Below are 72,089 nucleotides of genomic sequence, written 5' to 3'. Positions count from 1 at the left end.
TGTCTTGTTCCTGTTTTCAGAGGGATGGCTTTCAGTTTTTCGCCATTGAGTATGATGTTGGCTGTGGGTTTGTCATATAAGGCCTTTATTATGTTAAGGTACTTTCCTTCTATACCCATTTTGTGTACAGTTTTTATCATAAATGGATGTTGGATCTTTTCAAAAGCCTTCTCTGCATCTATTGAGATGATCATATGGTTTTTATGCCTTGTTTTGTTAATGTGGTGTATCACATTGATTGATTTGTGGATGTTGAACCATCCCTGTGTCCCTGGTATAAAACCCACTTGATCATGGTGTATGATCTTTTTAATGTATTGCTGTATTCCATTTGCCAATATTTTGTTGAGGATTTCTGCATCTATGTTCATCAGGGATATTGGTCTGTAGTTTTCCTTCTTAATATTGTCTTTGACTGGCTTTGGTACCAGGGTGACGTTGGCTTCATAGGATGTGTTGGGAAGTGTTCCATCTTCCTCTATTTTTTGGAACAGTTTGAGAAGGATAGGTATTAAGTCTTCTTTGAATGTTTGGTAAAATTCTCCAGAGAAGCCAACTGGTCCTGGACTTTTATTTATTGGGAGGTTTTTGATTACTGTTTCAATCTCTTTACTTGTGATTGGTCTATTCAGGTTCTCTGTTTCTTCTTGATTCAGTTTTGGGAGGTTATATGAGTTTAAGAATTTACCCATTTCTTCTAGATTGTCCAATTTGTTGGCATATAGTTTTTCATAGTATTCTCTTATAATCTTTTGTATTTCTGTGGTATCTGTTGTAATTTCTCCTTTTTCATTTCTAATTTTATTTATTTGAGCCTTCTCTCTTTTTTTCTTGATGAGTCAGGCTAAAGGTTTGTCAATTTTGTTTATCTTCTCAAAGAACCAGCTCTTCGTTTCATTGATCCTTTCTACTGTTTTTTTTTTTAATTTCAATTCATTTATTTCTGCTCTGATTTTTATTATTTCCCTCCTTCTGCTGACTTTAGGCTTTGTTTGCCCTTTTTCTAATTCTGTTAGGCATAGTTTGAGGTTGCTTATTTGGGCTTTTTCTTGTTTGTTAAGGTGGGCCTGTATTGCTATGAGTTTCCCTCTCAGGACTGCTTTTGCTGCATTCCATATGAGTTGGTATGCTGTATTTTCATTTTCACTTGTCTCCAGATATGATTTGTTTTATCCTTTAATTTCATCAATGATCCATTTGTTGTTTAGTAGCATGTTGTTGAGTCTCCACAGCTTCATCACTTTCCCAGCTTTTTCCTTATAGTTGATTTCTAGCTTCATGGCATTATGGTTGGAAAAGATGCTTGTTATGATTTCAATCTTCTTAAATTTATATAAGCATGCCTTGTTTCCCAATATATGGTCTATTCTTGAGAATGTTCCATGCACATTTGAGAAGAATGTGTAATCTGCTGTGTTTGGATGGAGTGCTCTCTATATATCTCTTAAGTCCATCTCATCAAGTTTTTCACTTAAGTCCATTATTTCCTTATTGATTTTCTGTCTGGATGATTTAGCTGGGGATGTACAATGTGGCCTCTTTCCTCAAGTGTGATCTTCTGTCAGGTAATTCACTGGAACCAATAGTTTCTATCAGTGCATGCAATTACGTTTTCAGGGACTGAGTTCAGTCCCTCCTCAGATGCTTTTATTCATTAGGTCAAACATTTCATATTTAGAACTCTGGACAATGATATGGACTTTCCTCTTTCATCTGTAACTCTAAATCAGAGCCCAAGAAAAATTCATATGCTATGTGTTTTTGAAAAAAGCAATTCCAGGAAAGCAGGAGTGAGGAAAAAGGAGAATGGTGCAGAGAAGGAGGAAGCAAATGAAATTATGCATCACTGAGCTGGCCACTATTTGGTACAGAGTGTGTGTGGGCACTTTAAGCTCACGTTTCCACTTTCTGAAAGATCTATGAAAAACTGTACCTCAAGGGGGAAGTGATCTATTGATTAAAGATCTACTCACCCCACAGAACATTAACATACCCATATTTCCAGGTGGCACAGGCAGAGGTGCCAGTGCACCCACAGTCTCTCACAAAACTGCTTGATGTGAGCTGGCACCATGGCTAGGAGGGAACAAGTGGCAAAGGCCTCAGAGAGTGAGAAGTGTGGTGGTGGCTAAGATACATCCCGTGCAGTCCCCCTTGCACCTCTCAAGTTAGCCCTGGCCCTCTCACCTGGCCACTTGTCTCCTGCAGTATTGTTTTCTACATTATTGTGGGAACACAGTGTGAAGACACAAACCCAGTGAGCCACAGAGCCCCTTCGAGGCAGTGGAAAGCCCTAGTCTCTGAAGAGAATTAAAACAAGAGGGTTGGTTAAAAAATGAGACAAAACAAAAACTACAATCCCTACTGTTATAGCCAGTCCCAAGATGGTAGGTGATGTGAATCATTTCTCTCCTCTGTCACCCATTCTAGATTTCCTTCATTCTTGACCAGCGCTTACTAGCCCAATGGTTTGCCGGTGGGGAATGACCCAGATCTTCATCTCTGAGAGGTCAGAGATCTTAGTTTCCTCTCCCTCCACTGGGCTCTGGTTGCTTAGTCTTCCTCTTTCCCTATATTTAATGTGTCTTTTGTAAACAATATATATTTGAGCTTTATTTATTTTTTATCCAGTTTGACAATATTTGTCCTTTAATTGGAGCACCTAGTTCATTTTCATTTAATATAACTACTATGATTTTATTTCTAAGTATATTTTATTTATTTTAATTTTTTACTTTTTATTTTTTGTTTATTGCAGTAACATTGGTTTATAGCATTGTATAAATTTCAGGTGTACATCATTATACTCCTATTTCTGCATAGATTACATCATGTTCACCACCCAAATACTAGTTACAACCCATAACCACACACATGTGCCGAATTATCCCTTTCCCCCTCCTCCCTCCCTCCTTCCCTTCTGGTAACCACCAATCCAATCTCTGTCTCTATGTGTTGTATTGTTGTTGTTGTTATCTACTACTTAATGAGTGAGATCATACGGTATTTGACCTTCTCCCTCTGACTTATTTCAGTTTGCATAATACTCTCAATGTCCATCCATGTTGTCACAAATGGCTGGATTTCATCATTTCTTATGGCTGAGTAGTATTCCATTGTGTATATATACCACAGCTTCTTTATCCATTCGTCCCTTGATGGGCACTTAGGTTGCTTCCAAGTTTTGGCTATCGTGAATAACGCTGCAATGAACACAGGGGTGCATGTATCTTTACGCATTGGTATTTTCAAGTTCTTTGGATAAATACCCAGCAGTAGAATAGCTGGATCATATGGTAGTTCTATCCTTAATTTTTTGAGGAATCTCCATACCGCCTTCCATAGTGGCTGCACCAGTTTGCACCCCCGCCAGCAGTGTATGAGCGTTCCCTTCTCTCCACATCCTCTCCAACAATTGTTGTTTCTTATCTTGTTAATTATAGCCATTCTGACGGTAGTGAGGTGATATCTCATTGTAGTTTGGTTTGCACTTCCCTGATAGTTAATGATGTTGAACATCTTTTCATGTGCCTGTTGGCCATCTGTATATCTTCTTTGGAGAAATGTCTGTTCAGTTCTTTTGCCCATTTTTTAATTGGGTTGTTAGTTATTTTGTTATTGAGATGCATCAGTTCTTTATATATTTTGGAGATTAACTCCTTATCAGGTGTATGGTTTGCAAATATCTTCTCCCAATTGTTAGGTTGTCTTTTCATTTTGGTGATGGTTTCCTTCGCTGTGCAGAAGCTTTTTAGTTTGATGTAGTCCCATTTGTTTATTTTTTCTATTGTTTCTCTTGCCTGGTCAGACATGGTGCTTGAAAATATGTTGCTAAGACCAATGTCGAAGAGCGTACTGCCTATGTTTCCTTCTAGAAGTTTCATAGTTTCAGGTCTTACATTCAAGTCTTTAATCCATTTGGAGTTAATTTTTGTGTATGGTGTAAGATAAGGGTCTATTTTCATTTTTTTGCATGTGGCTGTCCAGTTTTCCCAACACCATTTGTTGAAGAGACCTTCTTTTCTCCATTCTATGTTCTTGGCTCCTTTGTCCAAGATTAGCTTTCCATAGATGTGTGGGGGTATTTCTGGGCTTTTAATTCTATTCCATTGATCTGTGTGTCTGTTTTTGTGCCAGTACCATGCTGTTTTGGTTACTATAGCTTTGTAGTATATTTTGAAATCGGGGAGTGTGATACCTCCAGGTTTGTTCTTTTTTCTCAGGATTCCTTTCGCTATTCGGGGTCTTTTATTGTTCCATATAAATTTTAGGATTCTGTGTTCTATTTCTGTGAAAAATGTTGTTGGAACTTTGATAGGGATTGCATTGAATCTATAGATTACTTTAGGAAGTATGGACATCTTAACTTTGTTAATTCTTCCAATCCAAGAGCATGGAATATCTTTCCATTTCTTTGTGTCTTCTTCAATTTCTTTCAGCAATGCTTTATAGTTTTCAGTGTACAGATCTTTCACCTCTTTGGTTAAGTTTATTCCTAGATATTTTATTCTTTTTGTTGCAATTGTAAATGGGATTGTATTCTTAATTTCTCTTTCTGTTACTTCGTTGTTAGTGTATAGAAATGCAACTGATTTTTGTATGTTGATTTTGTATCCTGCAACTTTACCGTATTCATTTATTACTTCTAAAAGATTTTGGTGGATTCTGTAGGGTTTTCTATATATAAAATCATGTCATCTGCAAATGCTGAGAGTTTCACATCTTCCTTTCCAGTTTGGATCCCTTTTATTTCTTTCTCTTGCCTGATTGCTCTGGCTAGGACTTCCAGTACTATGTTAAATAGGAGTGGTGACAGTGGGCATCCTTGTCTGGTTCCTGTTCTTAGAGAGCTTTCGGTTTTTCACCATTGAGGAAGATATTAGCTGTGGGTTTGTCATATATGGCCTTTATTATGTTGAGGTACTTTCCTTCTATACCCGTTTTATTCAGAGTTTTTATCATAAATGGATGCTGTATCTTGTCAAATGCTTTCTCTGCATCTATTGAGATGATCACGTGATTTTTATTTTTCATTTTATTAATGTGGTGTCTCACGTTGATTGATTTGTGAATGTTGAACCATCGCTGCATACCTGGAATAAATCCCACTTGATCATGGTATATAATATTTTTAATGTATTGTTGTATGCGATTTGCTAGTATTTTGTTGAGGATTTTTGCATTGATGTTCATCAGTTATAATGGCCTGTAATTTTCTTTTTTTGCATTATACTTGTCTGGTTTTGGTATCAGGGTAATGTCGGCTTTGTAGAATGAGTTAGGGAGCTTCCCCCCACTCCTCAATTTTTTGGAAGAGTTTGAGAAGGATAGGTATTAAGTCTTCTTTGAATATTTGGTAGAACTCACCAGGGAAGCTGTCTGGTCCTGGACTTTTATTTTTGGGGAGGTTTTTGATTACTGTTTCAATCTCCTTACTGGTGATTGGTCTATTCAAATTCTCTATTTCTTCTTGATCCAGTTTTGGAAGGTTGTATGATTCTAAGAATTTATCCATTTCTTCCAGATTGTCGAATTTGTTGGCATATAGCTTTTCATAATATTCTCTTATAATCTTTTGTATTTCTGAGGTGTCTGTTGTAATTTCTCCTCTTTCATTTCTGATTTTACTTATTTGAGCCTTCTCTCTTTTTTTCTTGGTGAGTCTAGCTAAAGGTTTGTCAATTTTGTTGATCTTTTCAAAGAACCAGCTCTTGGTTTTATTAATTTTTTCTATTGTCCTTTTAGTCTCTCTTTCATTTATTTCTGCTCTGATTTTTATTATTTCCCTTCTTCTACTGATTTGGGGCTTTGTTTGTTCTTCTTTTTCCAGTTTCTTTAGGTGCATTGTTAGATTGTTTATTTGAGATTTTTCTTGTTTGTTGAGATAGGCCTGTATTGCTATAAACTTTCCTCTTAGAACCGCTTTTGCTGTATCCCATAAATTCTGGAATGTCCTATTTTCATTTTCATTTGTTTCCAGTTATTTTTTGATTTCTCCTTTGATTTATTTGTTGACTCAATTGTTGTTCAGTAGCATTTTGTTTAATCTCCACGTATTTGTGGCTTTTCTGATTTTCTTCCTATAGTTGATTTCTAGTTTCATACCATTGTGGTCAGAAAAGATGCTTGGTATTATTTCAATCTTCTTAAATTTATGGAGACTTGTTTTGTGGCCTAATATGTGATCAATCCTGGAGAATGTTCCATGTGCATTTGAAAAGAACATGTATTCTTCGGTTTTTGGATGGAATGCTCTGTATATATCTACTCGGTCTATCTGTTCAAGTGTGTCATTTAAGGCCAAAGTTTCCTTATTGATCTTCTGTTTGGATGATCTATCCGTTGGTGTAAGCGGAGTGTTAAAGTCCCCTACTATTATTGTGTTACTGTCTATTTATCTTTTTATGTCTGTTGATAGTTGCTTTATATATTTAGGTGCTCCTATGTTGGATGTGTAGATATTTACAAGTGTTATATCCTCTTGTTGGATTGTTCCCTTGATCATTATGTTATGTCCTTCTTTGTCTCTTTTTACAGTTTTTGTTTTAAAGTCTATTTTGTCTGATATGAGTATTGCTACCCCGCTTTCTTTTCATTGCCATTTGCGTGGAGTATCTTTTTCCATCCTTCACTTTCAGTTTGTGGGTGTCTTTAGGTTTGAAGAGTGTCACCTGTATGCAGCATACATATGGGTCTTGTTTTTTTATCCAATCAGCCATCCTTTGCCTTTTAATTGGAACATTTAGTCCATTGATGTTTAAAGTAGCTATTGATAAGTATGTACTTACTGCCATTTTCAAACTTTTTTTTTTCTCAGTGTTTTAGTAGTCCTCTATACAGAATTGATGGTCTCTTTAGTTTGACCTCTGTCTGAAAACTCTACTCTTTAACTCCCTTCCTCCCTCATTTTATGTTTTTGATATCACATCTAACCTCTTTTTTGTGTGTTTGTATCCATTACCCTCATATCATGGAATTAGATAATTTTTCCTATTTGTGGTCTTCTCTTTTCCCCTTAAATCAGTCCCTTTAACATTTCTTGTAGCACTGGTTTCTTGGTGACAAACTCCTTTGATTTTTGCTTGTCTGGGAAACTTTTTATCTCTCCTTCCATTTTGAATGATAACCTTGCCAGGTCGAGTATTCTTGGCTGTAAGTTTTTTCCTTTTAGCACTTTAAATATATCATGCCATTCTCTTCCAGCCTGTAAGGTTTCTGCTGAGAAGTCAGCTGATAGCCTTATGGGATTTCCTTTGTATGTAACTTGTCTTTCTTTTGAGGCTTTTAGGATTCTCTCTTTATCTTTAATTCTGGACATTTTAATTATGACGTGTCTTGGTGTGGGCCTCTTTGGGTTTATCTTGTTTGGGGCTCTCTGTGCTTCCTGTACCTGGATGTCTGTTTCCTTCCTTAGGTTAGGGAAGTTTTAATCTATTATTTCATCAAATAGATTCTCTGCCCCTTTGTCTCACTCTTCTCCTTCTGGGACACCTATAACACGGATGTTAGTGTGCTTGATGTTGTCCCAGAGGTCCCTTAGACCATCCTCAGTCTTTTTAATTCTTTTTTCTTTTACCTGTTCAGCTTGGGTAACTTCTTCTAGTCTTTCATCCAGCTCGCAGATCCGTTCTTCTGTATCCTCTACTCTGCTTTTGAGTCCCTCTAGTGAGTTTTTTATTTCCAGTGTTGTATTATTCATTTCTGATTGGTTCTTTTCTATATCTTCCAGTTCTTTTTTGACATTCTCACTGAGTTCATCTATTCTTCTCCTCCAATCAGTGAGCAGCCTTAACATTCTTTGTTTGAACTATCTGTCAGGTAGGTTGCTCATTTCTGTTTCACTTAGTTCCTTTTCTAGGGTTTTGTCGTGTTCCCTTACTTGGTATGTATTCCTTTGCCTTCTCATTTTGCCTCTTTCCCTGTGCTTGTGTCTGTGTATTAGGTAGGTCAGCTATGTCTCCTGCTCTTGGATAGGTGACCTTATATAAGTGATGCCTTAGGAGGCCTGCAGTGTGCTTCCCTCAGTTCTCAATGTTCCAGGAGTGACCCCTATGTGGGCTATGTGTGTCCTTCTGTTGTGGCATGTTTGCTCTCCCTGTAGTCACCCAGGGAGGCTGAGTTATGCTCCTGGCCAGCTGTTGTAATGCTCAGCTGCTTGTAGTTGTTATGGGCCCTTCAGTCTCTTTATCGGGTGTGGGAAGCCCCAGCACAGTTGGCTGCAAGTTTTAATACCACGTTTGTGTTGCAGTATTTCTTTTAAGTGAGTAGGCCCCCAGCATAGCAGGTTGTTAGACTCAGGGGCTTACAATTGCTATAAGCCTCCAGCCTTTAGGTCTCTTGTCACCTCTCTGAGGATTGCAGCTGGGTGGGGCTGGCCTCAGGCATGGAAGCACCCAATTGTTTCAAGCTTTGGAAGGTAGGGAAAACCCCCTATGTGGGTCTTTGAGAAGCACAAGTCTTCTGCAGCTGACAAGCCCCGTCACCCACAGGTCCACACAGACAGTCAACACAGTCCTGCCCTGTGTGTGTGCCCCTACCTCCTGAAGTGGACCCAGTCTCTCCACGGGGGGATCCCCATACACTCCACCATTGCCCCACACTCTCCACCCACTCCTTGTGCACCCCCTGCCCCACTGAAGTGGGCTCAGTCACCAGGCTGCAAAGAATCCAGTCACCAATCTATGCAGGCCCACAAGTTGCCTGAGGGCTTGTTGTTGGGTGGGGCCAGTGTCTAGGGTGGGCTGCCTGCCCTGGCTGAACTGGATTAAATTGGTGCTCTAGTGGGTGCAGCAGACCCTGGGCTAGCAGGCCTCAGGGAGAACTCCAATGGTGTCTGTCAGCATACCCACACCAGGCCACAACAATGGCCACCACCAATGTCCCAGTCCCTGGAGAGGTCTCACCTCTCACTGCAATGCACTCAGAGCCTATCAGGTGAGTCTCTTTTCACCAAAGCACTGTGCACCTTTCTTTCTGCTGATTTTAGGTTGCTTTCTGAAATAGGTGAGTTTGCGCATGGGCCTTTTAAGAGCCGGTTTTAATTTCTTTGTGAATCAGCTTTTCTGGGGGTACTCCCCAATGTTTTAGTAGCAGGCAAAGTCAGATATTATGCCACTCGTCTTGATTGTGCTGGGTCCATAAAATGCCTACAGTGGGGGTGCTCCCCTGCGCAGGTCCCCACTCCTCCAGGGAAGGCTATGTACCTTTGGGCTGCTCCGGGGTGGCTGTGAAGCACTGCGGCTTGTGAAGGTGGCATTTTTTCTCTCCAGAAGGGAGTTTCTGCCTCTTCCACCTCAATTAGGATTGTCCTTTGTTGCAGGAGTTCCTCTTGTCCATTTTCAGTTCTGTCTCAGGGGTAATTTTTCCATGAGTAGTTGTAAATTGGCTGTGTCCACGGGAAGAGGTGAGTTCAGAGTGTGCTTATGCCGCCATCTTGACTTCTCTCAACTCTACATATATTTTAAACCCTAAATATACTTGTATGCTTACTTTTCTGGACAGTTGACATTTATTTGTATTTACCATATACTTATCTTTCTGGTTTCCTTTGTTCCTTTTTGTGCTTCACACACACCTTTGTTCATGAGTGCACTTTTTGTATACCACTTGTTGTTCAGGTCTGTTGGTGAAGAGTTCTATGAATTTTTAAAAAATAAAATCAGCTTTATCTCACATTTATTTTTAAAGAATAATTTCACTAGGTATAAACTTCTAGATTTGCAGTGTTTATCTTTTTCCAGGCTTTATGATATCTTTTCATTTTCTTTTGGCTTCTATTACTTCTCAGAAAGATTTTTATTCCTTTTAAGGTAATATGTATTTTTTTCTCTGGTTACTTTCAATGCTTTTTCTATCTTTTATATTCATCAGTTTTAGCAAAATGTGTAGTTTTCTTTAAATATTTTCTTTCTGTTATTCACAACTTTAATCTGCAATTTGATGTCTTTCATCAATTTTAAAAATTCATGGTTATTATTTCTCTAGTATTGCTTCTCTTCCAATCTCTCTTTCACTTCTTCTTCTGGGATTCAAAATATAGATATATTTGATTTTTTTTTTTACTGTGTCCCATATATTTCTCATACCCTTTCTACATTTTCCATCTTTTTTTTCTCACTGTGCTTCAATCTGAATATGTTCTGCAGTTTCCTGGGGAAGTGTATTAGTTAGGCTTCTCCGGAGAAACACAACTAATAGGAGATACACATATATATACAAATATTTATAGAAGGATATTTATTATAAGGTATTTTCTCACATGATTATGGAGGCTGAGTGAGAAGTCCCATGGTCTGCTGTCTGCAAGCCAGAGAACCAGAAAGGCCAGTGGTGTCATTTGAAGGCCTGAGAACCAATGGCGTAGATTCCATTCTTGGTCTGAAGGCCTGAGAATCAGGAGTGCCAAGGGCAGAAGATCGATGTCCCAGCTTAGCAGTCAGGCAGAGAGCAAATTCAGTCTTCCTCTTCCTTTTGTTCTATTTGGTCCTTCAACAAATTGGATGATGTCCACCCTCATTGGGGAGGGCAATCTACTTTACTCAGTCTATCAATTCAAATGCCAGTCTCTTCTGGAAACACCCTCACAGGCACATCCAGAAATAATATTTAACCAGATATATGGACATCCCATGATCCAGTCAAGTCAATACATAAATTAACAGTCACAGGCAGGCTACTTCAATTTTACCTTGGCTCTTCTAGTATAGCCCTTACTCTGAGGGTGTGTCCCTCCCATGGTCTTGACTGAGATCGTGGGATGTTCAGTGAGGCTGTTCACATTGCCAGGACTTGAACTCCAACTTCTGTTTTCCCAGCACTGTGTGACTACAGAAACCTCTTATCAGCTCTTTTCCTCTCAGCCATTGTTGTTGGGGTTTTTTGCCTGGTTTCTTGGAGTCTATCCCTGACCATGCACAGTTTAGGAGTTGGGAAACATCTTGAGGAGGATATATATGCAGATTTAGCGGTTTACTTCTCTACAGTTCCCTTCTGTCTGTGATTTTGGCCCTTAAATCCTCAGCCCAGTTATGCTGTTCTTTTGTGCTTGGGCTCTGTTCCCCTGTGGGCCATGGAAACCCTCAGGAGAAAAGCTGGACTAAATGCGCAACACACCTCATGAGTTTTCTTTTGTTCAGGGATTTGTAGCCCTTTAAATTCTGCCTGCTTTGGTTGCTCTCTTCAATGCATTGTACGGCTCCCTGTAATTTGTTCAGCTTTTGTCATTTCATGGTGTGAGGGGTGGACCTATATAAGCTGCTCCATCCCTACTAGAACAAAAAGTCCTCTGCACCTAGTTTTTTACACTCAACAATTTACCTTGGTGATTTTTTCATATAAATGCATATCTAGGTGCCTCACTTATTTAATTAATGTATTATATTCCATTATATGCATGTAGTGTAATTTATTTAAACATTTCTTGTTTGCAGGGAAATTAAGTTATTTCCCAGTATTCTGCTACAATGAAAATCCTTGAGTATATTTAATATGTACATGTGCAGGAGTGATGTCAGCATCATGGTGGTGTAAGATGTGTCTCTCTTTTTTTTTTTTTTGAGGGAGATTGGCTAACATTGAGCTAACATCTGTTGCCAATCTTCCTCCTTTTTTCCTTTTTTCCCCCCAAAGCCCCAGTAGACTGTTGTATGTCATAGTTGTGCATCCTTCTAGTTGCTCTGTGTGGGACATCGCCTCAGCATGGTTTGATGTGCAGTGCATAGGTCTGCACCCAGGATCTGAACCGGCGAAACCCGGGCTGCCAAAGTGTAGCATGTGAACTTAACCACTATGCCACCGGGCTGGCCCCAAGATGTCTCTCATTTTTGTCCCCTTTCTAACAACTAGAAATCATCATCCATTCATGAACAAAAGTACTTCTGTGGGAGTTGTGGGATCCAGCACCATTAACCAAGGGACCCAAGAGGAGTCTAGGACACCTGTGCATCATGTAATAGGCAGACAGACCTTAGTATGGGCTGCAGAACCAGCAGGAGCCAGAGAACTTGCTCCAACCCTTCTCAGCTGCATTTGAGGAAAACCTGGGCTGTGTTGACTTGGGCAGACAACTACAGATGAGAGAGATTTTGTAGACATTCAACTTTCCCAAGGGGACATTCCAGCACTCTGTTGGAGCAAAAAAATATATATGAGTTTGGACACATTCAAGAAGGTAAGAGGAACTTTGCCAGTGCTCCCTGCCCCTGAGGTGGCACAGCATGGGGATGTACTAGCAAAGACAACCTCTCCAGTGGGGGAAAGGGAAAGCATGAGCATGAGCACATCCAGCTGTGCAGGATGCTGCTACAGAAACCCATTTCTCTCCAGCAGCACCCAAGTACTGAGGCAGGACCTCCATGACTGGGAGGAGGAAGGAGACTGGAAAAGAGGCAGCTAAGAATATCAAAGGGCATTAAAGAGATATGGTTCCTGCTGACTGTGCTCAGGAATTCAGCAGGAAGTCTACTCACAAATCTCTAGGAGAACTTCACCCAAGGATTCTCCCATCAGGCGCATGTGCACCTGATGCCCTGAGGGCTAAACCCACACCTCCCTCTACACCGTGGCTGATTCCCCATGCATTCTCCTGAGTGTGGTGATGAGAGCAAGCTCCAGTAAACAGAGTGCTTTCAGAAAATCAGACCAAGGCCTGTGGGCAAGGGAGAAACCACAAATTTGATCTATAGTACCACCTCTGGAAAATAAAAGAAAGGTTTCCAGCCACCAACCTGGTGAGTTGTAAAATCCAGAGAAGACATAGAGGCTTAAGAATTCTGTCACAAGACAGAGCAAGAAGAATACAGCGGGTGTATCTATACAAGGTTGGAGAAAGCCCCAGACATAATGGACCAATGAACAGTATATCCCCTCAAAGGCAACTAGTAAAGATTTGAGGAGGTGTCTGCTCCTTCAAATGAAAAAGAAACACTGAAAAACATGAGGGAACATGAAGAATCAAGGAAAATGTCATCACCAAAATATAACAATAATCCTTCAATAAGCTCAAAGACATGGAATTTTGCAATCTAGCTGATAAAGAATTAAAATAACTATTTTTTTTTAAATTTTTTGTTTATTGCAGTAACATTGGTTTATAACATTGTAAAAATTTCAGGTGTACATCATTGTACTTCTATTTCTGCATGGACCACATCATGTTCACCACCAAAATACTAATTACAACCCATCACCACACACATGCACCGAATTATCCCTTTCACCCTCCTCCCTCCCCCCTCCCCTCTGGCAACCACCAATCCAATCTCTGTCCCTATGTATCCGTCCATTGTTGTCACTATCTACTACTTAATGAAGGAAATCATACGGTATTTGACCTTCTCCCTCTGACTTATTTCACTTTGCATTATACCCTCAATGTCCATCCATGTTGTCACAAATGGCTGGATTTCGTCGTTTCTTATGGCTGAGTAGTATTCCATTGTGTATATATACCACAGCTTCTTTATCCATTCGTCCCTTGATGGGCACTTAGGTTGCTTCCAAGTCTTGGCTATCGTGAATAAGGCTGCAATGAACACAGGGGTGCATGTACCTTTGCAAATTGGTGTTTTCAAGTTCTTTGGATAAATACCCAACAGTGGAATAGCTGGATCATATGGTAGTTCTATCCTTAATTTTTTGAGGAATCTCCATACTGTTTTCCATAGTGGCTGCACCAGTTTGCACTCCCACCAGCAGTGTATGAGAGTTCCCTTCTCTCCACATCCTCTCCAACACATGTTGTTTCCTGTCTTGTTAATTATAGCCATTCTGACGGGTGTGAGGTGATATCTCATTGTAGTTTTGATTTGCATTTCCCTGATAATTAGTGATTTTGAACATCTTTTCATGTGTCTGTTGGCCATCTGTATATCTTCTTTGGAGAAATGCCTGTTCAGGTCTTTTGCCCATTTTTTAATTGGGTTGGTAGTTTTTTTGTTGTTGAGATGCATGAGTTCTTTATATATTTTGGAGATTAAGCCCTTATCAGATGTATGGTTTGCAAATATCTTCTCCCAATTGTTAGGTTGTCTTTTCGTTTTGTTGATGGTTTCCTTTGCTGTGCAGAAGCTTTTTAGTTTGATGTAGTCCCATTTGTTTATTTTTTCTATTGTTTCTCTTGCCCGGTCAGATGTGGTGTTTGAAAAGATGTTGCTAAGACCGATGTCGAAGAGCGTACTGCCTATGTTTTCTTCTAGAACTTTCACAGTTTCAGGTCTTACATTCAAGTCTTTAATCCATTTGGAGTTAATTTTTGTGTATGGTGTAAGGTAAGGGTCTACTTTCATTTTTTTGCATATGGCTATCCAGTTTTCCCAACACCATTTGTTGAAGAGACTTTCTTTTCCCCATTGTATGTTCTTGGCTCCTTTGTCAAAGATTAGCTGTCCATAGATGTGTGGGTTTATTTCTGGGCTTTCGATTCTATTCCACTGATCTGTGTGTCTGTTTTTGTGCCAGTACCATGCTGTTTTGGTTACTATAGCTTTGTAGTATATTTTGAAGTCAGGGAGTGTGATACCTCCAGCTTTGTTCTTTTTTCTCAGGATTCCTTTAGCTATTCGGGGTCTTTTGTTGTTCCATATAAATTTTAGAATTCTTTGTTCTATTTCTGTGAAAAATGTTGTTGGAACTTTGATAGGGATTGCATTGAATCTATAGATGGCTTTAGGAAGTATGGACATCTTAACTATGTTAATTCTTCCAATCCAAGAGCATGGAATATCTTTCCATTTCTTTGTGTCTTCTTCAATTTCTTTCGGCAATGTTTTATAGTTTTCGGTGTACAGATCTTTCACCTCTTTGGTTAAGTTTATTCCTAGGTATTTTATTCTTTTTGTTGCAATTGTAAATGGGATGGTATTCTTAATTTCTCTTTCTGCTACTTCGTTGTTAGTGTACAGAAATGCAACTGATTTTTGTATGTTGATTTTGTATCCTGCAACTTTACCATATTCGTTTATTACTTCTAAAAGTTTTCTGGTGGATTCTTTAGGGTTTTCTATATATAAAATCATGTCATCTGCAAATAGTGACAGTTTCACTTCTTCCTTTCCAATTTGGATCCCTTTTATTTCTTTCTCTTGCCTGATTGCTCTGGCTAGGACTTCCAATACTATGTTAAATAGGAGTGGTGACAGTGGGCATCCTTGTCTGGTTCCTGTTCTTAGAGGGATAGCTTTCAGTTTTTCACCATTGAAGATAATATTAGCTGTGGGTTTCTCATATATGGTCTTTATTATGTTGAGGTACTTTCCTTCTATACCCATTTTATTCAGAGTTTTAATCATAAATGGATGCTGGATCTTGTCAAATGCTTTCTCTGCATCTATTGAGATGATCATGTGATTTTTGTTCTTCATTTTATTAATGTGGTGTATTACGTTGATTGATTTGCGAATGTTAAACCATCCCTGCATACCTGGAATAAATCCCACTTGATCATGGTGTATAATCTTTTTAACGTATTGTTGTATGCGATTTGCTAGTATTTTGTTGAGGATTTTCGCGTCGATGTTCATCAGTGATATTGGCCTGTAATTTTCTTTTTGTGTTGTCCTTGTCTGGTTTTGGTATCAGGGTAATGTCAGCTTCGTAGAATGAGTTAGGAGCTTCCCCCTCCTCAATTTTTGGAAGAGTTTGAGAAGGATAGGTATTAAGTCTTCTTTGAATGTTTGGTAGAATTCACCAGGGAAGCCGTCTGGTCCTGGACTTTTATTTTTGGGGAGGTTTTTGATTACTGTTTCGATCTCCTTACTGGTGATTGGTCTATTCAAATTCTCTACTTCTTCTTGATCCAGTTTTGGAAGGTTGTATGATTCTAAGAATTTATCCATTTCTTCCAGATTGTCGAATTGGTTGGCATATAGTTTTTCATAGTATTCTCTTATAATCTTTTGTATTTCTGAGGTGTCTGTTGTAACCTCTCCTCTTTCATTTCTGATTTTACTTATTTGTGCCTTCTCTCTTTTTTTCTTGGTGAGTCTAGCTAAAGGTTTGTCTATTTTGTTGATCTTTTCAAAGAACCAGCTCTTGGTTTTATTAATTTTTTCTATTGGTTTTTTGGTCTCCATTTCATTTATTTCTGCTCTGAGTTTTATTATTTCCCTTCTTCTACTGATTTTGGGCTTTGTTTGTTCTTCTTTTTCCAGTTCCTTTAGGTGTATTGTTAGATTGTTTATTTGAGATTTTTCTTGTTTGTTGAGATAGGCCTGTATTGCTATAAACTTCCCTCTTAGAACCGCTTTTGCTGTATCCCATAAATTCTGGCATGTCGTATTTTCATTTTCATTTGTCTCCAGGTATTTTTTGATTTCTTCTTTGATTTCTTTGTTAACCCAGTCGTTGTTCAGTAGCATTTTGTTTAATCTCCATGTATTTGTGGCTTTTCTGATTTTCTTCCTATAGTTGATTTCTAGTTTCATACCGTTGTGGTCAGAAAAGATGCTTGGTATTATTTCAATCTTCTTAAATTTATGGAGACTTGTTTTGTGGCCTAATATGTGATCAATCCTGGAGAATGTTCCATGTGCGTTTGAAAAGAACGTGTATTCTTCGGTTTTTGGATGGAATGCTCTGTATATATCTACTAGGTCCATCTGTTCTAGTGTGTCGTTTAAGGCCAATGTTTCCTTATTGATCTTCTGTTTGGATGATCTATCCGTTGGTGTAAGTGGAGTGTTCAAGTCCCCTACTATTATTGTGTTACTGTCTATTTCTGTTTTTATGTCTGTTAATAATTGCTTTATATATTTAGGTGCACCTACATTGGAGTGCGTAGATATTTACAAGTGTTATATCCTCTTGTTGGATTGTTCCCTTGATCATTATGTAATGTCCTTCTTTGTCTCTTTTTACAGTTTTTGTTTTAAAGTCTATTTTGTCTGATATGAGTACTGCTACCCCAGCTTTCTTTTCATTGCCATTTGCGTGGAGTATCTTTTTCCATCCCTTCACTTTCAGTTTGTGAGTGTCTTTAGGTCTGAAGTGTGTCTCTTGTATGCAGCATATATATGGGTCTTGTTTTTTTATCCAGTCAGCCACCCTATGCCTTTTAATTGGAGCATTTAGTCCATTGACGTTTAAAGTAGCTATTAATAAGTATGTACTTACTGCCATTTTTTAACTTTATTTTTTTTTTTCCCCTCAGTGTTTTAGTAGTCCTTCTCTGTTCCTTACTTCTTCTATACAGAATTGATGGTCACTTTAGTTTGACCTCTGTCTGAAAGCTGTACTCTTTAACTACCCTCCTCCCTCCTTTTATGTTTTTTATATCATATCTAACCTCTTTTTTGTGCATTTGTATCCATTACGTTCTAATCGTGGAAATAGATAATTTTTCCTATTTGTGGTCTTCTCTTTTCCCCTTAAATCAGTCCCTTTAACATTTCTTGTAACACTGGTTTCTTGGTGACAAACTCCTTTAATTTTTGCTTATCTGGGAAAATTTTGATCTCTCCTTCCATTTTGAACGATAACCTTGCTGGGTAGAGTATTCTTGGCTGTAAGTTTTTTCCTTTTAGCACTTTAAATATATCATGCCATTCTCTTCTAGCCTGTAAGGTTTCTGCTGAGAAGTCAGCTGATAGCCTTATGGGGTTTCCTTTGTATGTAACTTGACATTCTCTTGCGGCTTTTAGGATTCTCTCTTTATCTTTAATTCTGGACATTTTGATTATGATGTGTCTTGGTGTGGGCCTCTTTGGGTTTATCTTGTTTGGGGCTCTCTGTGCATCCTGTACCTGGATGTCTGTTTCCTTCCTTAGGTTAGGGAAGTTTTCATCTATTATTTCTTGAAATAGATTCTCTGCCCCCTTGTCTCACTCTTCTCCTTCCGGGACACCTATAACACGGATGTTAGTGCGCTTGATGTTGTCCCAGAGGTCCCTTAGACTGTCCTCACTCTTTTAATTCTTTTCTCTTTTACCTGTTCAGCTTGGGTATTTTCTTCTAGTCTTTCTTCCAGCTCACAGATTCGTTCTTCTGTATCCTCTACTCTGCTTTTGACTCCCTCTAATGAATTTTTCATTTCCAGTATTGTATTCTTCATTTCTGATTGGTTCTTTTTATATCTTCCATTTCTTTGTTGACATTCTCACTGAGTTCATCTATTCTTCTCCCCAGATCAGTGAGCATCCTTAACACTCTTAGTTTGAACTCTCTGTCGGGTAGGTTGCTCATTTCTGTTTCACTTAGTTCCTTTTCTGGGGTTTTGTCCTGTTCCCTTACTTGGAATGTATTCTTTTGCCTCCTCATTTTGCCTCTTTCCCTGGGCTTGTGTCTACGTATTAGGTAGGTCAGCTACGTCTCCTGCTCTTGGATAGGTGACCTTATGTAAGTGATGCCTTAGGAGGCTTCCAGTGTGCTTCCCTCAGTTCTCAATGTTCCAGGGGTGACCCCTATGTGGGCTACGTGTGTCCTTCTATTGTGGCCTATTAGCTCTCCCTATAGGTGCCCAGGGAGGCTGAGTTATGCTCCTGGCCAGCTGTTGTAATGCTCAGCTGCTTGTAGTTGTTGTGGGCCCTTCAGTCTCTTTATCAGGTGTGGGGAGCCCCAGCACAGTTGGCTGTAAGTTCTAATACCACATTTGTGTTGCAGTATTTCTTTTAAGTGAGTAGGCCCCCAGTGTGGCAAGTTTTTAGGCTCAGGGCCTTACAATTGCTGTAAGCCTCTAGCCTATTAGGTCTCTTGTCAGCTCTCTGAGGATTGCAGCTGGGTGGGGCTGCCCTCAGCACAGGAGCACCCAATTGTTTCAGGCTTTGGAAGGTGGGGCAAACCTCCTATGTGGGTCTTTGAGAAGCACAAGTCTTCTGCAGCTGACAAGCCCTGTTGCCCACAGGTCCACACACAGAGTCAACACAGTCCTGCCCCGTGTGAGCGCCCCGACCTCCCCAAGCGGACCCAGTCTCTCCACGGCGGGAGCCCCACACACTCCGCCACCACCCCACACTCTCCACCCGCTCCTTGTGCACACCCTGCCCCGCTCAAGTCAGCTCAGTTGCCAGGCTGCAGAGAATCCAGTCACCAATCTATGCAGGCCCACAAGTTGCCTGAGGGCTTGTTGTTGGGTGGGGCCAGTCTCTAGGGTGGGCTGCCTGCCCTGGCTGAGCTGGATTAAATCGGTGCTCTAGCGGGTGGAGCAGACCCTGGGCTAGCAGGTCTCAGGGAGAACTCCAATGGCGTCTGTGTCAGCACGCTCACACCAGGCCACAACAATGGCCGCTGCCAATGTCCCAGTCCCTGGAGAGGTCTCACCCCTCACCGTGATGCACTCAGGGCCTATTAGGTGAGTCTCTTGTCACCGAAGCACTGTGTACCTTTCTTTCTGGTGATTTTAGGATGCTTTCTGGAACAGGTGAGTTTGTGCACGGGCCCTTTAAGAGCCAGTTTTAGTTTCTTTGTGAACCGGGTTTTCTGGGGGTGCTACCCAATGCTTTAGTAGCAGGCAAAGTCAGATATTATGCCACTGGTGTCGATTGTGCTGGGTCCACAAAATGCCCACAGCGGGGGCGCTCCCCGGCTCAGGACCCCGCGCCTCCAGGGAGGGTGCGTACCTGTGAGCTGCTCCTGGCGGCCGGCCGTGACGCTGGCGGCTTGTGAAGGCAGCATTTTTCCTCTCCAGAAGGGAGTCTCTGCCTCTTCTACCCCAGTTAGGATTGTCTGTTGTTGCAGGAGTTCCTCTTATCCAGTTTTCAGTTCTGTCTCAGAGGTAATTTTTCCACGAGTAGTTGTAAATTGGCTGTGTCCATGGGAGGAGGTGAGTTCAGAGTCTGCCTACGCCGCCATATTGACTCCGCCTCCAGCTAAAATAACTATTTTAAAGAAACTCAATAAGCTACAAGAAAACACAGACAGAGTATTCAATGAGATCAGGAAAACAATACATGAACAAAGTGAGAAGTTTAACAAAGAGATAGAAATCATAAAAAGAGCAAAACAAATTCTGGAGCTGAAGAATTCAGTGAATGAAATGGAAAATGCAATAGAAAACATCTCCAGCAGAGTAAACAGAATGGAAAATAGAATCAATGATCTAGAAGATAGGGACTTTGCAGTAACCCAGAAGAGAAAAAAGAATAAAAAGGAGTGAAGAAAGCCTACATGATCTATGGGACTCCATCAAATGTGCAAATAATAGAACAATTGGAATTCCAGGAGGAGAAGAGAGGGAGAAGCGGGAAGAAAGTTTATTTAAAGAAATAATAGCTGAGAACTTCCCAAACCTGGGGAGAGACTTGGATATCCAACTGTGCATCCTATTATCTCAGTGCAAAAAGACCTTCTCCAAGACACATTATAATGAAACTGTTAAAAATCAAAGACAAAGTGAGAATCCTAAAAGCAGCAAGAGAAATAAAGGTTGTAACCTACAAAGGAACTCCCATTAGGCTATCAATGGATTTCACAGCAGAAATCAAACAGGCCACGAGAGAGTAAAATGACACTTTCAAACTGTTGAAAGAAAAAGTTGCCAGCCAAGAATACTCTATCTGGCAAAGTTATCCTTCAGATATAAAGGAAAAATAAAGATATTCCTAGACAAGCAAAAGCTGAGGGAGTTTATCACCACTAGACCTGCCTTGCAAGAAATGCTAAAAGTAGTTTTATAAGCTGAAATGAAAAAATGCTAATCAGCAACATGAAAACATATGACATGTATACAACACATTGGTAAAGGTAAATATGCAATCAGACTTAGAAAATTTTATCCTAATTCTGTACTAGGATGGTGTGTTAACCACTTAACTATAGTATAAAGGTCAAAGGAAAAGAATATTAAAAATATAACTACTATACTTTGTTAATGAATACACAGTATAAAAAGAGGTAAATAATGACATCAAAAATTTAAAAGGGGGAAGTAAAAGAATAAAGTTTTCACAGGTGATCAAAGTTAAGTTGTTATCAGCTTAAAATGTACTGTTTTATGTATGATATGTCTTATGTAAGCTTCATGGTAACCACAAAGCAAAATTCTAGAGTAGATTCACATAAGATAAAGAAAGGGGAAATAGAGCATATCACCATGGAAAAATCACCAATTTACAAAGGTAGGCAGAGACAGAGGAAAAAAGAAACAATGAAACTACGTAACACCAGAAGGCAATTACTAAGGTAGCATAGTCAATTCTATTCTTAATTTTTTGAGGAATCTCCATACTGTTTTCCATTGTGGCTTCACCAGTTTGCACTCCCACCAGCAGTGTATGAGAGTTCCCTTCTCTCCACATCCTCTCCAACACTCCTTGTTTCTTGTCTTGTTAATTATAGTCATTATGATGGGTGTAAGGTGATATCTCATTGTAGTTTTGATTTGCATTTCCCTGTTGATTAGTGATGTTGAACATCTTTTCATGTGCCTGTTGGCCTTCTGTATATCTTGTTTGGAAAAATGTCTGTTCTGATCTTTTGTCTATTTTTTAGTTGATCTGTTTGTTTTTTTGTTGTTGAGATATGTGAATCTTTATATATTTTGGAGATTAACCCCTCATCAGATGTATGGTTTGCAAATATCTTCTCCCAATTTTTTTTTTTTTGTGAGGAGGACTAGCCCTGAGCTAACATCCAATGCCAATCCTCCCCTTTTTTCTTGAGGAAGACTGGCCCTGGGCTAATATCCATGCCCATCTTCCTCTACTTTACATGGGACGCTGCCACAGCATGGCTTAACAAGCGGTGTGTCAGTGTGTGCCTGGGATCCAAACATGCAAACCACGGGCTGCTGCAGCAGAGCGCACACACTTAACTGTTGCGCCACCGGGTGGCCCCTCTTCTCCCAATTTTTAGGTTGTCTTTTCGTTTTGTTGATGGTTTCCTTTGCTGTGCAGAGGCTTTTTAGTTTGATGTAGTCCCATTTGTTTACTTTTTCTATTGTTTCCTTTGCCTGGTCAGACATGGTATTTGAAAATATGCTGCTAAGACCAATGTTGGAGAGTGTACTGCCTATGTTTTCTTCTATAAGTTTTATAGTTTCAGGTCTTACATTCAATACCTTTAATCCACTGCTGGGTGTTTATCTAAAGAACATGAAAACATGAATGCATAAAGATATATGCACCCCTATGTTCATTGCAGTATTATTCACAATAGCCAAGACTTGGAAACAACCTAAGTGTCCATCAAGAGATGAATGAATAAAGCAGATGTGGTATGTATTCATGATGGAATACTACTCAGCCATAAAAAAGGATGAAATTTGGCCATTTGTGACAACATGGATGGACCTTGAGGGTATTATGCTAAGCAGAACAAGTCAGAGGGAGAAAGTCAAATACCATATTATCTCACTCATAAATAGAAGATAAAAATAACAACAAATAAACAAACATATAGATACAGAGATTAGATTGGTGGTTACCAGAGGGGAAGGGTGGATGGAGGAGGGCATAAGAGGTGAGTGGGCAAATGTGTATGGTGATGGATGGTAATTAGTCTTTTGGTGGTGAACATGATGTAATCTACAGAGGAATCAAATATAATGATGTATACCTGAAATTTATATAATGTTATAAACCAATGTTACCTCAATAAAAAATAAAAAAAAAACTCAAAGAAAAAAAGAAGATAGGATAGTCAACAACAAGTCTAAATGTAAAAGGATTGAATTCACCAATCAGAAGGCACAGAGTGGCTGGGTGATAAAAAAACATGACCCAACTACATGCTGCCTATAAGAGACTCACTTCAGCTTTAAGGACACACATGGGCTCAAAAGGAAGGGATGGGAAAAGATATCTCATGTGAATGGAAACCAAAAGAAAGTGGAGGTAGCTATACCTGAAAAAATAGACTTTAAGCCAAAAATGGTAATAAGAGACAAAGAAAGTCATTATATAATGATACTTGGGTCAATTCATCAAGAAGATATAACTATCATAAATACATATGTATCCAATATCGGAGCACCTAAGCATATGAAGCAAATACTAACAGATCTGAAGGGAGAAATAGACAATAATACAATAATAGTAGGGGACTTCAGTAGCCAACTTTCAACAATAGATAGATCATCCAGACAAAAAATCAATGAGGAAACATTAGACTTCAATCATACATTAGAACAAATGGATGTAACAGATATTTGTAGAACATTCCATCCAACAGAAGCAGAATAAAAGACATGGAGGGGAGAGTGTTCAAGATGATGGCATTGGAAGACCGTGAACCCACCTCCTCCCACAGACACAACTAATCTACAACTATATAAGGAATAACTACATCTGAAAGGGACCTGAAAACTGGATTAACAGCCTCCACAACAAAGAATAAAAGGACAGCATTGAAACAGGCAGGAGAAGCAGAGAAATGGTCTCATAAAGGGAAAAAACACCCCCCAACCATGGCAATCCACAATCGGGAGAGATCTCTAAAGTATGAAACTTTTCACTGAAGAGCAAGGTATTTGAGCTCCATATCAGGCAACCCAATCCTTAGATCTTACACAGAAGAGACAAGCTCCAAAAATACCTAGCTTTAAAAACCAAGGGGGATTATGTCCAGGAGAACTGTAGAACTGTAGGGAACAAAACACTAGCTCTTAAAGGGCTCACACACAGACTCATTTTACCTGGAACCCAGCGCAAAGACACCAGTTTAAAAGTGCAAAGACCATAGGTAAAGGAGACCCACTAGCTAAAATAATCTTAAAGCATCTGCCAAAGAGGGAAGAACCTGTCAGGACTCTCCCCAGGGACTGAGACACTGGCTGAAGTCATTTTTATAATCACACTCAACCTTGCAAATGCCAGTGCTGGAAGGCGCCATTTTGAAATTCTCCCACTAACCCGCTAGCACCAGTGGATGCACCCTGCTGAGAGCCCTGCCCACCTCTGTACCTCAGCTGAACCTCACAGCCAGGCAGGGCACCCTGCCCACTAAAGCCCCACAGCAGTTGCAGGGACACCTCCCAGCCAGTCCTGGAGGCCAGCTCTGCCCAACAATGGACCACAGGAGTCTCAGCCATGCCATACAGTAGTACTGGGTGCCAACCCCACCCATCCTTACACCACAACCACAGTCCCACCACAACAGCAGGGTGCACAGAGCCCACATAGGGGACACCACTTGAGCACCTGGCTCTGGTGGCCAGAGGAACCAACAGAACATCTCCTACATAGGGCCACTCCTTCAAGATTGGGAGAGGTAGCTGATTTACCTAATATATAGAAACAAAATACAGGGAGTTAGGCAAAATGAGGAGATAGAGGAATATGTTTCAAATTAAAATACAAGACAAATCCTCAGAAAAAGAGCTAAATGAAGATAAGCAATCTACCTGATAAAGAGTTCAAAGTAATGGTCATAAAGATGCTCACTTAACTCAGGAAGTAAATGGATGAACACAGTGAGAACGTCAACAAAGAGATAGAAAATATAAGAAAATACCAAACAGAAGTCAAAACTTAACTGAGAAATACACTAGAGGGGTTCAACAGCAGAATGGATGAAGTAGAAGAATAAATTAGCAAGCTGGAAGACATAACAATGGAATTCACCTAGATAAAGCAGCAAAATAAAAAAAAATTTCAAAAAGTGAAAATACATTAAGGGATCTCTGGGACAACATCAAGTGGCATAATATTTGCATTATAGGGAGTCCCAGAAGAAGAAGAAGAGAGAGAAAGAGCCATAAAAATTATTTGAAGAAATAATGGCTGAAAATCTCCCAAATCTAGAGAAGAAAACAGGCATCCAGCTTCAGGAATCCCAGAGAGCTCCAAATAAGATGAACTCAAAGGGACCCACATCAAGACACATTATAATTAAAATGGCAAAAGTTAAGGATAAAGAGAGAATCCTAAAAGCAGCAAGTGAAAAACAACTTATTACATACAAGAGAAACTCCATAAGGCTATCAGCAGATTTTTTAGCAGAAACTATACAGGCCAGAAGGAAGTGGCATGATATGGTCAAAGTGCTGAAAGGAAAAGACTTCCAACCAAGAATACTCTACCCAGCAAGGGTATCATTCAGAATTGAAGGAGAGATTTTTTACCAGACCAATAAAAGCTAGAGGACTTCATCACCACTAAACTGGCCTTATAAGAAATGTTAAAGGAAATTCTTTAAGCTGAAAAGAAATGCCACTAATTAATAATAAGAAAACATGAAAGTAAAAATCTTACTGGAAAAGTAAATATATAATAAAGGTAGTAACCAATCACATATAAATTAAGCATGAAGATTAAAAGGCAAAAGTAGTAAAATTAACTAAAATTGCAATAAATAGTTAAGGGTTGCATAAAAGGAAAATATGTTAAATGTGACATCAAAATATAAATGGGGGGGTAGTAAAAAGGTAAAATTCAGAATGTGTTCAAATTTAAGTTGCTATCAACTTAAAACAGGCTGCTATTTACATATGAGGTTATATGTGAACCAAATGGTAACTACAAGGGAAAAACTTATAGTAAATACACAAAAGAAAATGAGAAAGGTATCTAAATACAACATAAAGAAAGTCATAAAACCACAAGGGAAGAGAGAAGGAGAAGAAAGGAAGAGAGAGGAACTATGAAAAAGAGCCAGAAAACAATTAACAAACTGGCAATAAGTACAGACCCATCAGTAATTAGTTTAAGTGTAAGTGGACTAAATTCACAACCAAAAGACAAAGAATGGCTGAATGGATAAAAAAAACAAGACCTATCTATATGCTGCCTACCAGAGACATCTCTGCCTACAAGAGAAGTAAGGACACACACAGACTGAAAGTGAAGGATGGAAAAAGGTATTCCATGCAAAGATAAATGAAAAGAAGGCTGGTATAGCTATACTCACATCAGATAAAATAGACTTTAAAAAAAGATTGTAACAAGAGACAAATAAGGGCATTACATAATGCTAAAGGGATCAATCCAGCAGGAATATATATTTATAAATATATACGCACCCAAGCACAAAAATACATAAGGCAAATATTAATGGACCTAAAGAAAGAAATTGAAATCAATACAGTAATAGTAGGGGACTTTAACACCCCCACTTACATTGTGGATAGATTATCCAGTCAGAAAATCAAACATCAGCATAAATGATACACTAGACCAAGTGGACTTAATAGACATGTACAGAACATTCCATCCAAAAGCAGCAGAATATGCATTCTTCTCAGAGCACATGGAACTTTTTCCAGGATATATCACATGCTAGGCCACAAAACAAGTCTCTGTAAAGAAGATTGAAACTATTTCAAGCATCTTTTCCAACCACAATGAACCACAACTGGAAATCAATTACAGGAAGAAAATGGGAAAACCCACAAAACTGTGGAGACTAAACCACATGCTACTGAACCACCAATGGGTCATTGAAGAAATCAAAGAAGAAATAAAAAAAAACCTAGAGACAAATGAAAACAAAAATAGACATATCAAAATCTATGGGATGCAGCAAAAGCAGTTATAAGAGGGAAGTTCATAGCAATACAAGCCTAGCTCAAAAAACAAGAAAAATCTTAAATAAACAACCTAACTTTACACCTAAAGGACTAGAAAAAGAAAAATAAACAAAGCCCAAGACTAGTAGAAGGAAATAACAAAAATCAGAGCAAGAGAAAATAGAGACTAAGAAAACAATGGAAAAGATCAATGAAACTAAGAGCTGGTTCTCTGAAAAGATAACCATAACAAACTTTTAGCTAGACTAAGAGAGAGAGCTCAAATAAATAAAATCAGAAATGAAAGAGAAGTTACAACTGATACCACAGAAATATGAAGGATCATAAAAGACTACAAAAAACAGCTATATGCCAACGAGTTGGACAACCTAGAAGAAATGGACAAATTTCTAGAAACATACAATCTTCCAAGACTAAATCATGAAGAAATAGAAAATCTGAATAGATCAACTACTAGTGAAGAGATTGAAATAGTAATTAAAAAAAAACCTAGTAACATCAAAAGTCCAGGACCAGATGGCTTCACTGGTGAATTATATAAAACATTCAAAGAAGTTTTAATACCTATCTTTCTCAAACTCTTCCAAAAAATTGAAGAGGAAGGAAAGCTTTTAAACACATTTTATGATGCCAGCATTACCCTGATACCAAAACCAGAAAAAGACACCACACAAAAATAATATCGCAGGCAAATATCCTTAATGACATAGATACAAAAATCCTCAGCAGAATATTAGCAATTCAACAATGCATTAAAAGGAGCATACACCATAATCAAGTGGGATTTATTCCAGGGTTGGAAGGATGGTTGAACATCTACAAAGCAATGTGATACACCACATTAACAAAGTGGAGGATAAAAGTCATATAATCATCTAAATAGATGCATAAAAAGAATTTGACAAAATTCAACATCTATTTATGATAAAAAAGTGGACATAGAGGGAATGCACCTCAGCATAATAAAGCCACATATGATAGACCCCCAGCTAACATCTTGCTCAATGGTGAAAAGCTGAAAGCTTTTTCTCTAAGGTCAGGAACAAGACAAGGATGCCCACTCTCCCACTTTTATTTAACGTAGTATTAGAAGTCCTAGCCACAGCAATTAGGCAAGAAAAACAAATAAAAGGCATCCAAATTGGAAAAGAAGAAGCAAAACTGTACTATTTGCAGATGATATGATGCTATATATAGAAAACCCTAAAGAATCCACCAAAAAAACTATTAGAAATAATAAATTAATTCAGTAAAGTTTCAGGATAAAAAATTAATATACAAAATCTGTCGAATTTCTATACTAATAACAAAGTATCAGAATGAACAATTAAGAAAACAATTCCATTTGCAATTGCATTAAAAACAATAAAATACCTAGGAATAAGTTTAACCAAGGAGGTGAAAGACCTGTATCCTGAAAACTATAAGATATCGATGAAAGAAATTGAAGGTGCACAAATAAATGGAAAGATATGTTGTGCCCATGGATTGTAAGAATTAATATGTTAAAATTTCCATACTACCCAAAGCGAAATACAGATTCCATGCAATCCCTATCAAAATACCAATGGTATTTTTCACAGAACTAGAACAAATAATCCTAAAACTTGTGTGGAACCACGAAGACCCAGAATAGCCAAAGCAATCTTAAGAAACAAGAACAGAGCTGGAGGAATCATGATCTCTGATTTCAAAATATACTACAAAGCTATGGTAATCAAAACAGTATGGTACAGGCAAAAAGACAGACACAGATCAATGGAAGAGAATTGAGAGCCCAGAAGTAAACCTGCACTTGTATGGTCAATTAATCTACAACAAATGAGCCAAGAATAAACAATGGAGAAAATACAGTCTCTTCAATAAATGGTACTGGGAAAATTGGACTGTTACATACAAAAGAATGAAACTAGACCACTCTCTTATACCATATACAAAAAGAAACGCAAAATGGATTAGAGACTTGAATGTAAGACCTGAAACCATAAAACTTCTAAAAGAAAACATAAGCTCTTTGACATCAGTCTAAGTGATATTTTTTGGATCTGTCTCCTCAGGCAAGGGCAACAAAGGCAAAAATAAGCAAATGGGAATACATCAGACTAAAAAGCTTTTGCATAGTGAAGGAAACCATCAATGAAACAAAAAGATGAATAACTCAATGGGAGAAGATATTTGCAAATGATATATCTGATAAGAGGTTAATATCCAAAATATATAAAGAACTCATACAACTCAATATTAAAAAAACAAACAATCCAATTAAAAAATGGGCAGAGGACCTGAATAGACATTTTCCAGAGAACATACAGATGGCCAACAAACACATGAAAAGATGCTCAACATCACTAATATTCAGGGAAATGCAAATGAAAATCACAATGAGATATCGCCTCGCATGTGTTAGAATGTCTATTATCAAAAAGACAGGAAATAACAGGTGTTGGAGAGGATGTGGAGAAAAGAGAACACTTGCACACCGTTGGGGGAAATTTAAATTGGTGTATCCACTATGGGAAAGAGTATGGGGGACACTCAAAAAATTAAAAATAGAACTACTATACGACCCACAGTTCCACTTCTGGATATTTATCCAAAGAATACAAAAACAGTAATTTGACAAGATATATGCACACCTATGTTCATTGTGGCATTACTTATACAGTAGTAACAATATGGAAACAGCCTGTGTCCAAAGATGGATGAATGGATATAGATGCAATACTGCTCAGCCATAAAAAAGAATGAAATCTTGCCATTTGCAATAACATGGATAGACCTTGAGGGTATTATCCTAAGTGAAATAAGTCAGATGGAGAAAGTCAAATACTATATGATTTCACTCATATGTGGAATATAAAAAAACAAACAAACAAACAAATGAACAAACAAAATAAAACAAAAATGAACTCATAGATACTGAGAACAGATTAGTGGTTACCAGAGGGGAAAGGGATTGGGGATGGGCAAAATGGGAGGAGAGGGTCAACTGTAGGTTGATGGATGGCAACTAGACTTGTAGTGGTGCTCACCTTTTAGGGTATACAGGTGTTGAATTATAAAGCTTTACATCTGAAACTTATACAATTAAGAAAAAGCAGAATACACATTCTTCTCAACTGCACCTGGAACATTCTCCAGGATAGATCATATGATAGGTCAAAAAACAAGTTTCAGCAAGCTAAAGAAGATTGAAATCATGCCAAGTATCTTTTCTGACCACAGTGATATGAAACTAGAAATCAACAACAAGAGAAAACCTGGAAAATTTACAGTCATGTGGAAACTAAACAACACACTCCTGAGCAACAAATGGGTAAAGGAGGAAATCAAAAGGAAAATCAAAAAATATCTCAAACCAAATAAAAATAAAAACACAACACACCAAAAGCTATGGAATGCTGCAGAAGCCATTCTGAGAGGAAAGTTTATAGCAATAAATGCATATATTAAGAGAATAGAAAGATTTCATATAAACAACCTAACTTACACCTCAAGGTACTATAAAAAGAAGAACAAATTATGCCCAAAGTTAGTAGAGGCAGGAAATAACAAAGATCGTTATTTCAAATAAAATAGAGACCAGAAAAACAATAGAAAAGATTAATAAAACTGAGTGGGTTTTTCAAAAAGATAAATTTGACAAACATTTAACTAAACTAAGAAAAAAAGGGGAGAGACTCAAATAAACAAAATCAAACATGAAAGAGGAGACATTACAACTAGTACCACAGAAATACATAGGCTTATAAGAGACTACTATGAATAATTATATGCCAACAAACTGGATAACCTACAAGAAATGGATAAATTCCTAGGAACGTACAACATACCAAAACTGAATCATGAAGAAATACAAAATCCAAACAGACCAATAGTGAGTAAGGATATTGAATCAGTAATTAAAAATCTCCTACCACAGAAGAGTTCAGGACCAGATGGCTTCATTGGTGAATTTACCAAACATTTAAAGAAAAATTAATGCCAATCTTTGTCAAAATTTTCCAAAACTTGAAGAGGAGGGAACACTCCCTAACTTATTTTACAAGGCAGGCATTACCCTGATACCAAACCCAGATAAGGACACTACAAGAAAAGAAAACTATAAACCAATATCCCTGATGAATATATATGCAAAAATTCTCAAAAATATTATGAAACTGAATTCAATAACACATTAAACAAATCATACACCAGGTCCAGGTGGGATGTATCCTTGGAATTCAAGGATGGTCCAACATATGCGAATCAATCAGTGTGATACACCACATTGATAGAATGAAAGATAAAAATAATATGATCATCTCAATAGACTCAGAAAAAGTTTTTGGCAAAATGCTACATAATTTCATGACAAAAAAAAAAAACCTCTCAGTAAATTGGGTGTAGAAAGAACATACCTCAACATAATCAAGGTCATATATGACAAACTCACAGCTAACTTTATACTCCATGGTGAAAGATTGAAAGCTTGTCCTCTAAGATCAGGAATAAGATGAGGGTGCCCATTCTCACCACTCTTATTCAACATAGCCTGATTAGATAGGACAATCAGGCAAGACTAAGAAATAAAAGGCATCCAAATAGGAAAAGAAGGAGTAAAATTGTTGTTATTTGCAGTTAATATGATTTTGCATAGAAAAATCCTAAAGACTTCATCAAAAAATGTTAGAACTAATCAACAAATTCACTAAAGTTGCAGGATATAAAATCAACATACAGAAATCAATTGCTTTTCCATATACTAACAATGAAATATCTGAAAAAGAAATATGTATCCCATTCACAATAGCATCAAAAACAATAAAATACTTAGGAATAAATTTAACAAGCAAGTGAAGATCTGTACAATGAAAACTGCAAGAATTAGATGAAAGAAATTGAAGTAGACATAAAAAAATGGAAATATATCCATGTTCATGGATCAGAAGAATTAATATTGTTAAAATGTCCATGCTATCCAAGACTCTCTATAGATCAAAGCATCTCTATCAAAATTCCAATGGCATTTTTCACAGAAATAGAAAAAAATCCTAAAACTTGTTTGGAACCACAAAAGACCCTGAGTAGCCACATAAATCCTGAGAAAGAAGAACAGTGCCCGAGGCATCACACTTCCTGATTTCAAACTATACAACAAAGCTATAGTAATTAAAACAATGTGGTACTGGCATAAAAATAGACACATAGACCAATGGAACAGAATAGGGAGCCCAGAAATAAATCCATGCATATACAGTCAATTAATATTTAACAAGGGAGCCAAGAATACTCAATGGGGAAAGGATAGTCTCTTCCATAAATGGTGTTGGGAAAACTGGATAATCCCATGCAGAAAAAAGAAATTGGAACTCTACCTTAGACCACTCACACAAATTGACTTAAAATGGATTAAAGTAGGCATTTTTCATTAGCTGGTCTTGTTGCTGGGCAAGAAGGAAATCCTTCTTTCTCCTGCTGGAGCAGTGAAGTAATTGCACTTCTTGTTTAGGCGTGCAAGATGCATGTGTTCCTGTTGGGGTCAGTAACAAATATCTTTCTCTCAGGGTCTATAGTTGACCACAAGTGGTAGGGTGTGAGAGCTCCTGCTATAGGCCTTCCTAACTCTGAGACTTCCTTCTTGCCCAGCAACAAGCCCAACCAATGGAAAAAGCCACAGCTCAGCCAGTGAGAAGCCTGTCATCATCTGAACTTTTACTTTCCTCCAATGAACTTTCATTCTTTCCTCACTGATGACTTCCTTTCCTTGCCTCACCCTCCTTAATATAAAAGCCTTCCATGTTGTGTAATCCCTCAGAATGTCTCTCTGCTTGCCAGATGAGATGCTGCCCAATTTATGAATCATTTAATAAAGCCTATTAAACCTTCAAATTTACTCAGTTGAATTTTGTTTTTTAACAGATGACTAGATAAAGAAAATGTGGTATAAACACACACACACATGCACATACATATACACAATGGAATATTATTCAGCCATACAAAAGAAGGAAGTTCTGCCATTTGCAACAATGTGGATGGACCTTGAGGGCATTATGCTTAGTGAGATAAGCTAGACAAAGAAAGATAAAAATTGTGTGATAACACTTAAATGTAGAATTCAAAAAACATGAACTTGTAGAAACAGAGAGTAAAATGGTGGTTACCAGGGGCTGGGTAGGGGAAGGAATTGGGAAGAGGGTGTTAAAGGGTACAAACTTGCAACTAGAAGACAAATAATTTCTGGAGATATAATGCACAGCACAGTGATTACAGTTAACAATACTGTATTACACACTTCAAAATTGCTGAGACTAGATCTTAAATGTTCTCACCACAAAAAAGAAATGGTAATTATGTGTTGTGACAGAAGTGTTAGCTGAAGCTATATTGGTAATCATATTGCAATATATGAATGTATCTAATCAACATGTTGTACACCTTCAATATATACAATGTTATGTGTCCATTATATCTCAAATAAATAAATACATAAATAAATAAAATGTTCATATGCAATTATAGCTGTAGGATAAATAACTAGGAATGGAATCCCTGGGTCATGTGTGTGAGTAAAAACACTCATATGGTATAGTATTTGTGAGCATGTCATTTAGTGCCAGGCTGCCTGAATTTGAATTCCCAATTCTACCACTTATTAGATCTGTGACATTGGAGAAGGTACTTAACTTTTCTGTGCCTCGCTTTCCTAATCTGTAAAATGGGCAAGAGGATATGGTATCTATTACAGAGTTATTACTGTGTGCATTTAAAACATTGTTAGTTATTGCAAATTACCTTCCCTAGAGATTAGAACAATTTACATTCTCACAAGCTATGCTTAACACACTCTTGTCAACAGAAGGTTTTTAAACTTACTGGATTTTTACCAAATCAGGAAGTGAGATATATTATGTCATTGTGTCATTTATTTTTCATTTCTATTTTAAGAGTGAGGTCAAGTGCCTTTTCATACGTTTATGAACCATAACTATTTCCTTTTATGAGGACTCTGTGTATGTTCTTTGGCAATTTTTAATTGGGTTATTTAGCCTTAAACTTATTGACTTTATATTTTAAGGAAACTAGCCCTTTTTGATATCAATAGCAAATATTTTATCATGATTTTTGATTTATCTTTTCACTCCACTTATGGAATTTTCCCTTTCTGTGGAATTTTATAGTTTTAGATGGGTAAATCAATTAATACTTGTAACCTTGTAACAATTCTGAGTTTTGTATCCCATTTAGAAAGGGCTTCCCCATTCTGAGATTACAACAAATTATACTACCTTTTATGGCTTTTTATATTTAAATATTTGCTTCATGTGAAATTTGTTTTTATCTCGAAGGCCTCCCAGGTGTCCTAAAATGATTGACTAAATAATCCATCATTTCCCACTGATATGAAATGGTGCCTTTACCATCTAGCTATCATCTATCTATTTATCTATCATCATCTATCATCTATCATCTATCTATCTATCATCTATCTATCTATTATCTATCATTTAGTATCTGTCAGGGACCAGTCAGAAAAACAAAACCACACTAATTATTTTAACAGAAATAATTAAATATAGGGAATTGTGTAAAGACATTTAAACACATGGGAGGGGACCCTGGGAGAATAACAGGGACAATAGCTGAAAGAGGCAGCTTCCCCAACAAGGACTGTGGACAAAGGGAAGAGGTTGAGGCTACCAGAACCTAGAGGCTCAGAAAAGGAGCTTTGTGTCACTGAAACTCAGACCTCTGAAGAAGAGGTGCTGTCTGGCTGGTGCTGGTACTTCTGAGAGACCACAAAGAAAGAGAATCTGAAAGGGTGCAAACTGGAACCAATTGTTACTGCTGAGGTGAAGGGCTATTGTTGAGGTGATACAGACAAGAACAGGGAGCAAAACTGGAGGATCAGCATCTAATCCCCCCTCGTACCCTCCAGTCTCTCTCTAGTGACCCTTTTTGGCAAAGCTTAACAGGCAATTAGCTGGCAAAGGAGAATGTGGTCCCCATCCCCAGCATCACAAAGAGAACTATAAACGGTGAGTTTTTGCTGAGAGACAATAGCTTACTAACCTTCATGCCATAGATTTTAGAACTATTTCTGGACTCTGTTTTGTTCTGTTTTCCTGATGGTCCATGTGCTAGAACCACACTCTTCTTTATCTCTGGTAAGACTAGTGCCCACTCATTATTCTTTTCCAGAATATTCCTGGTTATCCTTGTTCATTAATTTTTTTCATAAGAGAAATATTGCTGTAAGTATTGGTTGGAATTATGTTAAATTTATAAACTGGTAGGGGGAATTGTCCAGTTTATAAGTAGAAGCTTTGGGATGGTTTCCATGAGTTCAAGTCTTCTTTTGCTGTTGTTTAAACCCATAACTTAAAATAACCCCATTTCCTGGTACCAAATTCTGTATAAATCCATGTTCTTAGTCACAAGCAACAGAACCCTCCTCTGCCTGGCTCATCCAGAAAAAAAATGCACTGAAAGTTTCTGGGTAGGTCTCAGAATTGCCAGCAGGCCTGCAGACCTAGGCTCAGAGGCCATGTAGCCATAACCCAGCCCAAACCACAGCACCACCCCTGCCACTGGCCAGGTGAGGCAGTGGCCTGTACCACTGACCACACAGCATGGGCATAGGATGGTTTTTGCTGCCCAGGAGGTTGATGTTGCAGCCAAATTCTCTTCCCACCTCTGCTTTCCACCTCTGCCTCACTGGTTCCTGATTCTGGGTGTGGGGTGGGGGCATCTCACTGGGCCAGCCTGAGTCATGTGCCCACCCTAGCAGGACCAGCTGTAACGGAGAGGAAAGCAGTATCTGGAGGTTCCAGCTCCCTAAAACATATCAAGAGAGCTTAGAACTCTGTTGTCCTGGTGTCCACAGATGGGTTCCATTGAGCCCACAGATGAGAGAGATTTGTCTCATGGTCCAAACCTTTCCTGCCATTGAGGATAAGTTAGGATACATGCTCACCTCCGGACCAATAACAACCAATAACAGTTGCCCAAGACATGTTCGTGCTCTTGACCAGGACTGAAGAAGAGCGTGCCTGGGAGTCCAGCTCAGTGCCACCACACCGACAAAAGCTAGCCGTTGGCCCTCTGAGACCAGCAAGTTATGTGGTCAGGAGCTGGAGAGCCAGAAGTCCAGTCTCCAGTGAACAGTCACGTGACCTTGAGCACCTTCCTTCCCTCTCTAGGTGTTCACCTTCTCATAAGCAAAGGGAGGCAGGAAGGTGGGAGGGCTGAAGGAGAGGCTGTAGGTCACCTATTTTATTAATTATTTTGTTTGGGACACATTATACATTAAATAGCATATATAAACTCTTTATGTAATTTTAAATATAACAAATGGAACCAACACTGTAGACCCTGCTTATAACATATATTAACCACAGTTTAGAAGTCCCTTGTTATCCCCAATCACAGTCTTCCTCTCTCCTACATATAAATAACCATTTTTCTGAATTTTGTGTTAATCACATTCTCTCTCTTTTATACTTTCCCCACATAAGCGTGTATTATTAAACTTCATGTTGTTTCATCTGCCCTATTTCTTTGAACTTCCTATTGATGGAACCAGAAAGTATGTATTCTTCTGTGACTTGCTTTTTTCCAACAACACGATACGTATGAGATTCATCCATGTTGATGTGTAAGCTATTCATTCATTTTTCAGTGCTGTATAGTATTCCATGGTATGAATATTCCACAATGCATTTACCCATTCTCTTATTGCTGGTCATTTGAATTGTTTTCCATTTTTTGCTAATAGTAACAGTATTGCTATAAACATGGAGTACCTGAACAAGTGTTTTTCTAGGGACTATATCTTGAAATATAATTGCTGGATCATTGAGCCAAGGTCATCTTCAACCTTGTTGTTTTCCAAGGTAGTTACAGATTGCTACAATAACCCTAATATTCTTCCTCCCTCTAATTTTTTCCTCAATATTGCTCTTATGAAAGCATTCCATCCCTTGTAATGGAATTTGGAGCTCCTCCCATCAAGAGGTAGAATCTATTGTTTCATCCCTTGAGTGTGGTGTTGTGCTGTTCTCTATCCAGCAGAATGCAGTGGATGTAATGGCGTGCCAGTTCCAAGCCTCTGAGCACTTTTGTTCTCTTGCAAACTTCCACTGCCATGTGAACTGCCCAGGTTAATCTGTGGTGGACAGGACACTCTGGGGAGCAGAGAAGAGCCATATAAACCAAACCCACTATATTAGTTCCTGTTGCTGCTGTAATGAATCACCAAAAATTTAGTGGTTAAAAACAATACGAATTTATTATCTTATAGTTCTGAAGATCAGAAGTCAAAAATGAGTCTTATTGAGTTAAAATCAAGGTGCCATCAGGCCTGTTTCTTCTGGAGGCTCTAGCGGAGAATCCATTTCCTTGCCTTTATCCACTTCTACAGGCCACACACATCCTTGGCTGGTGGCCCCTTCTCCATTTTCAAAGCCAGTAGCATAGCATCTTCAAATCTCCCTCTCTCTGACCTTTGCTTCTGTCATTACATCTCCTTCCCTCACTCCCCTGCCTCCTTATTTCCCTGTAAGGACCTTTGTGATTGCATTGGGCCCACTCAGATAATCCAGGACAACCCTCCCTTTTCAGAATCCTTAACTTAATCCATTTGCAAAGACACTATGAGACATAGCCATAGCTGTGTATCTGATACATACCACCTGTTCTTTCTTCAATTTCTTAATTTGGATCCTAGCTCATTAATTTTGAGCCTTTTTCCTTTTGAATAGAGCATATATGGCTATACATTTTCCTCTAAATTCTGCTGGCATGTCATAAATTTTGATATGTAACATTTTTATCATCATTCAATTCTAAACACTTTCTAATTTCCGTTATTAATTAGTCTTTGGTCTTTGAGTTGCTTAGAACTGTGGTTTTTAAATTTCCATGCATATTTTATTTAATTGTCTTTTTGTTATTTATTTCTAACTTAATTGCACTGGACCCAGGTATCACGGTCTGCATATATTCTCTGAAATTTACTTAGACTTGCTTAACAGAGTAGCATGTGGTCAATTTTCTTGATAATTCCAGACATGCTTAAATATACTATGTACTCTCCAATTATTGAGTGCCGCATTTTAAATTTGTCCATTAGGTCAAGCTTGTCAATTGTGTGTTCAAACTTCTATGTCCTCATTTGTTTTGTCTGCTTCATCTATCACTTAGAAAGAGAGGATCTTAAAACTCTTCTCTACGAGGGTTAATTTGTTAATTTCTCCTTATAATTTTGTCAATTTTTGCTTTTTAAATTTTCAACCTCTGTTATTATGTGTGTGAATTTTCTATCCTTCTGATAAATGGGCCTTATATCATTATGTAGTGACCCTCTTTACTCTAATAATGCTTTTTTGCTTTTAAGTCTACTTTCTCTCTTCTATTAGACTACATTTAATGAGTATTTGCTTTCATATCTTTTTCTATCTTTTTACTTCCAAGCATTGTCTGTTGTTTGTTTAGGGCTATCTCTTACAAATTACATATATCTGATTTAAAAGAAAACTGACAATATTTGTCTTCCCAACATCAAATTTTAGTCCATTTAAATTTATTGTTTTAGTACATTTAAATTTGTTGTTTGGATTCTATCATAATATTTTATGCTATTTGTCATGACTTTTCAGTTCTGTATACTTTTTCCTGTCTTGCCTTATTTTGGATGATTTATTTTTTGTCTCATTCATTTTATTTGTTCCACAGATTATTTAGAAAGTTATCCTCTCTTTGTCTCGTCTATTAGTGGTTACTTCAGGTATTTTAATATGCTTGTTTGACAAAGTCTTAGGTTAATATTTCTAGCCTCCTCCTGAAGACTGCTAGAACTTTGAAATGATTTAGGTGCAATTACACGCTCCCAACTCATATGCTATTTTTGTACAACACTTTTCTATTTTTTCTAAACTCCCAAATTATACATTTTTATTGTTTTTATACAGTCAACCAGACCATGATGATTCAGATTTATCGCCATAGTTTTCAATGTTTATTTCTCACCATTTCTTCATACATCTCAAACCTTCCATCTGGAATAATTTTCCTTGTGCCAAAAATACATCCTTTAAAATTTCTTTAATGTATATTGTTAGGAATATTGTCTTTCAGGTTTTGTGTTCTATTTTGTTCTTATTTTGCTCTCTGAAAAGATCATTTTCCTGTATATAGAATCCTAGGTCAATGTTATTGTCTCTAATTACATTGACAATATTATTTTAGTTACTTCAGGTTTCTACTGTTTTTTAGAAGTCAGCTGTCAGTTTAATTGCTGTTCCTTTTTCTTTATCTCTGCCTGCTTTAATGACCCTGTCCTTGCACTCCGTTTCCTCCAGTTTCATGTGCTGTGCTTCAGGGGTTATCTGTCATTCCTCTTATTTATAACTGCTCAGAGTTCTTGGATTTGAGGTTTGATATCTTTCAACAATTCTGAAAAATCATCAGCTACTATCTCTTCAAATATTTCCCCTTCCACACTTTCTCTATTATATTCCCAAATTAGATGCAAGTCAGTATTTTCTATTCTAGCCTCAATGTCTCTTAATCTCCTTTTTATATTTTTCATCTCTTTGTCCCTCTGGGCTGAATTTTAGATAATTTATTTGAACCTATCTTCCAGTTTGCAAAATCTGTCTCCAATTGTGTCTAATGTACTGTTTAACCCATATTAAATCTAACCTAGCTTTTGCAATTCTAATTATTACCTTTTTTATTTCTAGAAGTTATATTTAATTTTTTTCCTCATCTGCTTGGTTAGTTTAAAAATGTGTTGTTCCTTGCTCATATTTTCATGTCTTAAAACATTGAAAATCCAAAGAGGCTTATGCACCCCTATGTTCATCGCAGCATTATTCACTATAGCCAAGACATGGAAGCAACCCAAGTGTCCCTTGACTGATGAATGGATAAAGAAGATGTGGTATATATACACCATGGACTACTACTTGGCCATAAAAAAAGACAAAATCATCCCATTTGCAACAACATGGACGGACCTGGAGGGTATTATGTTAAGTGAAATACACCAGAAAGAGAAAGACAAACAGTGCATGATTTCACTCATATGTGGAAGATAAACCAACACAGAGACACAGAGAATAGTTTGGTGGTTACCAGGAGAGTGAGCACAAGGGATGGAGGCATGCATTTATGTGGTGACTGACAAACAATAATGCACGGCAAAAATTTCACAATAAAAAACAACAGAAAAAAACAGATTAAACATTTTTGTATTAACCAAGTGTCTGATGATTCAAAACCCTGGAGTACAATGCTGCTATTTTGTTTCCTCTCACTCTGATTCATGGTGCCTAATTTCTCTGTGTGGCTTTGTGAGTTTTAACCTAGTGCAACTCATTTTCTGTGAGGTTCTTATACTGTGGAAATTCTTTGAGGCCTGAGTTGAGGCTCAGGTCCTCCAGAAGAATCACACCAGCCACGTAGTGAGGTTTTTTGACGACTAAAATAGTTGGAAACATAGCTTTAATCCTGTCTGAAGGGTTGCTTCTACTTAAAAATTCTCAAGGAGTTTTCTTCCTCTTATGCGTGGCACCAATATCAAGGCAAGCAAGTTCCCTTGCTGTTCTCTTAGTTGTCCTTTATCCTTGTTCTAAGACTGTAATCTGTTGCAGTCCCAGCTTTATAGAAGTCTCCATGACTCCTCACTATTGGTGGGTTCTGGGTTTGCTCTCCTCCCTCCCACATCATGAGCAGCTGCCAAAATGGAGGCTCATGGTCCCAGATTCAGCAGATCTGCTTGCTTACTTCCCAGGTTCCAGCTTTCAGTAATGTTTTGGCTTCTGTGTGTTTGTCAGCAATGACGCTTCATCAGTGTCTATGGAGGGTGTAGGGGAAGCCACTGGAAGTGCACAGATCATGGCCTCAACCCCAGTTTGACCAGAGCTCTGCTGAGTCACATTTACTTGCTTCCATTTTCAAGTAGGGTTTCAGTGTCAATAAAAGAGAGCTTTCGCTACCTTAAAACTGTTGAAATGTTGAAAACCATCAACTGAAGTCATCTTGAAGGTCCTGCTCCACAGTTATATTTCGCAGTTCTGAGGAGTTGGCAATAATTGGATGCTGGGGCATTCAACATATAATTTTTAACCTCAGCCTGCCAGACTGTGAAGTCTGTAGCTCAGAGAAATGGTGAAGATGTCACTGTGCTTCCTGGATGAGAAGTGGCCCCAGATCATCCCCAGCAGCTGCTGGTAGTGGAGTGTGTACAGGTATGGGAGCATGGCATGGGGAAGCATCATGAGCACTTTACTGTTGGCTGCCGTGAGTCCTCACACCAGTGTGGTGGTACTTGGTCAGCACAATGTCCATGGGAAACACCACCACTAGGCTAACATACAGTGTGGTTAGCCCTGTGTGGTTAAGCAAGGTGCCTCTGGCCCAGGAACAGCTGGGAAGTCCTGGCCTCTGCATAGATCCTCCAGAAGCAGTGCGTGATGAGAGCTGTGCACAGACAGAGAATGCACAAGATCTAGGTGTGGGTGACAGTGACCAGGGGGCCATGGCCTAGCTCAGTGCCCCGGCTCAGCTGCAGGATACATGGGGCCCCTCACTCCTCCAACCTGGCATCCTGCTGCTTGCTGAGCCAATGAGAAATGTGGGTAAGAAGCAGGCCACCAGCCAGATGAGGGCCACTGCCTCCTGGGCAGCCTCACAGGATGTGAGGGAGAGGCCGTGTGGAGGACAAGGGACTGCCCGGGAGGTGTGCAGCATGGTGGCTGCGAAGGACAGGACGGTGCTGGTGTGGGCAGCGAAGACAGCGTCCGTGAGGACACCACAGGTGATGCGGCCCAGGGCCCAGCTGCCCAGGTTGCTGGAGGAGATGAGCACGTGGAAGACAACGTAGGCCAGCTCTGAGAGCAGGGTGTTAGCCAGCAGCAGGTCGTTGGACTCCTGTCGCAGCCTCTGGCTCCACAGATGGTCACCAGCATCAGGGGGCTTGGAGCCAGTGTGGTGCAGCCAGGTGGCTTGAGGGAAGGAGGAGCCAGCGCAGCACAGAGACTGGCACACTGAGGCCCCTGAGGCTCAGGGAGGCGTTGCTTGCTGCCTGGGGTATGCAGGAGGGCTTGCTGGTGAGCTGGCCAGAGGCTGGCCAGGCTGTGGTGCCCAGGGGGCAGGGTGCCCACTGACCTCCATGCTTCCTGGCAGGAGTGGCAGGCTTTGTCGCAGGTGGCTGGTTCTGTCCCTACCCAGGGTGTGGCTCTCCCCTGCAGTGGTTCTGAGGGCACCACTCCTCGGGAGAGACGCTGGGCTCAGGCAGGCCTTAGGAATGACTGTTTAACAAAAATGGAAACAACAGTGCAAAATTCTGCTCACACGTGGCTTCCTGCATTCACGCACATCTCTCTGCCAGCTATCCTGGCTGCATGCGTATGTGGGTACACCTAGACGGATCAGCCCACTGCTATGAATGGTTGGTCACTGATTTCTTGAGAAGTGTCCCCCAGACCTGTCTGGGTGGCTGGCAGGGAGTGTACAATGAATGCTTACCACATTGGATTGGATTCAGAGGTGAGAGTCAGGCTGTCCTGCCAGAAGTGAAGGAGCAGCCGCCTGGAGCGAGGATTGCCGGGCTGTGGACAGGGCCTAGCCTCTGCCTGGGGCTGCCATGACAGGGGTCTCAGGAAATCGGCAGGCTGGAGGGGCCCAGGTCTGCTCACAGTCTCTCTCACAGAGCCCTGGGCACAGCCCCCAGGCTGGGGGTGCCGTGTGTGTGTGTCCCGCACCTGTTCTATACAGGACCGCACGTGGGAGAGCACGCAGCTGCCCTTGGGGAAGATCCCTGTGTGCTGAAGGGTCCCTGCCACAGGCTGGCAGGCAGAGGCTGGATCGAAACTATGGGGAAGGAGCAGAAGGTGGGGAGAGAGAAGAGGATGGGAGGCTCACGGCAGCTGGGACATCTCCGGCTGACCAGGGACAGTTACTTGCGCTCAGCTGGGGCCCACGGTGGAGAGGCTGACAGGGTGGCACCCTAGCTCAGGGGAGCAGGCTTCCTGCTCTGGAGGTCCTTGCTCTGTGGCCTTGAGAAGTTTCGCTCACCTGTCTACACTCATTTCCTTATCTCTGAAATGTGAATGCTGCCCCTGCAGACCTCGTGGAAATGTTGCAAAGATCCAGAGGTGACAGACCTAGTATAGTGTGTAGCCTGAGGGAAATGCTCGATACATGAGAGCCCTCACCTCCTACCACACTCCCCACTCCACAGACCTCCTGGTCATGACAGTGGAAGGAGCTGCACCAGCTGCTCTGTGCTCCTGAGACCCCGCCCCCTGCACAGCCCCTCTCCAGGCCCTAGCCCTCACATCATGCCTAGCCTGGGGAGGGACCTGCCATGGGGCTGGTACCTTCCTGAGCACAGGCAGAATGTTCTTAGGATCAGAAGGAAGTGGGAATTTTAGACGCTAAGCCATGAGAGGGCACAGCCTTGAATTCAGGAATGCCACCTGGACCAGAACCAGAGGGTGACACACCAGAACCCTGCCTCATCCCTCTGCGTGGGCCCGCTGATCACATGCCCCCTCCTGCCTCCTTCCTCTGTCTCAGCAGTGCAAAGTCTGAGGGCTTCAGAGGAGACCTGGCCCTGCCTCTCTTCATTATCTGTGTGGTCTTGGCTGAATGACTTTGCCCCTCTGAGCCTCCATGTTCCCACCTGGGATCCATGAAGACAATGTACCTGTCCTGGCAGCCTGCAGTGGGCTCCAAAGGTGCTTTCTGCCAGGTGGCTTCTTTCCTAAGCGTGCCTGCAGCCTGAGCCTCCCTGCTTCACACGTCTAGGGGAAGTGAAGGGATGAGACCCAGATAGGCTGGCAGCCCTGGACTGCCACACCGGGAGAGCGAGGACAGCTGGCATGGTAACCTAGGGAGTCAGACCCCTGACTCATTCTTCTCACCCAGGAAGCCCTTTCTGGAGGGTGAGTCATTCTTCCCTTCAGAGCTGGCCAAAGACCTTGCTCTGCAGAGAGCCCCTCGCCCCTGCCCAGGGACCGTGGAGCGTGTCTGTTATAGCGTCTGCAGGAGGGGCAACAGTGCCTGTGTCCTGAGGGCAGGATACAGTGGAGACTCTAAGGGCCATCCTCACCCCACTCCTCCTCAATGCCAGAGGGCTGACCCTGCCTCCCTGTGCCCTCTGCCAGGGCCTGTGCCCCCCAGAGTGTCCCCTTGTGCTTCTACTGGCCCCAGGCCCAAAGGGGAGCAGAGCCCTGCCCACACGTGTATTCTGAGGGCCTCCTTGCCTGCAGGCGCAGAGCTGGGCTGGAGGCAGGTCACTCTCCCTGTCAGCCCAGCAGAATGCCCCTCCTAGCCCCTGGCTGTCAGTCTTGCCCCCTGCTGATCCCTGTCTGAGAATGCAGAGTCCCTGGGAGAGGGACACCCATTAAATGACCACAGCCCAGTAAAAATGTGGCTGGACGCTCAATCCTTCTGATGGTGGTGATGGGAAACAGCTCCAGGGAGACCTGAGGGGAGTAACTCGCACGATGGGCCAGCTGCTCAGTGTGATGAGGAGCCTGCCGTACCCTTAAGAAGCACTTTATGACCTACAGAGCACCTAAAGCATCTCTGTTTGGTCTCACTTGCCCCGGGCACCTCCATCTGGTCTGCCTTTCCTGGGAAAATGTGAACTGGCACAGACATGGGGTCCCCTGGGATCACCCTTCTTGGGGGCTGAAATGTGCTGGCTGCCATGGGGATGACCTGGCACTGCCCCTTCCTGGCCAGTGTCCCCACAGCCTTACCTGCTCTGTCCCCGTCCATTCTCTGCACTCGTTACAGCCACCCTGCTGCCTGCGTTGTGGGTGCTGCCTGAGACCACGTGTGCACCGACACAGCGCAGGTGTGCAGCCCCGGTCAGTCAGTCTACATGTCACTTCGGCAATAAAATCTTCACCCTCTGTGGTGTTTCAAAGCCTCAGGATGCTGGGACTGTCCCTGTCCAAGGACCAGCCAGAAGGCACCCTCCAGGAAGCTGGAGATAAACTGAAACTGCCAAAGGGCTCAATGCCAATCTATTCAAACTGCCCAATGGACAGGCCCTCAAGTCTTGCCCCCGGTAGGGTGAGCCAAGAGTGACTGCAGGCTGGCACAGGGCACGTGATCTCACAAGAGCACCACACTGTCCCCAGAGCTGGCAAGACGGGTTCCAGGTGAGAAACTGAGGCCCAGAGAGGTTAAGTGCCTCGCCTCAGGTCACACTGCGAGAAGGCTTAGGATAAGTCAGAAGCTGTCTTTCCCGAGACGTGCAAAGTCCCCATTGCTGTGTCCCCCAGAGTTGGCAGTGGGACAGGAGTTGCTCAGTGTGGGACCAGAGCAAAGCTCAGAGACGTCCAGGTGTGGGCAGCGGTCAGTGGCAGAGATGGCCCCAAGACTCCCCAACTCACACAGCTGCTCCCGCAGGCAGCCGGTTGGAGAGAATCATCTAAACAGGGGCTCTTGGTCTCCTGGCAGCAATACAGTGTCCCTCAGCAACTGGCCATGTCACCTGACCAGGCTACAGGGACGAGGCAGTGGAGGGAATCTCCACCCCCAGGCTCGCACTATCACAGGTCTGGCTGTGAGCACGTGTGTCAAAGAGAAGCAGAGAGAACTAACATTGCAACTACTGGGTGCCAGGCACTTTTTTAACACATCATTTCATCTTCAGGAACCCTTCTGCAGATGAGGAAGGTGAAATTGAGGCATTTTCTCAAGGTCATCTAGCATATAAGTGGCAGAGCATAAGTGTGTCTCACTCCAAATCATGTGTTTTTTCCATCCTCGTTCCATCAGCTTCCTGGATGGTCTTCCTGTCTCTGCCTTCCTAGCAGGTGTTGTTACTGGATTCTTCATCATCATTACTATTTCCACCAGCATCTCAGTCAACACATCTACATCACCACCATTATTGTCACCATGTCATCATCACTATGACCATCATCATCACTGTCATCACTATCACCATAATCTTCTTCCTCCTCACGAACGTCACCATCACCATGATCTCATCACATCATCAGCATGTTGCTCCTATGTTAAACAAAACTCTCCACTGGTTTCTCATTGCTCTTAAGATATAGGATAGACTAATGTCTTTGTGCTGATAGATGAGACCAAGTACGGCCCATCCCTTTTCCCTCCTTCCCTCTTCAGCCTCTGTGCTCCAGCTCACTTGCTTCCATTCCACTCCTTAAAGGACACACGGCCCTTGCCATCTGGGAAAATTGCTACCCCCTTTGGATATCAGCAAGATGTCAGTTCGAAAGGCTCTTCTACCAAATGTCTCCTGACCCCTAGAATGGAGCACAGCTCTGTTTTATTCTCATATATTGCCCTTTATTTCTTTTATACCTTTTACCACAATTTGTCTTAGTGTTTCCTTGTGTTAGTCATGTCTAACTTTGCTATTCTTAGCTGAGTCTGTCCTGCTCACCAGTGCACTCCAGTGCCTGTCACTGAGAGGGGTCGTGTAAATGCCAGACTGAGGATTAAAATGGCTTGTCCTTAAGGCCAACGGACTTAAACAGGGGAAAAGATGGGGAGGAAATTGCAGGTGAGGGACTCAGCTTGAGCAGAGCTGGACGGATGAAGGTCCTGGCGCTGCCAAGGCCCTGCATGTGGGCCACGTTGCTGTGGCAGGAAGGAGGGAGAGAGGCAGCTGAAATAGCAGAGTGACAAGACAAAACTCATCATCTAGAAGGATGGAACTGACATTCAGATGGGCGATGGGCTGGAGAAGGCCTAGAGGCAGGAGGTCTCTTTGTGATGCGCCAGATGTATAGAAGAGAAATGCTCCTCCCAGACAGGTCTTGGATTGACTTTTCCATCACTAGCTATCATGCTTTTCAGGAGCTGTCCTTGAGATCCTAGAGATCTTGACCACATTGACATCTTCTGAATTAGCAGATTTTCAATCCAGATCAAAGAACATTGGAATGTTGTCTGCATCTCCTGGTTAAACCCAGATTTGTTTTATAATTGAATAATATATATTGAGGAAACATAAACTAAAATTCGGATAGCTCCCACAGCCCCTACTATTTTCTCTCTCTCTTGTGTTTGATTGTTGGCCTGACTCTCCATCACACTGAGGTCCTTGAGTGCAGGCTCGGGCTCATTTGCATCCAAGCCCCGTTCCCACTTCCGATGGTGGTTGCTGGCCCAGCATGCACACCCAGTGAATTCGAGGATGAATAAATAAACAGATGATCGCGCCGGGAGACCGGCTGGGGCAGTTGGGACAGGAAGACCAGAGTGTTTGGTCCTCATTGCCCACATCCAACATGAGTGCCTCCTGCTTCTCATGGTGGGCCCACGTCTTGCCTGCCCACACACTAGCATGTCCATCACCCTTTCTCCAAATGGTAGTCAGAGGAACTTTTCCTTCATTTACTCACTGGGGTAGTGAGTAAAGTCTATTTCATTGGATTTTGGCAGGCAGGTGACACCTTTGAAAAGCCCTTCGAATCTGTGCCCATAGTTCTCTTCTGGCCGTCATGTCCATCTCCCTCCTGAAGCCTCCCAAAGGTTCTACAGAACCTGGAAAATCACCCTCGCTCCTGTCCCAGCTTAAGAAGCCTTGCGACTGTGCCTCCCTGCATGGAAGCTGCCCTGGCCGCCCTCCCGAGCACGCCCAGCTGCTGCCCGCCCGTCTGCTCCTCGCTGGCTCTGGTGCCAGCACACCCCTCCCACGGTGGGTCCCTGTAGCCTGTTCCTCCAGTTGCTCCTGTCTTCTGTAGGCTCACAGTCCCCTCCATCGCATCACCCTGTTGCTTCCTTGATGACTTACTTCACACTCGGGATTTATTTTGTTCATTTATTTAATTTTAAAGATTAAAATACAACACTGTTCTTTTGTTATTACTGTGAACTATTTTAAATATATTGAAAAGTTGAAAAATTCAGAGAGATTTGAATTAACAAATGCTCATGGATCCACTATCTGGAATTAACAATATTCGTATTTTGCCATATTTGCTTCCAATCATTTTTATGTAACATTTCAATATTTTATATATATACATAAATATATACAAAATGTTGTATGTTTTATATAAAATATGTATTATACACATACATTACGTATATACATCATATATAAATATGTGTTTTTTCATATAACAAAACATTTCCCATATGGAGACAGTCCCCTTCGTCACTATTCTCTGGCCTATTCCCTCCCTACCTTCCAGGGGCAGCACCCACCCAGAATTCGCTGTGTTCCTCCTGTTCATGTTTTTGAACTTTCACTGCAAATGCACGATCCCCAAACTCTATGTAGTCTTGATTTCCACGTTTGGTATTATACTGTCATTTCATTCTGCTATTGCATTTTTCACTCAGTATTACACCTTCTAGGCCAACATTGTTGCCCCACAGATCTAGTTCATTCTATGAAAATTCCCTACAGCATTCCATTCTCTGGTCATATCACCACTTTTTCCTTTGCTTATTGATGAACACTTGTACTATTTCCAGTAGCATTACATGCAGAGCGGTGATGAGGATGCTCGACCAAGTCTCTGTGTGTGCACACATGACATTTCTCTAGCAGTGTGGTTGTTCCATCATGAGGAATCACACACTCATCAGAATTTTCCTTTTTCAGACAACATGCAGGTGGGGAAGTGGTACCCTTCATTCTGGGAACAGAAAGTAACACTGCACACAGTTGCATCTGAGGCCTGACACCTGGACGAACTGAAGGCACGCCCAGGTCACACAGAGGGAGCACATGCACAGGGAGTGTGGGGCAGGGAGCTAGCTTCTCTCAGCCCTGCCTCCATGGCTGGGGAGGAGGAGCCCGGCACAGATGCCTTAGGCGCAGCATTGCAGCTATGTCGTCACTCCACCACGAGGCTGTGCCCCAGATGCCAGAACGAGCCTCTGCCTCGAGGGAGCTTGTAGCACCCCAAGAGGGTGAGAAAGGGGGACAGCACGCTCATGGGACAGAACAGAGGAAGACAGTGTCTTTAAAAATTCCCCACAAAGTGCCAAGGTGATCCCCAGAGAGACGGAGCTTCCACTTGATAGAGGAGGATAAAGGAGGAGCCATTAGGGGGCCTGGGATGGTGCAGATGGCGGGGCGTGGGGAGCGGGGGCTACAGGTAAACTGAGGCTAGGGATGGTGGAAAGAGTTAGTACTGGAGAACCAATGTACCCAAGAGTATGGACGCCACAGTTTTAGATCCTAGATCTGCAGATACAAGCTGGTTAAAGCAGAATCAAACAGTTTAATGCTGCCCCCTCATCGCAAGGCCCAGAGCAACTTATTCCTGGAGGAAAGGCAAAGGTGAAAAACCCAACTGGGCACAAAAACGCAAGAAGGAAAAGGCACTGTCTTATTCCAGCACTTTGCAGGCACTTGCCACACTGGAGCCTGTAGAGAGAGGCTGTGTGGGGCAGTGGTTACCATCACAGATTCTAGAGCCTGTGAGCTGGGCTGGGTCCTGGCACTGACCCTGCCTGCAGGTCAGCTCGTCTCTCGGTGATGCTGGTTCCTCATCTATGAGGTGGGGATCAGGACAGTCGATTCCCCCAGGGCTGAGGCTGTGAGGCCTGACAGTGCTTCCTCCTTTCCACGTGCCCATCATCCAGCGCCTTGCTGCTGCTCACAACACCCTCCTCCTCTCCAGACCCACCGCCCATGATGGTGGCAGCCCTGTCCCACGCCCAAGCTGAACACAATCTGTCTTCTGCATTCCCTTGGAAACAGCTTGGAGTTGGGGCAGGCAGGGCAATGGTTAGGGGTTGGGGCAGGCAGGGCAATGGTTAGGGCTCTGATTGACCAGGAGCAGGACACAGAGGGGCAAGGGGCTAGCAGACCTGGGCTTGAGTCCTGGCCCTGTGCTCCCTGTTTAAGGCTTGGTTTTCCTGGGATTCAGTTTCCTCACAAGCAAACTGGGAATGCTCACAGTTGTGAAGATGACATGTGGGAGGTATGAAGGGCATCTGTTGGGGCTGTACATGCCCCTCCCTCCCCTGAGCACCCTCAGTAGCAGCCCAGACAGTGAGCAGCAAATCTTCTGTACCCCATCCTCTCCAAAGGCCTTTTCATCTCCCAGCATTACCTGAAAACAATTTTCCTGCAGCTTGTCGGTGGGAGGCTGCCTTGTCCTCAGACCCACCTGCCTGGTGTGCCCTGGCCCTGGCCAGGTGCCACTCCTTGCTTCTGTAATGCTCTCACTCCCCACACCCAGTGCCACCTTTGAGACCCAGGCACCGCGCCTCCCTGCCCGCCCCATCCTGTCCACTTCAGCTTCTCTTCAGAAGTCTCCGCGTGTTCCTCTATGTCTCAGACTGCCTTAGGGAGAAGCGTATTACTCTCTTTTCAGCTTTTTATTGTGGTGATATATACATAACACCTCAACAGGAGGCCAAGATAGAGAAGGAATTATATCACAAATATCTGTGGATGTGGCTTTCACTAAAGGAGTGAAACCTAGTTAAATTCATGCAAGGGCCGCAAGTTCTTGAGACGTTTATGTTAGCGGAAACACTGCTGTCTTATACTAACAGGGACAGAGAAAGTACAAAATGAAAGCCGGACCCTCTGATCTGTACTGGCGGGAAGCAAGCTGTTAGCACTATTCAGGGGCAAACGTGTGCTACTGTCTGTAAAGAGGACATGTGTCCCCAGTTATTGTTTTTTTCATGATGTTTACAGTAAGTCTCCATTATTTCAAATGAATTTAGAAGAATGTTTTTAAGTTCTTCTTTAAAATACAGTAATTGTAACTGCAGCTATAGTTCATAATAATTAGAAATTAATTTAGGACTAAATGACCCATACAGAAAAATTTAGAACTTCATGGAAATCTCTGAATCACTACAAATGTTCTCTTATAGATTTTGAAGATTTCCTGTCGAGGTTAAGGAAATACTAAAGGGTAAGAAAAAGTAAGGAAGAAGGAAAGAAAAACAAACAAAACAGTTCAGAGAGTATAAAAGGATCAAGTATTCAAAAAAAAGAAAAGGAAGGATGACAAAGAGTTCAAAGGGCAGAGCCAAGAGTCCCGGAGAATTTTATCTCCAGGCCTTGAAACCGAGTGGAGTCTGCCCAGTAGGATACACAAACTTATGGACCAGTGACTCCTTTCGACTTCCCATCTTCCCTCCCTCCCCTTTTTGAGTGGGGATGTCTCCAACTGTTAGCCTATCCCTGTCCCACCATCACATGTTGGGAATGTTGGGGTGGTCAGTTCTTTAGTTTTCTGGTCCACAGACAGGGAAGACTTGTGTTGAAGTCTTCCCTGAAGACTTCCCTGAAGTATCTAATGGATTCCAGCTGAGAACCTCATCTTCACCTGATGTGGAGGATTTAGACTGAGATTTTGGATTTTGAGCTGATGAGATAACGATATTTAGATTTAGATGATGATGTTGGTTTGCAAACTGGCCCTGTACATGGAGAGCACAGACCGAAGAAAGAGGCAGACCACTCCAGATTGGTAGGTGGCAGGTTTAATAAACAAGGGAACTTACTTATGAGGCTTGTCTTGGGCTGCTGCAAGATGAGTAGATTTCCACACCTGCCTGCCAGAATCTTAAAAACTTTTATAGAGGCCTTACCTGGGTTGTCACGTACACCGTCCAGACGGTCTCAACACCACATTGCTCTCTCAAGGCTCTGTCCTGGGAGCAGCTCCCACTGTGGGGACGACGGGCAGAGCACACATTCCAACGACAGGGGAAGGGTGAGGAGCCTCTGATAGCCTGGCTCCAGCTCACAGATCAACCGGTGGTAACATCCTCTTGATGATCTCCTCCAACAGATGAGACTTTGAATTTTGAGTTGATACTGTAATGGGATGAGACTCTTGGGAACCTTGGGATGTAGGGAATGAACTGCATTTGGGAAGTACATGAGTCATTAGAGGCCAGAGGTTGGACCCCCCCCCCCCCATGACCCATACCCTTGTATAATTTCCTCCTGCTAAGTGTGAGAGGGGCCTGTGAATATGATGAGATATCCACCCACGATTATGTCATGCTGTATCGCATGAGTGAGTTTAAGAAAGGCATATTATCCTTGGTGGGCCTGACCTAATCACGTGAGGGGGGGTGGTTTAGATGAGTGCATTGGATCTTGAAAGCAAATTGGAAATATTTGGTGACATTATAGCATCTGACTTCTTAGTATGTTAGTATATATTTAATGTAGTGTATATTTCTGAGCATACGCCAAACTGCCCTGATGTCTCTGCCAACAAACCGAGGCCCCTGGATGGAAGGACCCTATATGCCCTCTGATTCTCCCATCAGCCTGGGGGCTCCCAGTGATGACTGCCTTCCACGGACCTGAGGCTCCGGCTCTGGGCTCCAGGCGCACGTGGTACGTCGCCTTCTCCAGCTACCCGCGCGGGCCGCGGGGCGGAGTCCGGGTCCAGGTGGGGGCGCTCCCCACGGAAGGAGGCAGTTGCCCGGCAGCCCCCGGGCGGCCACGCGCCGCGCTGTCCACTCCGCCGGGATGCGGACCGGCCGGATGGCGAGTGCCGGGGCCCCGGGCTCAGGCCCAGGATGGCGGGGAGCCTGCGCGCTGGCCGGGGCTCTGCTCTGGCTGCAGCCACTGCTGCTGCGCGTTCAGCCCTCCTCGGCCACTGCGAAGGGTGAGTGGGGGGCCCAAGCGAGGGGCCAAGTCGCCCACCTCTCATGTGTCCCTCCCCTAACCCCCTCGACGGCAGGCAAGAGGACGTCTGCCCGGCGGGCTGGGCTCTGGAGTCTCTGAGTCCCTGGGGGGGCAGGGGAGGCGGGGGCAGAGAGAGCCGAGGCCAGGAGACCAGGGCGCCCCCCCTTTCCTGCCTGCTCTTTGCCGCTGGATCTCAAGCCTCCTCAGTCCAAGGACCGACGTCCTGCATTGTCCCTGGGGCCTGCCTCTGCTGGTCCCACACCCTCTTCAGTTTAAGAACGGGGAAGTACTACGTCAGAAGGGGAATTGTCAGGCAGAGTGTTCCATGTGGCCTCAGTCTCCCTGAATATCGGGCTGAGGTGGAAGGTGTGCGACCACTTAATCATCAGTGGCCCTGAGCAGGTGGCATCCGTCTGGATGCCCTCAGTTTCCGGGACTTCAGACGCTGCTGTGCTAGTTCCGGGAAAGAAGGTCTGAGAAAGTTTTTGGGGCGCGCCGCCCGCTGGGGCCTCTGCCGCCGCCTCCCCGCCCGACACCCGCAGGTTGCTCCTTCAGCACTGCGGTCGCTGGCACAGTCAGGGGCCCTGTGTCTGCGGGCCTCACCCCTTCACCCTGGGCCTCAGACTTCCGAGCTGTGAAGGGAGGGGGGCCGTGGTGGCCTCGGTCTGTTGAGGCAGACATTGGGAGGCACCACGGCTGGTGTCTGCGGTGCTGGTGCCTCATGGCTGGGACTGTCTCCACAGCCTGCGGGAAGCCAGCGGTCACTGGGAAGATCTATGGTGGCCAGAATGCGCCTGACCAGCGGTGGCCGTGGCAGGCCAGCCTGCTGTACCGTGGCCAGCACATCTGCGGGGCCGCCCTCATCGATGCCAACTGGGTGGCCTCTGCTGCCCACTGCTTCCAAAAGTGCGTCCCCCCCAAGGGCCCTGCTGCTGGGGAGGGCTGGGGGCGGCAGCACAGGATGGACAGGACAGAGGGGTGAGGCGTGTCCCAGCCTTTCTCCTAGACTTTGTTCTGGGATAGTTTGCTGCCACCAGGTGTCTCTGTGTGTGCTGTTGCCTCTGCCTTTGCCTCAGCAGTCCCCTCTACCTGGAAGGCCCTCCCTGCTCAGCACCTGACTCCAGCCTCCTGACTCTCTGAGTCACATCTCCCAGGACAGAGGCCGTTTGCCTCCTTGCTCCCTCTGGGAATGCACCTGTCCTCCTCTCCTCACACTTTGGTAATACTTACCAAGGTGGAGTGATGGTCTCAGCCACGTACACGCCACTTTTAAATAGCTAAGAGGAAATGGGCTCTGATTGTGATGATCAGTAAATACTGGAAAGCAGACTTTAGTTCCAAAGTCACTCCTCCAGTCCACTCTTTGTCTTCTCTAAACTTCAGAAATCTAAATCCTGTTCCCACTCAAGGTGGACTCTGGTTCCTGCCTCTTGCCCAGCTCTAGACAGTCCCACAGGCTCTCAGTGGGCCTCAGTATCCTCTTGTGCAAATGGTAGTGGGTAGCAGTGCCCCTGGCCACATGCTTGGCACAGGCTTCAGGCTGTAAGGTGGAGTGATAGTCACAGGGCCCCGCTTCCCAGGGCTGGGGAGTATCAGTCAGGGCCTGGTGTGGACATGCATTTTGCCCCTGCCAACCAGGCTGTCTGAAGGCCATCTCCAGCATGACTGTCGGAGGTTCCCTGGGTCCTGACCACCTGCACACTCCAGTATGTTCCTTTCTGGAGGTGTCCTGTGACTCTGCATGTCTAACCAGCACCCGGCTCTTCCGGTCACTTCTGTAGAACCATGTGCCTAAGGGGAATTGTGGTCCCCACAGGCCAGAGTGAGGCATGAACAAACAGGCTCGGTCCTGGGCAATGGGATGCAGGCAGTCGGGGAGTGGGCTGCTCCTCGGGTGCATCTTGGGCTTACCTGTGCCTAGAGGGCGTAGATAGAATGTCACACTTCAAGTCAGGAGGCCAGAGTTGCTGGCATCAGCTGCTTTGAGACCTCACTTGGGTTCTAGTCATGTATTTAGCACCCATGGTTGCCGGGCCCTGTGGGAGGCCCACTGCGGGGATGTGGAGATGCAGGACCCATCTTGAAGCTTTTCATCCTATCAGGAAAGTGAGACACAGCCCAGCTACTGTGGTGCAGGATGGAGAGGCCAGAATGTGCGAGAGTGTAGACCCTTGGCCAGTATCAGGGAGGTGCCATGGGTGCCGTGAGAGGAGGGACTGGGAGCTGGAGAGGCCTGTGGGAGCAGGATGCAGCATGTGCAGTCTGGTGGGCAGCACAAGCAGCACGTGTGGGGGGAAAGGTTGCTCAGCTTCCAGAAACAAGAAGTTCAGTTCCATGTGCTCCTCTGTTTGCCCCACAAAGACTTGTTGAGTGGCTGTCCCCAGATAGGGACCAGCTTTTAGAGAAGTCAGTGTGTGAGGACTGAGAAGGAGAGGGGTGGGTCACTCTGGGCTGGGAGATGGGGTCTTTGAGAATCACGCCAGGCCATGGGACCTTCCAAGGGTTCTGGTTAGAGCAGGGAATAAGCTAAGTCTCCTCTCCTCTAAAACGAAGGGGTACAGTTTGATGTGCCCCCAATGTTTCTTTCCAGCACTAAGATTTTCTGCTCCTTTGATTCTGGGACATGCTGGGAAAGCCATTAGAAATTTTCAAAGGACAAAAACCTTGACGCTGTGGACAGCAATCAAACGCCTTGAGAGAATATTAGGAAGGGAGGAGAGAGAAACCTCTGGAATAATGGTGGGGTCTGGTTGCTCACCGGGAGAGGGAGCAGGGGTCAGGGTGAGGGTGCTGGACCAGCACTCAGAGAAGATGGGTGATAATGCAGCCTCCTCACAACAGGTCCCATAACCCATCTGACTACCGGATCCTGCTAGGGTACCATCAGCTACAACGTCCCACGGAGCACAGCCTGCAGGTGACGGTGTACAAAGTCATCGTCCACAATGACTTTAACAAGCGCTACTTCATGGGGAGCGACATCACCCTGTTGCAACTGCATCTGCCTGTGAAGTTTACTTCCCATGTCCTCCCTGCCTGCCTCCCAGGGCCTGACACGCTGTTGCCCAGCCATAGCGCCTGCTGGATAACCGGCTGGGGAATGGTCACCGAGGAAGGTGAGCAGGGGCAGGGCAGGCGAGGAGGGTGAGGGCCGAAGAGGGTGGTGGTACAGTGACCATTGTGGGGCCTTTCCAGCCCTGAAACCATATCCTTCTAAAGCTTCAAGCGTGCTTCCGTCCCTGGTTCAGAGACTCTGAGCATCTCTAACTTTTGGAATCAGGAACCTGGGCTGTCTGATCCCGAGACATTCAGGATTCCGGCCTGACTCCCAGGTCCTGCTTGGGTCAGGCCCCTCCAGGGCTTCATCAAGCACCTCTTGAACTTCCAGTGCCGTGGAAGGTATGCGGGACCACAGGAAGAAATGAAGACAGTCTTGCTTTCTGGCCTGGGAGGTGAAGTTGGGGCATTTGTGGCTTAAGAACATTTACCTCTGTGAACCTCACTTCCTTCATCCCGTAACTCAAGAACAACTTGCCTTTCCTGCCAGCTTGCTGGCCTTGTATAGTTTTAGACTGAAAGAAGAGAAATTTTTTCACAAGGGTGAATGCTTTTGATTTAGGAAAATATAACATTGAGTGAGAAGAGTAGACTGTGAGTTTGGCATGATTTGTAAGATCGTGATCTGGCAGAGTCTCAGTGGAGGCATTTGGGGCAGGACTGGCTTTGCTGTGCAGGCCTGTGCCAGCCTTCCAGCTCCCAGCCTCTAAATGTCAGTCACATGTCTAGTCCTGAGCACAGCCAACTCTCCAACACTTCCAAAGACGCGCTCCTCGGATGCACTGTCATTCATTAAGAACCACTGGCAGAGCAAGGAGGATTCTCCAAGATGGGTCGGAGGGTAGGAGTTGGAGCATGAAGGGAAGTCACGGGCTGGAGCACCCACCAGGACAGGGAGCAGCTGACATCAAGGAGAGACTCGGCCTGCAGCCGTCCTTCTCACTCTGCACCCTCTCCTGACCACAGTTGCTGGTCCTGGGCTGCCCTGAGAACATATGAGGGCCCTATGGGGTGAGCACTCCACAGGAGTGAGCTGTCACTGGAACGCTGTACTGCCACGTGGGGACACCGGGTCAGATCTGTGAGCAATATCTGGAAATAGAGTCCATGTAGAATGTGTCCACAGACCAGCTGCTCCTTGAGGCAGGGCCATGTCTTATATGTCATAGTCCCTGTCTCTACCTGGCATTCGTTAGGTACATCACTGCTACACCTTGGCCAAGCTGGGACTCCCAGCTTCCACTTTCTGTGCCTCCACTTTTGTCTCCACATAGCAGCCAGATTAATTGTTTTTAAAACATAAGTAGACCCTTCAGTGGTTTCCCGGTGTGCTTAGAATGAAACCCAAACTCCACGTCCTGGTGAGGAAGCGCGCCTGCTCTGGACCCTCTTATGACTGCCTCGTCACCTCCTACTCCCACCTCATTGCAGCCACACTGACCTCCCTCCTGGTCCTTCCCACCGCAGGCCTTCACCTTGGCTCTCCTGTCTGCCCTGAACATCTTTTCCCCTCATCTTTGCAAGGCCTCTGAAGCTTCCCCAATCCTGCCAGCTAGAATTGGTGGCATCCCCACTAGCAGGCGGGTTAGGGGGGAAGCGGGCTTCTCTCCCAGCTCAACCCCACATCTGACTACCCCCTGCCCTCACAGGTCTCCTGCCTGCGCCCATGCATCTGCAGGAGGGAGAGGTTGGTGTCATGGACCCCGACGTCTGTAATTCGTATTTCGGGTCATCAAACACTGGCAATGATTCATATTCTGTACATGAGGATATGCTGTGCGCTGGGAACTTCATGACACCAAGGTCCATCTGCCGAGTAAGTGAGACCGGCTCTGTTTCTCCAGTCGCAGCTCAGGCTGCCTATCTTCTCCTGTGACATCTGTCCTCTCTCCCTCTGTGTCTTCTCTGGACCCTGCCCCAGCCCCTGTCTTCCTCTTCCTAAGCCCACCCCAGTCTGAATGTCAGAGCCAAGGGGCAGAAGCCCCCAAAGCGTACTAATCCATTCTATCCATTTTCTTCATATCTTTTAAACATTTTCTTGAAGTATAGCCTACATAGAAAAGGGCATAATTTTCAAGTGTGCTGTTTGATGCATTTTTAGAAAATGATGCACTCATGGCCCCAGCACCCAAAGGGTCCTCCTAATACCTGCTTCCTGTCACTAACACCCCCAGAATAGCCTTGCCCTGGCTTCTAAAGCACTGTGGGTTATGTTGGCATGTACATAAATGCAGTCACATGGGGTACACTCTCGTGTGGTCTCTCATCGATGTTATGTTTGTGGGAGTTAGCCATCTTGTGTGTAGTTTATATTGTTTATCTTACTGCTGTACAGATTGCACTGTGGGAATGTACTGTACTTTTATTTATCCATTCTCGCATTGGTGGCACTTGGATAGTTTCCACCTGAGACCATTACAAACAGCATTGCTGTGAACGTCCCCATGTGTGTGTCTAGTGCACATGGGCTCCCGTTTTGGTTGGGTGTAACCCTGGGAGCAGAATTACTGTGCCATAAGATATGCACAGGATCATCTCTCACAGATACTGGACAGCAGCCTTCCAACTTGCTGGTCCCCGTCTGCGCTTCCACCAGCAGTGGGTGAGAGGTCAGAGTGCTCCACGTTGCTTTACGACTTCATGTTGGCCACCATTTTCTTTTTAACCATTGCATGTGATTTTTAATTTGCATTTCTCTGGTGAATAATGAAGATAAGCACTTTTTCATATGTGTATTTCTTTTTTTGTAAAGTATCTATTCAAGTTTTTTGCCAAGATTTCTATGGGATTGTCTGTCTTTCATATTGACTTGTAGTCTATGTGTACCTTATTGCATATATGTATTATGAATGTCTTCTCCCACTCTGTGTAACCCTTCTGTTTCATGGTGGCGAAACAGGCCCAGCAAGGGAAATGGGTAGCCTGAGGTGAGGCAGCATGACCATAGTCAGATCTAGAGAAGCCATGCCCTCCCTGGAGCTGTGGCCCCACAGGCTTCCTCCTGCAGCCTCCACTCCCTCTCTGGTCTCCCTCATCTAGCTCTTCTTTCTAGGTCTTTCTCTCTCTCCTTGACCATCCCCCAACAGCTCAGAAACATACTGCCATGACTCGCATCTTAAAACACCTGCATGCACTTCCTCTCCTCCCCAAACCCCTGCCCACTGCCCTGATCTCAGCCTGCCTCCCCAGCACGGCTCGCCCAGGGTGTCTGCACTTGCCCTCTCTTGCCTCCTCACTTCTGTCTTGCCTCAGCCCACTCTATCCGGCTTTTGTGCCTGTGCCTGCCGTCCCTCCAGAGCGCATTTACCAAGATGACCAAAGGCCTGGGTCTCGCCAGGGCTACTGGTCCCACTCAGACTTCCTCCCGCTGGGTGCTCAGCACCCTGCATAGCTGCGTCAGACTCCGAGGGTGGCCCCTCCTGTGTCTCCTGCTCTCTTCCTCCTCTTTCTGACCAGGAACCCACCACTCAGCACTCATCCTGCTTTTCAGGCTTCATCTGTTTTTTCCTTAGATGGAGAGAAAGGGTCAAATATGGTAAATCCTGTGTCTGATCATTTCTTGCCTGTCTTTGTCATCCCTTTTCCTGCAGTCATGTCCTGACTGGTCTCTGTGCACTGACTTGTGCCTTGCCCCTGGCTGTGCTCCACCCAGCCCCAGAACCATCGTACCTTTTAGAATCTGTATCAGGTCACATCACTTCCCTGCTTAGTGTCCTTCAGTGTCGTGCCCCCCCCATCCCCCCGCCCGCTGCTGATGAGGGCTGGGGCTGGCCCTGCCAATCCTCGGCCTCACCCATGCCAGCATGCTGCCCACCTCTGCCTGCATCTTCCAGAGTTAGGCCTTGCTCATCCCTCCTGTCTTGGCACTCTCCCTAAACGTGTCCTTCTCTGAGCTCTCCTGTCCTTCTGAGGCTTGCTCCAAAAGCTCTCTGATGGTCCAGTTAGAGCAGCTCTTCCCAGTCACTTCCTATCCCCTGGGCGCCTCTGTCCCAGATCTCACGTCTACAGGTGTGTGTGATGAATTGTCTGCGTTCGTCTTGCATGTCACCTCAGTGTCTCCTGCACACAGAGGGTGCTTAGTCAGGTTACTGAACAGAAGGCTGGAGGGGTCCTGTGTTTCCTTGGTCCCCACTTTTTTGGCCTATGAGATGGAAGCATTATGCCCCATGGTGGCAGGTGCCCTCTTGCCTTGGAGTCCCACTCTCAAAGTCCCCAGCATCCTCCTGGGAGCCCCTTGGGCACCCCTGCATTTCCAACCACCCCACCAACCTGGGCATGGGCATCACCTCTTTTCCTCTGAGCACATCCAACAGCTTGGCATTTTCTTAAGAAGCTCACCAAGAAATTGAGGAAAACCTAGAGACCTTAATAAGACAAAAACAAAAGCCCAGGTGGGATGCAATACTGGGCTAAGGATTTAGCCAGAGGCTTGCAGGCCAGACTTCCAGGCCTGCCATAGCTGCCCTGTGGGACCTCAGGTGGTGCCTTCTCCCACATGGGGTTGGGAGGGCAGAGGGCTGGCATCGCACGCCTGGGGTCCCCCTGTGTAATCTTGTAAGTCTATGACTGCCAGCCTGGAAGGCTGCTCAGGGTCCCCTCCAGAACTTTGTGAAATAGGCTCCAGGGCCCCACCCTTGAGATTTTGATCCAGGAGGTCTGCAGTGGGACGCTGTGCCTTGACTTTTCAAATCGCCCCAGTGATTGTGATGAGAACAGCTCACTCTCAGCCCACCTTGACATGAGGCCTCCCAAGCTCCACTCTGGAGGGGGACAAGGGTGATCTCTTCACATTGCCTAAATGATGTGAGCCCTTCTATCTTGGTCCCCACAACTCCCGCCCTTTCTTTCCTCAGGGAGATTCTGGGGGTCCCCTGGTCTGCAAGCTGAACAGTACCTGGTTTCTGATGGGGCTGTCCAGCTGGAGCATGGCATGCAACCAGCCCATAGGCCCCAGTGTCTTCACCAGGCTCACCTATTTCTCCAACTGGATCAGCGAGAAGCAGAGGGCCTCGCCCAATCCCGACCCTTCTTCTGCTCCTCCTCAGGAAAAACCTCCTTCTGTGGGTAACTCTCCTTCTCTGGGCACTGTCCGCAAGCCCAGGACCTGCATCACCCTTGTGTTCTCACAGACCTTCCTCCTACTGTTGATTTCCCTCAGGACTCTGTGACAGACCCCATGGTGTCCTCGTGGCCCTCCCGCCAAGTCTGTCTGCATTAGTGCCTGTGGGCTCTACACTCTCCCTAAACGTGTCCATCTCTGAGGTCTCCTGTCCATCTGAGGCCTGCTCCAGGCCTGAAAAAATAAAAATAATTGAAGAAGCTTCCTGTTCCTGTTTCTGACCTGTCAGAGCCACCTCCACCTCCACCCTGAGTACAGGAGGTCTCTGTCCTCCCTGGGCTGGGGTGGGGAAGGACAAGGACACCAAGGGGCTGGCTGGCTAACTGGAGCTGAGTCACTCTCCTCAGGGAGTCTTCCGGAAGAGCTAGCACAGCTCAGGGGCCAGGGCCTCACCCCGAGGAGGATGTAGCATGCCCTAGGGCCAGCAGGGTGCTGATGGCCAGCACAGTGGGGTGGGGTCCTCCTCGAGATGGATGATTTGTCCTGAGCTGGGGATGAAGAAGGATCTTCCAGGCCCACAGGTCACAGAGGCTCTGCTTGACAGGATCTGTTTGAAGTAGATTGTGAAGGGCCCTGGCACAGGCTGAGATCCTCAGAGCTCTGCTCCAAAGGTCAGATCTCAGCCTATTCCTCCTGTACCCACAATCCTGTCCTCTCCTGGTCTCCAGGGGCCTGGCCCTCCACCCCCTGTGGCCTTGCCATGACCTGCAGTGGTTGAGGCTTGGCTGACCCAAGACTTGCTGGCCCAGCACTGAGCCCATAAACCATGTCCTAACTTGCCCCCTGCAAATATGTCTGGGTCACCAAATCCCCGCTAGTTGGCAGAACTCTCATTAGGGCCTCTCAACCACAGCCTTCCGGCTGAACCTGTTACCATAGCAGGTCCGTTTTGCCCGCTGCATGATTATGCCAATCACTGAGACAATGAATTTGCAAAGAGAAAGGGTTTATTCACAAGGCAGCCGAGTGAGGAGACGGGAGAACAAATGTCAAATCCACCTCCCCGAAACATAAGGATTAGGGATATTTGTGGGATAAAGGGGCACGGTGGTCTGAAGTGTGGGAATAGATGATTGGAGGTAAAGAGGAATGAGGTAATTGATGATCTGTGCAAGTATAGTCAAGCTTCATGGCTCTTCATAGGATGCATGTTCACAAAATGGCATTGTTACTACGATCTGAGGGTGGAGTTTTTAGCTCCCTGACATCAGGATGTCACTTATTGGTCATCCACGCAGGCCCAGATGATGAATTGGTGGTCTCAACCAGCCTGAACTGGAGAAGGAGTCAACTCTCAGTTCCTGAAAAACTTAAGCACCCCACCCATTACTATGGTGACCCAAGCATCAGAGGTGTTATCTATAGGGTGGGCTTTAGTAGCGCATTATCTAACTACTTTTGCGAACAGACAACTAATTGAGTATGGTTAAAAGAAGTTGGCCCCCTGCGCGCACTCTGCTTCGGCAGCCCGGGATTTGAGGGTTCAGATCCCAGGCACGCACCAATGCACTGTTTGTCAAGCCATGCTGTGGCAGGCCTCCCCTATAAAGTAGAGGAAGATGGGCATGGATGTTAGCCCAGGGCCAAACTTCCTCAGCAAAAAGAGGAGGATTGGCATTGGATGTTAGCTCAAGGCTAATCTTGCTCTCTCTCACACACACACACACACACACACACACACACACACACACACACACACAAGTTGGCCCCCAGTTTCGAACCTTTGATGATCAGGGAGTGGCCCCTAGTCATTGCAGATCCAGTGTGTCCATCATCAGGTGTTCTGTGCAAATTCTTTGCAATCCTGTGGTCACCCAAATAGCCCAGACCCTCAGCAGCAAGTGAGAACAGGTGAAGTCACATGCATCCAGTCACCAGAATCTTGCTGGCTCTATGCCCTCTGCCACTCATGCAGAGATCTCCTCCCCAGCTCAGAGTCTCTGGAAGTGAGAAGAAAAGCCTCCGTCCCCTGGTAGTAGACTCAGCTGTGGGCTCCGTGGCAGGGTTGCCGGGCCTGAGGTGGGAGTCAGCACCTGGTCAGTTCAGATTTGGAACAGTGGCCACCCAGTGTCCCCAGTGGTGCCACTCTTCTTCAGCCCATGGTGGCCTCATGCTGGCTGTGCTGGATTTTCTCCCATGGTGACTTCTGCTTTGCCCATCAACAGCCATGTTTCTTTGTGGAGCATGGAGGGATATGATTGCTTGCCCCCTCTGTGAAGTTCGTTGGGCACCCCTAACTCAGTGGAGGCACATGCATTTCCAGTCTATTCCACAGATCTGTCAAATCACAGCTCCATCCCAGCCCATTTCCCTGTTACCCGGAACCAGGCTCAGTGGTCAGCATCATTATCCAGGTTTGGTCTCTTTTCACGGATCTGGACCTGAGGCCCAACATGGTCACGTAATGACTCTGAGGTCACATGGGTAGTAAACAGTAGAACAGGGATGTCAACCCAGATCTCTTGAGAGAGCTCAGGGGCCTTTGTCCTTCCCTCTAGTGAGGCCAGGCCCAGAGGCTTCAGGCCCTGGCTGACTCCCTGTCTCAGGCTACCTATGAGAAGCTTGGGCTGACCTGTCCCAAGTGTGGCCCAGAATTCCCTCTGGTCAGTGGCAAGGAAAGATCCCAAATGATAAGACCGAGGTCAGGGTGGAGAGCAGATCTGCAGGGCTGGTGAGTGTGGGGCTGGGGGACACTGGGAGTGGCCTCTGCGGTGGGTTTCAGCAGGTCTGCCATCAGGCGCTTCCAGTGGGCTGCTGGCTCCCACCCCAAAATCAACCTTGTGTGAGCTGGGGGGGGGGGGTGAAAGAAGATGTAGATTTCAAAAACAGAATCAATGAGAAACATTGGGGAACTGAAGGTTGTCTTGAATGGCCTATAGCTGGGGGAGAGGGAAGGCAATGAGAGGATGAGCCTGCAAGTCTTCCACATGTTCTGCTCTTGCCTCTTGCCACCCACAGCCTCGTGATAAATGCTGCCTAGTCCTGCTCAGGTGCCAGTGTGTTGCAGGCTGGCTATGTGTGGGTCCCACCAGCCACCTTTTAGCAGTGCCCTCCATCCTCCTGCTTCTACCCCCAAGGGCAGGGGATTACTGCCTGGGGAGACTTGGTCCTTCCACTGTGATCTTTTCTAAGGCTTTAAAGTTGAAGCCCCAACTCTGGGAGTTGCTTGTGGGTGGCAGTATGGAGGAGAGGTGAAGAATGGCTCCTCAGGGCTTGGGGCTCTCTGCTCTGGGGCCACCCTCCTTCTCCTTGAACTCATCAGGACTTCAGCCCTTCTCTGGTGCACAGCACCAAACGGAGTGACAGGATAACTGCTAACCCCTGGGGAATATGAGCATAAATGCCAAAATAGCCACGCTCCTGAGGAGTGTGATTGCCATGTGAGAAACACAACAGACGGGACATGCTACATTATTTGAAATAGAGTTATTGGAAGAGACAGACCAAAAAATTTTAATAAGCACATATAAAAATCCTTATGCGTATAGGAGAATATTATTAACCATAAGATCCAAGACAAAGAAACCATAGAAAAGAACCAAGTGAAAATATTCCATATGAAAAATATAATAGTTGGACTAAAAAGCACAGTAGATTGGGTGAATAATAGGATCAACACAGATGAAAGATGAATGCAATCATTACTTTGTATGGAAATTACCAAGTATGGAGCTGGCACACTTAAGGTAGGATAATCTGTGGAGTGTTTATTTACAAAAGAACTAACTGCCAAGGTATGGTTGGGGTATAAGGAAGAGAGCAGGCCCAGTGCAGGAGCCTGACACGAGCAGCAGCAACAGAGCTTTTGCCACCCCTAGGCCCTCAGGGACAGGGCAGGAGAGCCTTGGAGAGGGGCTGCCTTGAGAGGAGCAGGAACCTGCAGTGAAGGGACATAGGTAGCCGAGGAAACCTCATAAAAAGGGTTTTCATGGGAATAAATACCCTGACCCCTTTCTTCCCTTCCTCAGATCTTCAGCTGAGGCTCCCCATTGGCTGGGCCAGCTATAGCCAGAGGGCACAGGAACCTGCTGATGCCTTCCCACTGCCCGCCCCAGCCCATAGAGGAGTGGGAAGGGGTGCAGAGTACGTGTGGAGGAACAGTGGGAGATTACTGCTACAGGTGCTTTAGATTATTCAGATCAACTATCCTGCTAAAAAAAGAAATTAAAAGTTTTGATTAATTCATTTTTTAAAAATCTTCATAAAGGCATTGAAGATGTAGAAATAGAGTGGGAATCTGCCAGGCCAAATTCTGGGGGAAAGCCTGCAATCAGAGTATAATCAGAATATTTGAGACCCAAAGTTGCTTTTGCTGCAAGTATATTCTTATAGCTCATAACTGGGCTTCAGCAGGCATTTGTAAAGGCAACAGGAAGGAAGCTGTATTAGGGTTGTCGGGGGAAGAGGGAAAATCTCCCTCTGCCCTTTTCCTTAAGGTTCTTATGGCTGGCCAAATAATCAACAAGACAGGTTAACAGGAGAAAATAATACCAAGTTTAATAACATGTATACATGGGAGAAAGCAGGGACACTGCGTTTCTCAACACAATAGCAGAAACTCTCATCTTAAATACCATGTTCAGCCAATGACAAAGGAGGATGTTAGGGGTGGGGGGAGTCAGTTACAGGAGATTACCACTAAAGCACAGTAAACAAGAGTAAGGTTATTATGCAGATTTAAGGCCTCACCTTCCACATTGATAAGCCTCTAGAAATGAGGCCATCCCCCCCTCTTCCCAAAACAGAGAGGGAGATACCTTTACAAATGGAGATTTCCCTTATAAATGTAAATGATTGTCTGGCAACTCCTCACAGGGCCATCCAGAGAATGTGGCCAGAGAGAAAGAACTTCTGATAAGATGGGCTTGTTGGTGCCTTTCCTATTGTAACATTTATCCTACATTATCTTTACAGCCATCATGATGGATCTGTTCCAGGAAGGAGTCACCATGTTAAATTCTTTAGGCAGTTAGTGGGGGAGGTCAAATGTCCTCAGAGAAAACAACCAAGGTAAAGAGATAGATTTCAGGGTGGCCAAATCTTGATCTCCCACAGGGTTCTCCAGAGAACCAACTGGATATCTATCTATCTATATAGGACATATATATCTATATGTGTGTATATATATAGGATATATAGATAGATAGATATAAATATAGTTGAGAAAGAAAGACTTATTGTAAGGAATTGGCTCATGTGATTATGGAGACTAGCAATCCAAAATCTGCAGGGTGGGCTGGCAGGCTGGAGACCCAGGAAGAGCTGATGTTGCAGTTCAAGTCTGTATTAGTCATATTTTTTATTTTCTATATTTTATGATGATTTGACATCTTGGGGGGACTTGCTGGCTGGAAAGAGGCTGCCCCATTCCTAGAGATAATAATCACCTGCCAATATACGTTCCCTATGCAAACCAACCAGTCCAGGTCCATACTCCAACCCCTCCTTTATCTAATTCTCACACACCAAGCCAATATTTCCCCTGCCGTAAATCCTGGCAGGGCCGGTACCTGACAACTAGAGACCACCCCCTACGTAGCCTAGAGGCCATCGACATTATTATATTGAGTTTGTCTAAGACTATAAGCTGCTCTGGGCTGGGATCCTTATCTTATTTGTTTTTTCCAACTAGCCAATCCTAAGCTGTTTCCCCTGCCCGGCCTTGCTTTTTCCATGGAAACCACAATAAAGCTTCTGGGCCATGCTTTTCCTCCTCCTGCTTCTGTCTCCTGATGGATGGTGCTTCATCATGTGGCCCTGTGGGGCATGGCACGCCTTTCCTCTCAGTAAGTGTAAGGAATGAGAGTCTTCTCTCAATGGCATTGGCCTCTCCGTGTCATCATGAGTCACCTATATAAGTTAAAATCCCACAAGTCCATTTTAATACAAAGTCCAAAGGCCATCATGCTGGACACCCAGGAAGAGACAATGTTGCACTTCAAGTTTGAAGGCAGTCTGCTGGCAAAATACCTTCTTGTTCAAGATGGTTACTCTTTTGTTCTACTCAGGCCTTCAACTGATTGGATGAGGCCCACTCACATTATGGAGGACAATCTGTATTACTCAAAGACCATTGATTTAAGTGTTAATCTCATCTGAAAACACCCTCACAGAAATATCCAGAATAATGTTTGAAGGAAGTAAAAATTGTATTAAAAATTAAAAAGTTACTACCTTAGAGACAGGCACCTCCACGCCCTAAGAATTCCTGGTATAGGGGGGAACGTTTATCGATCCTGACTGACTCTATTCATGAAAGACCCACCCTAAACTGTTCGGGGAAGAATTGAGAACAAGAGAGTGCTCCAGAGGGATAAGTTTGGGAGGGTCGGGGTGGAGGGGGTCCAGATGGGGACGCGTGTGTGTAACCTGATAATCGCTTCGCGCCATAGCAATTCGCGCCATAAAATGTAACTGTTTAAATGTTTTAAATTAGCCAATCATGTAAGACCGCGCCAACCTTTTCCCGCTTTGTGCTTCCAAACCCTATATAAGAATTTGCCCTTTAAGGTCCGGGGTCAACTCCTCTGTCTCCTCACAAGTAGAGATACGTGTCGACGCGGAGCTCCGCTTAATAAACCTCTTGCGTTTGCATCAAGATCGGTCTTCTGTGTCTGTGGGTCCGTGCCTTCCCGAGACTGGAGTTGGGGTTTCCTTTTTGGGATCCTACATTTGGGGGCTCGTCCAGGATCTGCACGGTCACCCCAGACTCCGAAGACCCCTTGGAGGTAAGCCTGAGTGACTGGGTGTGTGAGTGTGTGCGGCGCCGCGAAGCATTGTTTTGGTTTTGGTATCTGGGCAGCTGCCGCTTCGGGCCGTGAGGGCCGAGCGGCTGCAGTGGCAGACGTGCTGGGAACTGCAGGCTGCAACCCTGGGGGACGCCCCAAGGGACAAGGGGAGTCAGGAAAGCCTGACCACCCCCCCCTTCAGGTGGAAAAAGAAACGGCACTCTTTTTCCCAGGGAGGACACGAAAACCCCTCCCGTCTGAAGCCGCCTTCGGTTGGCTTGTAGAGACGCCAACCGGGCAAGATTGTTTATGTTTTGGTGTGTCTTTGGTATTCGTTGTTCTGTTTTTGTTCGTCACGTGGACCTCATTTGACGGGATGGGATCCTACAGCTGGAGGACCTGCCTTCTCCCTGGACTACTGCAGATGGTGAGATACAGGAACGCCTGACAAAAGCCGGCAAAAAGGTAAGACTTCTTACCACATCAGCCTCCCGGAATCTCTATCTGCGGAGTCCGGCGGAAGGAAATGGTGAGAATTTTTTCTCTTTCTAAATTTAGATTGGCAGGAGAAAATATTTGGGAAACTAGTTTCTTGGGCTTTTAGTGACTCTTGGTTTAAATTTGGTAGAGTACTCTTGGTTTTTGATCTTGATCCCTTTTCCTCCCAAAGGTAGTCTCTGTTTTTCTCTTTTGTCTGTGTCTTTTGTCATAAAAAGGAAATACCATAGGGTAGGACACAGGCATAGGCCCTATTAGCCTGCTGTCCGGGCCGGCCCCACAGACTGGTGAGTTTGCGGGTCTCACCAGACCGGCGTCTACAAACTTTGCTGTGGGTTATTATGCACATGAAGTGAAGGTCATTGCCGAGGGCATCTTGGAAGCCAAAAAGGCCGCAAATTTAAGTGGGCGCGGGTCGAGCAGTTAAGAGCCATTAGGGCGCTCGCCACTTTCAGAAGACTCCCGTGACAGGATAAGTTGGGTCACGGAACGGGGTAGATGACACAGGTCCCCCGCCAACTGCAAGAAAATGTCCATGCAACGACGAGGTACTCTGTAAAGCACACAGTCCCCGATCCCGCGGCACCTCCCCCCCAGGTATTATTCTGGCTCCAAGAGACCTAAGGCGTGGCGTGGTTAAAGCTGTCATTGTGCACATAAAAAAAAAAAAAAAAAAACCGGATGAGGTTTTTCCTTCTGTCTTGTTCTGTGTCCTGAGAAAACTTGGCTTTGTGACCAGTGAGAATCTTCTCCTTGGTCTCCACCATACGGAAGGTGCATTTACCGGGGTGCACCTTGGTGGCCAGTCGAGTACACTGGGGTTCCGAACTGTCTCTGTCTGGCTGTGCCAAGCTCTCAGGGGAGTCTGAATATCTTTGGGAGTGAATTCTGTGGATCATGGGGGCTACATCATCTGCGCCCTCACCAGGGACGCCTCTTGCGTCCATGGGAAAGATTTATTCTAAGCGTGGAAAGTTACCTCCGGGTCTTTCCTTAAAAAGGCTTATTGGTTCAAGTCACTATTGGAATAAATATACAAGTAAAGATCCTACTCGTCAATGGCCAGACGACGGATCCTTTGAATTGGAAAAACTTCTAAATTGGGGAAAAAAAATGTTTTGAGAGCTCTCACATAATTGCTTAATTGGTACCTAAGAATTAAGGCTAGCAAAAGGAAGGGAAAAATTTGACTAGTCTTAAGACCTTGACTCAGGTTACAATTGAATTGAGAACATGTAAAAGTGTAAGTGTTGATAAGATTATAAAGGTTGGAATGTTTGAACTAATTTTATATAAAGAGGTTACATCAACCTTGCCTGAGTATGTTTTAAAATGTCTGACTGGGAATGCTCCCCTGGTCCAAAATTATAAGACCAAGACCTATTGATAAAAATCTTAATGATAACTATGTTTAAAGGTATAAGAAGTGATGAAAACTGCATGAAATTTTGTAGGAAAAAACTGATGTTATTTCTATTACAGAACTGGTTAACAAAAATAGTAATTTAAATGATGGCTAATTTTATCTGAAGTCTTATGAAGTCTTGTAGGCAATCTAAATAATTATTGGGAATAAGTAACTAAATAGTTGTGAAAAAGATGAACGTTGGATGAACTTTACACAATAATTATATGTTATGGTGGTTACAGCTTCCAAACTCTTTCTGGTAACTTAAAACTTTAGAGTTTTGCTAAATTTTATGATAAAAATTCTCTGAGTATCATCATTTCCAAATAAGATAAGATATTAGACGTTGATTGCTAAATGTACATTTGTCTACTTTTGGCTTTTCATTACAGGAAAACTAAAAGGTGTTTTAGGTCTATTGGTAAACATGTGTTTTATTAAAAGATTGTACTATAAAGTAACATATTTCTAGAAGTTATGAAGTGTTCATAAATTTTCCAATCCACAAAATGCTAATGTAAAAAAGTTTATAACTGCTTACTTAGTTTTTACTTAGAAGTCAAAGTCTATAAGGGTTAAAATTTCTAATTAATATATGTGATTGAAGCTACTAAAAAATTAAGAAAAATATGTCTGTGTACAAGGAAAGTAAGATGTATAAAGAAGGAACAAAGAATGGAAATGTTTTGTTTGGTCGATTAAGAAAGATAAATTTGTCCTCAAGTACCAGAAGGGAAAAGAAAGACATGGGACAAATTCTGAATGTAAAAAGAAAGTTATAAGTTTGTGAAAGAGAAATTCTGGAAAAAGAGTTTTTACATGGTCAAGTTGGCTAAGATTAAAATAAATTTAATTAAGTAAATGAGTTTTAATATCAAAAGTAAGCTGGTACAAAATTATAATTTGGTCTTATTTCTCTTAAAAGGATAATTTTCTTAAACTTGATAAAGAGGTTACAAAAGATTTTTCTTTACCTTTGAGTAAGTCTACCTAAAAGACAAAAAATCTATGTTTTGTTAAAATAATTTCCTGTGTTCAAAAGACTGAGGTCTCTCTATTAAGGCTTTTTGGACTGTTAATGCTATGTTTGCTTTGACTGTTTATATTTTTGACAAGCTCCCCCAAAATTCATATCTTAAAGTCTTTTTTTACTTTTTTCTTTGAGAATTTTCAAAGGGCCCTAGAACTTCTCAAAGAAATTTGCTCTCTTCCTATAAGGGGAAAGATACTAAACTTATTAGGCTGATTCAGTATGTTAAATTACATGGAAAGGATTGTCAGACAAGTGATGATAAGTCTGCTTAGGTGCTATTATGTGGGTAAATGTTATTGATATAGGTGTTTTAAAATTGTACAACATTACTGAAATGCTGATCTGTCCTGATTATCAGTCATAATTCTGGTTATTATTATTTTAAAGTGTTGTATGTCACAAAATTAACCAAATTTCTCTGTCACTTGCCATTTTGCTCTAATGCTTTTGCAAAATGTTTCAACTTCAGAAAAATTCATAGAAAGGACTCTGACATTTACACTGAAGTACAGGCTTCTGATAAACTTTCTGATCATAAAACTGAACTTGATAAGAAATTACAGAAATCTGTTGGAGAGACTGATAACTTCATGAAGCTGCTAACAAAAAGATTGGGATCAAGAATGGATTACACAGGACTGAATGAACTGATTATAATTTTTATGATTTTTCATTTAAAGTATTGCTGAATTTTTAATGTTTTGTTTTTTCAGATTTAAAGAAAACTTTTTCTCTTTTCTCCTGAGCTAGCTATGACTTACAGCAATTTGGTAAATAATACTTTTGTAAGTAAAATTGAAATATTTATCTTTTTCTCTCTGATCCCTCGAATTTGAAAACTCTTAGTGAGTATTGTTGTTTTCATGGCAATATAGTTATTTGCATAAGTTCAATAAGAATCTGTTCTCCTTGTAACAGGACACAATTGGAAACACTGGTTATATTACCAAGGTTATGACTGGAACATCATATTTGCGATATAACCATACAGCTTTTGAGGAATGAAGATTGGACTTTATGGAATAAAGCCACATGGAAATATTGGCCTGGTACCTTGTGTTCCAAGCAGCACTTACCAGGATAAGTAAAGAATGTCACTTATCTGGCAGGTACAAGGAACCTTGAAATATTTTGGGGAAACCTCGGAATAGAGGAATTCACCCAAATTTATAGGTATTGCAGGCAAAGTCTGGTGACAAAATCCTTGGCTTGGCTTTCCTGGCCTCGAGAGGCCTTTGAAGTTCAATGTGAGATTCCTTATAAAAAGTTCCAGCAAAGCAGATTTAAAAGAGCCTATGTGATCAATTGCTATTCTCGCTGTACTTATGTTAATAATTGGGCCAACTCTATTAGAACTAGACTTATTTTGCAAACTAGTTAGTTTTAATTTTGCTATCTTAATAAAAATGAGGGTGATTTTAGAGAAAAAAAATTATATTTCAGTAAAAACTATAGTATACATTTGCAGATATTAGATCCTAGTTTTGTTAATTGTCTTTTGAGGTTTTTATTTTATATCTGTTGACTAGACTGGATCCTGATTTCTTCTAGTCTCCTGAAATATCTGGCTACAAATCTCCAAACTAACGTTTTTGATTTTTTCCATCATTTTCATTTGGAATCACTGAGAACTGAACCTGCCCTTTTTCCTGAAGCCTTACAAACTGAAGCTGATAGACTTGATACCATAATATAGGCGTAACCTTGAGAGCCCACCTGCATCACCACCTTCCAAAAGGAACTCAATTGAACTGATCTATCATCAGGACTATGAAATGTGTTCAGTGAGATGAAACAATCTACCAACTCAGCTTCTGGACTATGAAACTTCTTTAAGTTTCAAAAGGACTGTGAAACTTTTAGTTTCAAAGGCGGGACTGTGGGAGATCAAGATTTGGCCACCCTAAAATATATCTCTTTACCTTGATTGTTTTCTCTGAAGGACATTTGACCTCCCACAGTACCTACTGGGCAAAGATGGCACAGACTGTTTAACTTAGTACGGGGAGCTTACTACGCCTTAAATGGCTCCAACCCTGAAATGACTGAAGCATGCTGGCTATGCCTAGCGGTCAGCCCCCCCTTATTATGAAGGAATTGCCACCATGGGGGTCTATAATAACACCACAGACCACACGACTTGTCTTTGGGGCAAAGAAGGGCGGATAACCCTAACGGATGTATCGGGGACCGGTTCAGGACTATGCTTAGAAAAAATTCCCCCGGG

At 43.3% G+C, this 72,089-nt stretch overlaps 2 protein-coding genes across 2 annotated transcripts; one reads left to right on the top strand and one right to left on the bottom strand.

Annotated features, from left to right (window-relative positions):
* Positions 1-40,512: 40,512 nt before the first annotated feature.
* On the bottom strand, positions 40,513-45,392 carry GPR148 (G protein-coupled receptor 148). Its single transcript, XM_087434969.1, is given in 8 exon segments — positions 40,513-40,684; positions 40,686-40,808; positions 40,810-41,011; positions 41,014-41,334; positions 41,337-41,375; positions 41,378-41,606; positions 42,148-42,256; positions 45,307-45,392. Coding segments are annotated over 8 exon segments (1,281 nt in total).
* A 7,348-nt stretch (positions 45,393-52,740) lies between these two features.
* LOC147916204 (serine protease 40-like) lies at positions 52,741-60,244 on the top strand. The gene is made up of 4 exons (XM_087434968.1): positions 52,741-52,925; positions 54,861-55,135; positions 56,726-56,892; positions 59,930-60,244. The coding sequence occupies exons 1-4, from the start codon at positions 52,741-52,743 to the stop codon at positions 60,242-60,244; spliced, it is 942 nt and encodes a 313-aa protein (XP_087291094.1).
* Positions 60,245-72,089: the final 11,845 nt, after the last annotated feature.

The sequence above is a fragment of the Ceratotherium simum genome, chromosome 9, assembly GCF_057802395.1.
Source record: "Ceratotherium simum simum isolate JZ-2026a chromosome 9, ASM5780239v1, whole genome shotgun sequence".
Classification (NCBI taxonomy): domain Eukaryota; kingdom Metazoa; phylum Chordata; class Mammalia; order Perissodactyla; family Rhinocerotidae; genus Ceratotherium; species Ceratotherium simum.
This window is presented reverse-complemented; position numbering and strand designations above follow the sequence as displayed.

Coding starts and splice junctions, on each gene's coding strand:
- LOC147916204 (XM_087434968.1), top strand. CDS start 52,741: ATGGCTGGGACTGTCTCCACAGCCTGCGGGAAGCCAGCGGTCACTGGG. Junction 52,926..54,860: donor GCTGCCCACTGCTTCCAAAA/GTGCGTCCCCCC, acceptor TCCTCACAACAG/GTCCCATAACCCATCTGACT. Junction 56,893..59,929: donor CACCAAGGTCCATCTGCCGA/GTAAGTGAGACC, acceptor TTCTTTCCTCAG/GGAGATTCTGGGGGTCCCCT.